This window comes from Prionailurus bengalensis, chromosome A1 (genome assembly GCF_016509475.1).
Source record: "Prionailurus bengalensis isolate Pbe53 chromosome A1, Fcat_Pben_1.1_paternal_pri, whole genome shotgun sequence".
In the NCBI taxonomy this organism is placed as follows: Eukaryota; Metazoa; Chordata; class Mammalia; order Carnivora; family Felidae; genus Prionailurus; species Prionailurus bengalensis.
In genome coordinates this window covers 92763634-92816084 of record NC_057343.1, presented here as the reverse complement: position 1 = coordinate 92816084, position 52451 = coordinate 92763634, and the positions used below count along the sequence as shown (strand labels likewise).

Genomic DNA, 52451 nt, shown 5'->3' with positions numbered 1-52451 from the left:
TGATTTGTATTTCCCTGATGAGGAGTGACGTTGAGCATCTTTTCATCTGCCTGTTGGCCATCTGGATGTCTTCTTTAGAGAAGTGTCTATTCATGTTTTCTGCCCATTTCTTCACTGGGTTATTTGTTTTTCAGGTGTGGAGTTTGGTGAGCTCTTTATAGATTTTGGATACTAGCCCTTTGTCCGATATGTCATTTGCAAATATCTTTTCCCATGAAGATTTATGATTTTAGATCTTATATTTAGGCCTTTAATTCCTTTGGGGTTTATTTTGTGTATGATGTAAGAAAGTGGTTCACTTTTTTTTTTTTTTTTTTTGCATATAGCTGCCAGTTTTCCCAACACCATTTATTGAAGAGATTTATTTTCTCCATTATATATTCTTGCTTCCTTTGTTGATTAGTTGACCATATAAATGTGGGTTTATTTATGGACTCTATCCTGTTGCATAAATCTATGTAGCTCTTTTTGTACCATTACCTTACCTTGTAATCTTTTTGATTTAAAGTCTATTTTGTCTGATACTAGTATAGTCTCCCTGCTCTATTCTGGTAACTGTTTATGTGGAATAGCTTTTTCTATTCTTGCACTTTCAAACCTATTTTTGTCTCTGGGTCTAAAGTGAGTGTCTTATAGACAGCATATAGTTGGGTCATGATTTTATCCATTTTCCCAACCTTTGTCTTTTGATTAAAGAATTTAATGCACCTACATTTAACTTTTTTTTTTAACATTTATTTATTTTTGAGAGACAGAGAGAGGCAGATCATGAGCAGGGGAGGGGGAGAGAGACACACACACAGAATCCAAAGCATGCTCCAGGCTCTGAGCTGTTTGTTAGCACAGAGCCCTATGCAGGGCTCAAACTCATGAACTGCGAGACCATGACCTGAGCTGAAGTCGGAAGCTCAACTGACTGAGCCATCCAGATGCCCCTAATGCATCTACATTTAAAATAATTACTGAGGGGTGCCTGGGTAGCCAGTCGGTTAAGCATCCGACTTTGGCTCAGGTCACAATGTCACATTTTGTGGGTTCGAGCCCATCCAGCTATGTGCTGACAGCTTGGAGCCTGGAGCCTGCTTCAGATTCTGTGTCTCCCTCTCCCTCTGCCCCTCCCCCGCTGGCACTCTATTTCTGTCTCTCAAAAATAAATAAACGTTAAAGACATTTTTGAGTAATTACTGATACGGGGATGCCTGCGTAGCTCAGTCAGCTAAGTGTCCAACTCTTGATTTTAGCTCAAGTCATGATCTCATGGCTGTGAGATCGAGCCCTGCATTGGGCTCTGCACTGAGCGTGGAGCCTGCTTGAGATTCTCTCACTCCCTCTCCCTCTGCCCTCCCCCGGCCTCTCAAAAAAATTAAAAGTAAATGCTAATAAGGAGGGACTTCTTTCTGCTGTTTGCTATTTTGTTTTCTATTTGCCTTACAGCTTTTTCTGTCCCCCACTTCCTACATTTACTGTCTTCTTTGCATTTAGTTAATTTTTTAGTAGTGAATCATTTAAATTCCTTTCTCAGTTCCTTTTGTGTATTTCCTATGGCTATTTTCTTTGTGATTACCACCGAGATGACATTTAACATCCTAAAGTTATCTCACTCAGATTTGAATTTATACCAGTTTACCTTCAGTAGCACACAAAAACTCTGCTCTTGTAACAGCTCTGTTCTTACCTATCCGTTGTGGATATCACAGAATTATAACTTTATTCATTGTGTGTAATGGTTACTTTTCCTATAAAAAGAAGCTGTTGAAACATGCAATAAACTGAATAAATCTCAAGAGAGTTATGCTTAGTGGAAAAGACCAATCTCAAAAGGTTGCATACTGTATGATTCCATTTATAGAACATTCTTGAAATGACAAAATCATAGAAATGTAGAACATAGACTCGTTGTTATCTGGGGTTAAAGATGGAGTAAAGGAGTAGGAAGGTAGGCTACAACAGGTCAATATTATATTCCTGTGGTGATGGAAATGTTCTGTGTTTTGACTGTATCAACGTCAATGTCTTGTTTGTGATATTGCATTATACTTGGGCAAGATTTACAATGGGGGAAACTGGGTAATTGGTACACTGGATCTCTCTGTGTTGTTTCTTGCAACTGTGTTGTTTCTTGTGAATCTATAATTATCTAAACAAAAAAGTTTAATTTTACAAATACTATAAGCTCTTATAAAATATTATCATTTATTAACTCTGCAATCATTTGTTAATTCTGAATGATGGTTACATCAACACTAATAGCATGTAGTTGTAATGACACCAAGAAAAACACAATCAGCAATTCACAGAAGAAATCAAATGACCAATAAGACATACTCAGTATCTGAGGAAACAAAAATTAAAAGGACGGGAGGGAGCCGAGGTGGCTCAGTTGGCTAAGCAGCCAACTTTGGCTCAGGTCATGATATCATGGTTCATGGGTTGGTGCACCGCGTCAGGCTCTGTGCTGACAGCTTAGAGCCTGGAGTCTGCTTCAGATTCTATGTCTCCCTCTCTCTCTCTCTCTGCCTGTCTGTGTGTGCTCTCTCTCAAAAATAAATAAATAAACAAAAAAGAAAAAAATTAAAAGGGTGGGAAGGAAAGGAAATAATTGGTAAATAAAGGGAAATACAACTTTTCATCCACTGATTTTGCAAAGATTAAAAAGCTTGAAAATGTTTGACCAGAGGGTGGAGAATAAGCACCAGGAAACACTGTTGCTGAGACTGTAAATTGGCACAAAGTTTGAAAGGACAATTTTGTGATCTCTTATCAAAAAACTATGTCCTACAGTAATGCTTTTTTAGAAAATGAACATGAATTTTTATTTCAGCAATACAAAAGAGCAAATAATTAGGGGGGAAGAAAATTTAACCACTTCATCAGAGGAATGGTTAAAAAAATAAGGTACTGTATGAACCACGATTATGTTATATTGTTACTGTTAAGAAAAATGGTGGGGCCTCTGGGTAGCTCAGTCACTTAAGCATCTAACTCTTGATTTCAGCTCAAGTCATGAACTCACAGTTCCTGAGATGCAGCCCCATATCGGGCTCTGCAGTGACAATGGGGATCCTGCCTGTGATTCTCTCTCTCTCTCTGTCCCTCCCTCCCTCCAAAATAAATAAATAAGCAGAAAGAAAGAAAGAAAGAAAGAAAGAAAGAAAGAAAGAAAGAAAGAAAGAAAAAAGAAAAATGAGGTAAAGACTTCCAATGAGGGGGAAATGTCAACACATTCTCATCAAATTTTCTTCTTAGGGCCAAACAAAACACCAAAGAGGATGTAAATTAGAGAGAACACCTATGATTTCTGTAAAACCTTGACATGGCACAATCATAAACTGCTAACTCCAAGACCTGCCAAAATACGGTAGAATTTGTATAAAATCCAGGAAGGACAGTAAAACCAGGGTATTCAGACCTCTGCTGATCTCACACTGAGCACAGAGCTCTCCAAAACGGGGTGACTCTGCCCCAAGACCCCCATTAATACTCCTTTACCTGGTTGGGAAGGGGGGGGGGGGCTGGTTCCTGGAGCCATACAGACCAGAGTAGATGAGATTTAGGAGTGGATGGGTTTGGGAGGCAAGGAAATGGTAAAGAGAGTCTCCCAGGCTTTGTTTGTTTTGTTTTGTTTTAGGTTTATTTATTTTGAGAGAGAGACAGAGAGAGAACAAGCAGGCGAGGGAGAGAGGGAATCCCAAGCAGGCTCTACGCTGTCAGCGTAAAGCCTGACATGGGGCTCAAATCCACAAACCGTGAGATCATGACCTGAGCCGAGATCAAGAGTCGGATCCTTAAAGGACTGAACCACCCAGGTGCCCCCCTCTTTTTAATTTTTTTTTTTCAAAGATAAATTCGTGCACTCTTGCAATGCGAGGAAAGTCAGGGATCCTCGGTTTCAATCCTGTATGAGCTCATGATTCACTGCGACCACAAACATACTGCAGATACTTGCAGCATCTGTAAAAAGCTGAGAATCGCTACCACTTGCCGGATCACCAAGAAGATCCACGCAAAGGTTTCAATTCAGGAACGCCAATTCGACTCCAGGCAGTAGCAGCTCCCTATTCTGGTAATGCCCGGCAGAGGCCGCGGGGCATCTCGGGTCTTATAGTCCAGCTGGTCGAACTCGCTATCCCGGCATGTCCCGCGGCGGCGTCAAGGTTACCACGCGCCGCCTGCTGCGGCTGCTGAGACTAGAGTAGGGTGGATGCCAAGTGCGAGTGGGAAGGGTGTTTTGCGCCCAGTGAAGGCGGGCTTGACTTCCATATCGGGGAGACCACAGAGAGCTTTATTGAAGAGATTCCGGACGAGACCATAATTATAGGTGCGGGCGGAGGGGGAGAGTTTGGAACAAGACCTTGGGGTGGGGAGAGTCAGCTCTTCCAGAGCCGGGAGCAGCCGGTCTCGCCGCGTCCTGGCGTGGGCCGAGTCCATGCCACCTCGCGCTCATCTGACCTCCAGGAAACTACCGGACGCAGCTGTATGACAAGCAGCGGGAGGAGTACCAGCCGACCACCCCCGGGCTCGGCATGTTCGTGGAGGTGAAGGACCCAGAGGACAAGGTGAGCCGACCCCAAAGCCCGCGGAGCCCTCCGCCCTGCGCTTCGGCGCCAGACCAGGCAGGTGCTGGTACTTCCCCTCCTAGTTGCCGCATCTGCTGCTGCTGAAGACAGTTGGGTGTTGTGAGAAGATCGCGCCCGGCTTTGCGCTCTAGGCCAAGCTTGGGCTGCTGCAGTGCTAGCGGCTCCTCTCAACCTCTTACCGACTGCTGCGTGACTCTGCCAAGTCACTGAGCTTCCCTGAGCCGGTTTCCTGGTCTGTGAAATGGAAACTCACCTATCTTACAGGTGTGGTTGGTGCCTTAATTGTGGTGCTGGCAGTCAAAGAATTTTGTCAACTCTAACGCTGTGGCATCCAGACTTTAAGGTTTCACAGGACAGAGTGTTTTCCAAAACGAAGAAGCAACTGTTAGTTTCGCCAGACAAGGATATTAAAACAAAGGAAAACAAATCTTTAGTTGTCCCCTTTCATTTAACAATGGAGTCACCCCAAAAGAGTTGAAAGAGCAGGAGCTCTGAATGAAGGAAAGCCCTTCCCAGAAGCAGTCACATCTCAGCCTCTTCTCAGACTCTTCTCCCTTGCTAGATAAGCTTTTTTTTTTTTTTTTTTTAAAGAGAGAGAGTGTGTCCCTGCAAGAGAGGGGGAGAGGAGCACAGAGAGAGAATCTTAAGCAGGCTCCATGCTCAACGTGGAGCCTGTGGCAGGGCTCGATCCCATGACCCTGGGATTATGACCTGAGCAGAAATCAAGAATCCTCTGCTCAATCACCTGAGCCACCGAGGCTCCCTGTCAGATAAGTTTTCGGCAACTGCTGCTGAGCATCTCTGGACCTTCCTTTTAGTGTTGTGGAGTGCCTAAGGCTCTGTTTGCTAACTTTGGAGGCAGTGAGAGCCTTAAGCCCTGTTTCCTTCCAGCCCCATCCTCCTTGTAACACTCGCTGAAGCCCCTTCTCTCTAGGTCATGTTGGTGGGGCAGTATGGCTGAAGGCAGGTTCACTTTCACTTCCCATACCCCCAGCGAACACCATATCTGTCCTGTGGTCTCTCTTAGAGTCAGGATTATGATATAGTGGCCTCCTTTCAGTTTCCCCAAATTGCCATATTCTTTTTTGCCTTAGGGCTTCTGTAGGTGCTATTCCCTCTGGCCAGAACACACTTCTTCCAGCTAACTCCTAATCATAAATGCAATTCTAAAAAGCAGCATTTCCTGACCATCTAGACTAGGCTAGAGTTCCAATCATGTCAATCTTAGTGCACAGCCTTCTCCTCAGAAGCATGCATCACCCTTAGCTGTTGTTCAAGCCCTGCCTCATTTGGTGTCAGACCAGAGGCTCCGTGTGCAAGAGTGTGCCTTTCTGGATCACTCTGCTTCTCCTGTGGCAGACAGCAGAGCACCCCCCCTCCCCCCACACACACACATATGCACCAGCTTCAAGTAAGGGTAATGGACCCTATGATCACATACTCTGGTTACTCTCTAGTGGTTTCCCTCAGCCTTCAGTTCAGTCCATTCATACTTTCCAGAGGCCAGTCATGACCACACCCACAAATGAGCAACATCTCCAAGGCTTGCAGCGTCCCTCAAGAGTATCTTAGGGGAGGTTGTGTCTGTCCCAGGGGCCAAGAGCAGGGTTTGTCACAACTTCCCCCTCCTAATAGGGAGTCTCCCTTGGCCTTGATGATTTGGACTTGATTTTCTTGATGAGTGAGCTTCCTTATGACAGAAAACATCAGATTCATATGAGCGCTGACTATATTCCAACAGAGCAACCAGCAGAGGGCTTGGTAAAACGTGGGCTAGATCAGGAAGATGCAGTGGGTACATAGATGCCTGGTTATCTATACTTGTGTGTGCATGTGAAGGCTGAGTCACAGGAATGCTGAACATAATGGAAACAATTACTTCCAATCTTGTTTAAGAAAAAGAAAGGAAGGAAGAGAGAGGGAGGGAAAGAGGAAGTAAGGAGGGAAGAAAGAGGAAGAAAGAAAAAGGAACAAAGAGAGAAAGGAAGGAGGGAAGGAGGGGGAAGAAGGAAAGAAAAGAGAAAAAGAATCTCCTGAAAAAAATCAACCAGTGACATCACAAAGAGAGACACAGATTGGCAGAAAATAGTAGGAAGACAGAGGTTCCCACCTGACCTCCTGGAAGAACCCAGCAGTCCAAGTGGCTAGAATAGCACATGAACTTGACCCAACCCCAGAAAGAGACAGAGGATCCACACAAGCACTCAGGTTACCCATAAGATGGACCCAAATTGGACTTTTCTGGAAAGGACTCCACAAGTTGCTAAGGCTTTTGGAGTACAAGCTTCCTTCACCCCATCCATTTTGGGATCAGCCCCCACCAGTACATGTGGGGCCTCATACACCTGTCAATATCTGGTTAGAAACAAAACACAGGAATGAATTGCAGAGTAGGAGGCAATAAATGCTTAGGTCAGAGAGTCTGCAGTTTATAATTCACTCTTAATTCTCCATCTTGGGATAGTTCATCCATCTGGTTTAGCCTGGGGATGGGGGCACCGTCACCCTCCTCAGCAGCACAGAGCCACACAGAATCCTTCAGCTCCCCGACCAAGCGTTTAGTGGGAAATCCATCCTTTCCCAAGTGCTGGCTGAGAAACCAGTTCAAAGAAGTCCTCTGTCCCCCTGCCAGTAAGCAAGGAAGCCCTGCAGGGTTGGAGGGTTGGGAACCAGGAAATAGACCAAGCCAGGCCACTTCCCATCAGTGAACATAAGGGGAATGAGTTGGGGCTGGGTTTCTGGGGCCCACCTACACCAGCTTCTTGGCTTTAAAGAAACTCTTGAGGTGCTGCATCTGCCAGACACCTGTGGCCACGAGGATGAAGGTCTGCAGAATGGACCACCACAGCACCCGCTGGTTGGTGCTCTCGCTGGTCTGCCGGAAGCGCTCCTCTCGCCACTGTGGGAGGGGAGAAGGGAGTAGATACGCGTCCGGAACTGAATTGCACTCCCACCCACTCTGGGGGAAGAGCGGGAAGCTTCCCTTCCCAGGAGGTGACACATCCCCCATCCCAACTGTGCCAGCCCAACCCAGCCCCTCACCCTCTGGTATTCCTGCTCCTTCTGGATCAACTCCACCTGCTCCACAAGCTGCTGGACACGCAGATGCAGTTGGGTCAGCTTGTCCTTGGCTGCAAACTCCGCGTAATCGTTGCTGCGTTCACCCAACTGCATATCCAAGTGAATGGCCTGGAACGGGGGAACCAAGGGTGGGAGTCAGGGAGCTTAGCTCCATGGACCTGCTGGAAATCTAGCTTCTGCATCCCAGCCTGGGCCTGACACTGTTCCTCACACACCAACTTGTTGACTGGCCTTGCTCTGGGCGTCCAAACACCAGATCGGGACTCGGCTTGTGTAGAGTTGTATATTCAGAACACCAAGGATAGGGACAACATGTGCAAAGGAAACAGAGGTAAGACTCTGAGGCAGTTTACTAAAAGTCCTGTATTGGGAGATGACAATGGAGAGGCCTGAAGCAATCAGCAGAACAGCTCTGAATTTCACATGGTGAAACTCAGTCTGTATCCTAGGGATGGGGCAGGGAGCCAAGGGAGGATTTTAAGTCACGGTAACTCCCTCCCAAGGTCTCCTTTTATCCTCAAGATCTGTTCCCCATGTGCTTACTTCATGTAAAGTCCCAGCCCTACTCAACAGGCACCACCCACTGCACCCTTCTCACTCTAGAGGCAGAGAAATTGAGCCCCTGGGGACAGTGGACCTCCCACCTGCCACACTCACCAGCTTGCCATCATAGAAGAGGGCGAACCGGATAGACTCAAGGTGGAGGCAGATCTGGTGCTCTCCTGGAGACTGGGAGGTGAAGGTGAAGCTGCCCTGAGGGCCATACTGACGGGCCAGAAGGTTCTAGAGGAAGCAGCCTCCAGTGAGCACAGAGATGTTAGCCATACATCTGCTTCCAGGAGAACTGTAGGGGTATCCCAGGTCTACACCCCCACAGGCCAGAGGGGACAGTGTGAAAGAAAGGACATCAGTTTGGCCAGAAATTCTCAGATCCCAGCATTGCCAATACAGAGTACAGTTTGCAAAGAGCATGGCCCTCCTTAAGCTATCCTGCCTGTGAGAAGACAGATCCTTCTGTGAGAAATGAAGGACTAGAGAAGGCTACACATTGACTCTGGGGGCCTGGGGGTGGGGGCCCGGTGGAAGGCTGCAAGGAGTAAAGGCCTGCCTCACCTTGTTCTCCGGGTCCTTCACAAACACGAATAAATTGATCCACTGGGGGGAGGGCTGGTACTTTTCCATAGCAGGGTCGTATAGCTCCGTCTTGTAGTTACCTAATGGAGAGGCAACGGAGGTGCAATCCCATCCATACCCATGATGGAGTCCCAGTGGTCAGGGGAGGAACAGGAAGATCTTGAGTCTGAGGAGACCGACCACGGCCCTCGGCCTCTCCTCCCTTCTCCAGCCCCACTTCTCTGCCATCATTCCAGTCTGGTTCAGACTAGCCTCCTAGGGCCCCCATCCCCAGCACAGGCAAGAGAAAGGATGCCTTGGCCAGACTGCTGTCCACCCATCCCTCTGAGCCCTACCCCCGGCAGGGGAGGGAAGATATGGGCCTGAGCTGGTGCCACCCATTTCCCTCCCCTCTCAGGACTCTAGGTGCAGGGAGGGCAAGGCCAGGACTGGCCGAGACGCGCACCTATGACCACGGTACCATCGGGGATCTCCTGGATGAAGCACTTCTCCTCCAGCTCGCGGACCTCGAGGTAGAACGCGTCCCCGGGGCCCATCAGCGCCAGCAGCTGCCCCAGCAGCAGCGGCAGGGCCATACCGGTTGCCCGCGCTGTGCCCCATCCCCGCCCGGGGCCAGCCCGGGGCCCAGCTCCTCGCGCCCCGCAGGCCCCCGCCACCTTCCCAGGCGAGTCCTCTGGTCTCCGCGCGGAGCCTGCGGAGACTGCAAACTTGCGCACGGACTACAACTCCCGGGAGCCCTCGCGTGGCCCCGCCCCCGGCGCGTTCCCGCCGACCCACGCTGCTGAGGGGACAAGCGAGACCCCCCCCCGCCCCCCCCGCCCCCAACAACCTGGAGGAACGCTCTGGAGCGCTTTCCGCCACCGGGCATCTCTTAATCCACGCAGAAACCCGGGGAGGCGTAGCTGCTGTTAGCCCATCTTGCCGATTGGGGTAACTAACAGCTTCAGGGGCGGGGGGTTGCCCTCTGCAACATGCGGCGCAGCCACCCCAGATGTGTGCTGAAAGGATGGGGATGACGGGACCTTTATGACCTGGGCTTCTACCTAGAAGAGTTTAGGATTGATTAGGGGAGAGGGGGTGACATGCTGACATGGAATGAGAAGAGAAGCCCTGTGGGGTTTAGAGGCTGAAGCAGCAATTCAGGAAGGGGAGAGGGCAATGTCGCGGCTTTCGTGGAAGCGGTAGATTTGACTCAAGCCTTGAAGGATGATTAAGATCTCCCTGAGCAGCGAGAGACAAGAACAATTTAGGCAGGGGGGCCTAGGATTGCCTAGCAGCCAGTAGGCCAGTTAAGGAACTAGGGGAAGAAAAGTTACAGGAACTTTGAGGGTGAAGGTAATTGGGCCGAATCTAAGGGCACAGGAGGTGCCAGGCCCATATAATAGGGGAGCCCTTCATCCAGTGTACTTCCGTCTGCACTAGGAACCAGGAAGAGGTTGTGGGTGAGCCTGGAGGGGAGAGAAGATAGCAGGAAAGCCACTGGAAAAGGATAGCAGTACACAACCGAAAGGGGTGGGAGAGTGGAGCCAACATGACAAAATGGGAGCGGAGAAAAAACAAATCTAGAGAATTCCAAAGCCCACAATGCCCTGTGAGAATAGTGTAGACCCAAACATGTCAGTAGAAAGATGTAGTTCAACCCAGGTAGTGGGATGAAGTCTTCCACCACCTAGTGCCTGTGGTGCTAAGAGATGCTCATTACTTTATTCTGCAACGTGTGGTGGTGGTGGTGGTGATGATGATGATGATTTTTTTTAATAAGTTTTTTTTTTGAGAGGGGCACCTGGGTGTCTAAATAGGTTAAGTGTTTGACTTCGGCTCAGGTCATGGTCTCATGGTTCGTGAGTTCAAGCGCCGCATCATGCTTTGTGCTGTCAGCTCAGAGTCTGGAGCCTGCTTCGGATTCTTTGTCTCCCTCTCTTTCTGCCTCTCTTCAGCTTGCTCGCTCTCTCTCTGTCTCAAAAGTAAATAGACATTAAAAGAAAATTTTAAAAATTTTTTAATCTTTATTTATTTTTGAGAGAGAGACAGAGTGTGAGCAGGGGAGGAGCAGAGAGAGAAAGGGAGGCACAGAATTCAAAGCAGGCTCCAGGCCCTGAGCTGTCAGTACAGAGCCCGACACGGGGCTGAAACCCATGAACCATGAGATCATGACCTGAGCCAAAGTCTGACACTCAACCGACTGAGCTACCCAGGCACCCCAAAATAAATTTCTTTAAAAAATAAGTTGTTTTGGGGCGCCTAGGTGGCGCAGTCGGTTAAGTGTCCGACTTCAGCCAGGTCACGATCTCGCGGTCCGTGAGTTCGAGCCCCGCGTCAGGCTCTGGGCTGATGGCTCGGAGCCTGGAGCCTGTTTCCGATTCTGTGTCTCCCTCTCTCTCTGCCCCTCCCCCGTTCATGCTCTGTCTCTCTCTGTCCCAAAAGTAAATAAATGTTGAAAAAAAATTTAAAAAAAATAGGTTGTTTTGAGAGAGAGAGAGAGAGCACGTTTGAGCAGGGGAGGGAGAAAGAGAGACAGAGAATCTTAAGCAGGCTCCACACCCAGCATAGAGCCCAACATGGGGCTTGATCTCATGACTGTGAGATCGTGACCTGAGCAGAAATTAAGTCAGACATTTAACCAACTGAGCCATCTAGGTGCCCCTTTAAATAAGATTTTATTTATTTAAGTAATGTCTACACCCAACATGGGGCTAGAACTCACAACCCTGAGATCAAAAGTCACATGCTCTCCCAACTGGAGCTAGCCAGGCACCCTGATGATCATCTTTTTTGTTCTTTAATGCCCGGCACTATTGTAATCACTTTTTTTTTAATTGATTCCTTTTATGTTTTATTTATTTTTGAAAGAGCACAAGGGGGGAAGGGGCAGCGAAAGGGGGACAGAGGATCAGAAACAGGCTCTGCACTGACAGGCTTACAACAGTGAGCCCGATGTGCGGTTCAAACTTCACGATCCGTGAGATCATGACCTGAGCCGAAGTCGGACGCTCAACTGACTAAGCCACCCCGGTGTCCCTGTAATCACTTTTTAAGTTCACTAAGTGAACTAATCTTTTAAAAATTGTTAGACAGACTCTAATGCTGTTCCAGTTTAACAGCTAGAGAGGGAAACAGCTGCAAAGTTGAGTAAAAACTTGCGCAAGATCACCCAGTTGATAAGTGGCAGGCATTTGCTGACACGAACTCTGGTCCAGGTGTTATGAATTAGACCTGTCATCTGCCATCTAAGAGCCCACTGAAAGAAAAGGAGCAATTACAATACAGTGTTTTAAGACTGATAATATATTTTAGTTACCAGAATTGTCCCCTCATTTTAATGGTGTGGCTCGTTGACAATCCTAGGAGAGTGTTTCTTACTTCCTCATTTGGAATGACTATTAAACAAAAATGACAGATTCAGATATTAATAACAGTCACGCTTTATAAAGGCCAAATAAACAAGAGCTGAAAAGCATCTGTTGATTTGGGAACTAGTTGTCTACCAGGGAATGTAGCTACAGCTGGGAGCAAAGGCAGAAAAGCGAGGACTCCGGTTTGGGAGACCGGGGTGCTGTCCTTGGTCCTGATTGTTCTCTGAACCAGCACTACCACCACCTGGAGTAAAGTTTTGGCTTTGTTTTGTTTCCAGTAAAATTTGCAATCCCTCATAAGCCAATACTCTTATAAAATACAATTAAAAATGAAACTAATCATGTGCTTGGTTATCACATCAATGTTAAACTTCTATAAAAGGTTCTAAAAACTCAATTTCTATACTTAAATCATTGCAGACCTGTAACAAACATGGATGGACCAGTGGCAGCCCCCACACCCCACTATATGAGTAACCAGTCTTGCGTGGAAGTGGTCCATTGATCAGACTACTCACAGAAATCCCCCAAAGAGTAAAAAGTGGAAAATGCTTGCATCAAAATACATGTAAGGAGATAGTGCACCAGTGAGATTTCAAAGCCCAGAATCCAGACATTAAGAAGGGGGAATATGACTGCCCAAGGAGTAAAAGTGTTTTGTTAAAAATAGAACAGCCTATTTCTGATCGATGACGAGGCTAGGAACATAAGAGCAGTGAACCCACCAGTCTGCGATCCTCCCACTTGACAAAAAGCTCGTTCCACAATTGCTGCCAAGACCACTGAACCTGGGTGCCATTTGCAAGATTAAAAGAAGACACTGCGGTGCTACATCTACTTGCCCCATCTGTGGTTCACCCAAGACCTCAGAATTTGATGGTTTTTTTAATAGGAGAGATTTATTTGAAGACATATTACAGCATATAAAACTACGTAAAGACTTAATTTCCACTCAAACACTGGTAGATTTGATATAATTCATAATAAAAAAAACTTTTTAAAATTTTATTTTATGTATTTTGAGAAAGGGGAGAGGGACAGAGAGAATCCCAAGTAGGCTCCATATTGTCAGCTCAGAGCCTGATGTGGGGCTCGATCCCACGAACTGTGAGATCATGACCTGAGCCGAAATCAAGAGTCAGATTCTTAACCGACTGAGCCACCCAGGTATCCCTCTCACCACTCTTATTTAACATTGTATCAGAAGACCTAGTAACTGTAAGAAGGCTAAGAAAAAAAAAGGCATGCGGATGGGAAAGGAAGAAATAAAACTGTCCCTATTTGTAGATGACATGATTATATATTTAGAAAAGTCTAAGAAATCCATAGATTTCCTAGAACTAATAAATGAATTCAGCAAGTTTGTATAACATAAGAGCAACATGTACAAATAAATCACATGTCTACATACTAACAATAAATATAAGGAAACCAAAATTAAAAACAATATGATTTACAGTCAGTTCATAGAAAATGAATTACTCACGTGAAATCTTAACAAAATACGCATAAAATCTGTTTGCTGAAAATTACAAAATTCTGATGAAGAAAAAGTCAAAGAAGACCAAATAAATGCAGAGACATACTGTGTTCATAGATCAGAACACTCAACATAGTAAATATGGCAATTCTTTCCAAACTATTACCCAAGTTTAACACAATTCATGTCAAAGTCCCACCAGGAGTTTTGTTTTATTTTAATTTTTTCAATTTATTTTTGACAGAGAGAAAGACAGAGCATGAGCAGGGGAGGGACAGAGAGAGAGAGGGAGACAGAATCTGAAGCATGCTCCAGGCTCTGTGCTGTCAGCACAGAGCCCGATGTGGGGCTCGAACCCACAGACCACAAGATCATGACCTGAGCTGAAGTCGGACACTCAACTGACTGAGCCATCCAGGCGCCCCAGGAGTTTTTTTTTTTGTTAACATAGACAAGATTATTCTAAAATTTACATGGAGAGGCAAAGGAACTAGCATAACTAAAACATTCGTGAAGAAGAATAAAGTGGCAGAAATCAGTCTACCTGATTTCAAGACATTGTATGCCTTAGTCAAAAAATCAAAACTATAGGGGCACTGGTGTGGCTCAGTTGGTTAATCATCCAACTATTGATTTTGACTCAGGTCACGATCCCACAATTTGTGGGATGAAGCCCTGCATTGGGCTCTGTGCTGACAGTGTGGATCCTTCTCGGGATTCTCTCTCCCTCTCTCTCTCTGACCCTCCCCTGCTTGCGCTCTCTCTCTCTCTCTCTCTCTCTCTCTCTCTCCCTCCCCCCTCTCAAAATAAATAAATAAAAACTTTTAGAATATATCCTGCACCAAAGTAGTACATTTGTTACAATCAATGAACCTACATTGACACATTATTTTCACCCAAAGTCCTTAGTTTACATTGGGAGTCCATCTTGGTGTTTTACATTCTGTGGTTTTGGACATGTATCTACCATTATAATGTCATATCGAATAGTTTCATTGCCCTAAGAATACTCTGCATTCTGCCTATTCATCCCTCCTCCTCCCTTCCTGGCAACCACTGATCTTTTGCCTTTTCTAGAATGTTGCATGGTTGGAATCATACAGTAACAACGTTTTTTGGATTGGCTTCTTTCACTTAGCAATATGCATGTAAGGTTTCTCCATGTCTTTTCATGGCTTGATAGCCCATTTCTTTTTGGCACTAAATAATATTCCATTATCTGTATGTACCACAGTTTATTTGTACACTCACTTACTGAAGGACATCTTGGTTGCTTTCAAGTTTGGGCAAGTATAAATAAAGCTGCTACAAATATCTTTATGCAAGATTTTGTGTGGACATAACTTTTCAATTTATTTGGGTAAATACCAAGGAGCCCTATTGCTGGATTACATGCTAAGAGTATGTTTAGTCTTATAAGAAACTATCAAACTATCATCCAAAGTGGCTGTAACATTTTGCATTCTCACCAGCAATGAATAAGAGTCCCTGTTGCACCATAACCTTGCCAGCATTTGGTGTTGGTTGTCAGTGTTTGGATTTTTATCATTCTAATAGGTCCCTGGTGGTATCTCATTGTTTCAATTTGCATTTCCCTAATGACATATGATCATAACCAGGTTTTCATATGCTTTTTTTTGCCATGTATGATCTTCTTTGCTGAACAGTCTGTTCAGATCTCTTGCTCATTTCTTCATTGGGTTATTCATTTCTTACTGTGGAGTTTTAAGGGTTCTTTGTATATTTTGTTGTTTTTTGTCTGTTCTTTGTATATTTTGGGTAGCAATTATTTCTGATATACATCCTTTACAGAGATTTTCTCCCAATTTATGGCTTGGCTTCTCATTCTCTTGAAAATAGCCTTTTCTATTATTTTTTTTAATGGTCATTTATTTTTGAGAGCAGAGACAGAGCGTGAGTTGGGTAGGGGCAGAGAGAGAGGGAGACACAGAATCTGAAGCAGGCTCCAGGCTCTGAGCTGTCAGCGCAGAGCCTGATGAGGGGCTAGAATTCACAAACCATGAGATCATGAGCGGAGCCGAAGTTGGACTTAGCCACCCAGGCACCCCTTGAAGATAGCCTTTTCAACAAGTGATGCTATAGTTATTTGCCATCCTTTGACACACACACACAAACACACACACACACACACACACACACACACACACACGACTTGACTTATACCTCACACTTTATTAAAAAAATGAACTCAAAATAGAATATAGATTTAAATATAAAGTATAAAACTATAAAGCTTTTATTTTTTAAATGTTTATTTATTTTTGAGAGCATGAGCAGGGGAGGGGCAGAGAGAGAGGGAGAGAAAGACACACAGAATCTGAAGCAGGCTCCAGGCTCTGAACTGTCAGCACAAAGCCCGATGCGGGGCTCGAACCCACCGACGGCGAGATCATGGCCTGAGCTGAAGTTGGCCGCTTAACCGACTGAGCCACCCAGGGGTCCCTAAATTCCTCTAAATTAGTATTTAAACATGTAAATTCCTTTCCCACATTCTTCTGTGTATATTTTACAGCTATTTTCTTTGTGGTTACCATGGGGGTTACATTTAATACCCTAAAAGTTAAAACATTCCAATTTGAATTTATACCAGTTTACCTTCAGTAACACCCAAAAACTCTCTGCTCCTTTTAACAGCTAGCTCTGTTCTTACCCTTTTCTGTGACTGATATCAAACAAATTATATGTATACACATCATATGTAGTAGTTACTTTTTTTGCTATAATTGTTGATACAAGCAATAAACTGCTTAAATCTCCAGAGAATTAACTAAGTGAAAAAAGCCAATCCTAAAGGTTATATACTGTATGATTCCATTTATACATTCTTGAAATGACAAAATTATAGAAATGAAGAACACAGATCAGTTGTCTGAAGTTAAGGAGACGGTGAAAAAGAGGTGCCTGGATGGTTCAGTTGGTTAAGTGGCTGACTTCAGCTCAGGTCATGATCTCACAGTTCTTGAGTTTGAGCCCCACATCAGGCTCTCTGCTGTCAATGCAAAGCTTGCTCCGGATCCTCTGTCTCCCTCTCTACTCCTCCACGCACTCTCTCTCTCTCTCTCTCTCTCTCCCAAAACTAAAAATTTTAAAAATTAAAAAAATTAAAAAAAAACAAGGAGCACACCTGGGTGGCTCTGTTGGTTGAGCGTCCAACTCCTGATTTTGGCTCAGGTCATGATCTCATGCCTTGTGATTTCAAGCCCCACATAGGGCCCTCTGCTGTTAGTGAGGAACCTACTTCAGATCCTCTGTCTCCCTCTCTCTCTCTGCCCCTACCCCACTCTCACACATCCTCTCTCAAAAACAAATAAACATTAAAAAAAAAAAAAAAAGGAAAGGATGAAAGAATAGGGAAGTGAGTGTGGCTTTAACACACAACATGAGGGATCCCTATGGTGATGGAAATGTTCTGTGTCTTGACTATCAATGTCAATGTCTTGTTGGTGATATTGCATTATACTTGGGCAAGATATTACAATGGGGGAAACAGGGTAATTGGTACACTGGATCTTTCTGCATTGTTTCTTGCAACTGCATGTGAATCTATAGTTATCTCAACATAAAAAGTTTAATTTTACAAATACTAGAAACTGTTATTATAAAATGTTATTGTTTATCAATTCTGTAATCATTTGTTAATTCTGTGTGATGGTTACATCAACACTAATAGCATGTTATAATAGCATTAAGAAAAACACAACCAGGGGCACCTGGCTGGCTCAGTCAGCTTAGCGTTTGATTCTTGATTTGGGCTCGGGTCATGACCTAATAAATTGGTGGGTTGGAGCCCTGCGTTGGAGGCTGACAGTGTGGAGCCTCTTTGGGATTCTCTCTCCCTTTCTCTCTCTGCCCCTCTCCTGTTCATGATCTCTCTCTCTCTCAAAAATAAATAAACATTAAAAAAAAAAAAAAAGGTTGAGAACATTAGACCAGAGTGTGGAAAATAAGCATTAGGACACACTGCTGGTGAGACTGTAATTGGCATGAAGTTTGAAAGGGCAATTTTGTGACTTCATCAAAAAACTATGTCCTATAGTAATGCTCTTTTAGAAAATGAACGTGAGTATTTATTGCAGCAATAAATGTAAGAGCAAATAGTAGGGGAAAAGAAATCTTAACCACTTTCATCAGAGAAATGGTTTAAAAATAAGGTACTGTATGAGCAAAGATTACATTATATTGTTACTGTTAAGAAAAAGGAGATCAAGACTTACAATGAGGGGGAAATGTCAACAGATTGCCATTAAACTTCCCTCCACAGGGCCAAACGAAATAACAAAGAGAAGCCGAAGTAGAGAGAAAACCTCCAACTTCTATGAAACCTTGACGATGCACACAGTCATAAACTGCTGCCACAATACACTGGACTATGGATCAAATCCAGGAAGGACACGAAGGGCAGACTCAGACCTCTGTTCATTTCACACTGCGCGCAGAGACCTCCAAAACGGGGCGACCCTGGCCCAAGACCCCAATACTCCTTTACTAGCGGGCCCCTGGGACACCGAACCACCTTCGGAGAGAAGTCATCAGGGCAGTGCTCCGGCAGCAACACTCGCGTGGATGATGTCCGGTACTGATGAGAGTGCGGGGGGGTGGATACCGGGGACCATACAGACCAGGGTAGACCAGATTTACCAATGGATGGGTTTCAGGTGGCAAAGACGTGGTAAAATGAGACCTCAGCTTTTTGCTGTTGTTTTTGTACTTTAACTTTTTTTTGCAAGATAAGTTGGTGCACTGTTTGTGTCACTTTTTAAAGTTCAGTTTTTAAAAATAGAAGAAAGCCCAGAGTGTCGGATGCAATCCCGAGGAAAGTCAGGAATCCTCGGTTTCAATCCTGTATCTGCTCGTTATTCACTGCGACCGCAACCAAACTGCGTTACTTGGAGCATCTGTAAAAATTTTATAAACACTAGTAGTCGCCCCGCCGCCAGGGCGATTAACAAAAAAAAAGGTTTCAATTCTTGGGCCGTAATTCGGAAGCAGGCAAAAGCTGCTCCCCAATCGGGTACTGCCTCGCCGCGGCCGCGGGGTATCTAGGGATTTGTAGTCCAGCCAGTCGAACTCGCTGTCCCGGCAGGCCCCGCGGCGGCGGCAGGGCTACGTGGCGCCGCGGGCTGCGACTGCGCCGGCAGGTGGAGCAAGATGGCTGCGGAGCAGGGCGTGAGGGTCGTCGGGCCCCGGCCCGGAGGGGGACTGGGAAGGGTGATTCGGGCCCTCGTGCTGCTTCTGTGTTTTGTGGCCCGCGGAGGCGCGCTTTACTTCCACATCGGGGAGACCGAAAAGAAGTGCTTTATTGAGGAGATCCCGGACGAGACCATGGTTATAGGTGCGGGCGGAGGGGGAGAGTTTGGAACAAGACCTTGGTCTTGGGGCGGGGGGTGCGGGAGAGTCACCTCTTCCAGAAAGGGGAGCAGCTGGTCTCGCCGCGTGCTGGCGTGGGCCGACTCCGCGCCACCTCGCGCTCATCTGACCTGGATTCGCCCCACTTCCCTCCAGGAAACTACCGGACGCAGCTGTATGACAAGCAGCGGGAGGAGTACCAGCCGGCCACCCCCGGGCTCGGCATGTTCGTGGAGGTGAAGGACCCAGAGGACAAGGTGAGCCGACCCCAAAGCCCGCGGAGCCCTCCGCCCTGCGCTTAGGCGCCAGACCAGGCAGGTGCTGGTACTTCCCCTCCTAGTTGCCGCATCTGCTGAACTGCTGAAGACAGTTGGGTGTTGTGAGAAGATCGCGCCCGGCTTTGCGCTCTAGGCCAAGCTCGGGCTGCTGCAGTGCTAGCGGCTCCTCTCAACCTCTTACCGACTGCTGCGTGACTCTGCCAAGTCACTGAGCTTCCCTGAGCCGGTTTCCTGGTCTGTGAAATGGAAACTCACCTATCTTACAGGTGTGGTTGGTGCCTTAATTGTGGTGCTGGCAGTCAAAGAATTTTGTCAACTCTGACGCTGTGGCATCCAGACTTTAAGGTTTCACAGGACAGAGTGCTTTCCAAAACGAAGAAGCAACTGTTAATTTCACCAGATAAGGGTATTAAAGGAAAGCAAAAGAAAAAAAAAAATCATTGATTGTCACTTTTCATTAAAAAAAAAAAAAAAAACCACACACAAAACAGAGTTGAAATGGCAGGAGCTCTGAATAAAGAGCCCTTTCCAACCGCAGGCCCACATCAGCTTCATTTTAGATTCTTCACCCCTGCCCCCAGAAGTTCTCAGATAAGCTTTGGCAACTACCGCCGAGCAGCTTTGGAGCTTTTAGTGTGTGGGGTGCCTATGTCTCTGTTGGCTAACTTTTGAGGCTCAGAGAGCCTTAAGACTTCTTTCCTTCCAGCCCCATCCTTTCTATAACACTCACTGAAGGCTTTTGTCTCCAGGTGATCCTGGCCCGGCAGTATGGCTCTGAAGGCAGGTTCACTTTCACCTCTCATACCCCCGGCGAACACCAGATCTGTCTTCACTCCAATTCCACCAAGTTCTCCCTTTTTGCTGGAGGCATGCTGGTGAGTGGACCCACATGGGGCTCGTAGCTTTCAACCTCTAAACCCTGGTGGGGCCTGGAGACTGGCGGTGCTTTGGGTGTGAGATGAGTGTGTCGGATTTTGTGTCTCCTAATAATTTTGGGTTTCCGCTGAACATCTGGGCACAGTCCCTGAACTCCTTGTATGTGCCTTGGTCCAAGTGTCAGCCAAGTTTATTCATGCCTGTTTGCCTAGAGCCCCATAGGGCTGGACACTGTGGAGGCCTCAGCACTGGACGAAATGCACAAATGAAGGAAGGTAGGGGGACTAGCTGTCAGTGCCTAGCAGGAAGATGGAGCAGGGCTGCCCGATTTCTTTTCTCTCCCTTGTCTGTCCCCAGAGAGTTCACCTGGACATCCAGGTGGGTGAACACGCCAACGACTATGCAGAAATTGCCGCCAAAGACAAGTTGAGTGAGCTGCAGCTACGAGTGAGACAGCTGGTGGAGCAAGTGGAGCAGATCCAGAAAGAGCAGAACTACCAACGGGTATGTGGTTGGGCCAGGAGCTCCTGGGTGGGCTTCTTCCCAGAAGCCTTCCCCTGGCTCAGCCAGGAGTGGCATGTGTGTCAGATTCATTATGAAAGCCAGGGGACTTAACTGTGCCGCTTTGCAAGTCTAAAAGGTGGGGTGGGGATCACTAACTCCAGTGTGTAACCAAGGAGACAGGCTCTTGAGAGGCCATCATTGCTCTAAATCCCAGTTACATGTACACAGTGACAGAGCGGGAATTGATATTAATACCTTGGGTGTTATTTCCATGGCTCCAGGTGCTTCCAGGACCAGCTATTTCAAACTCATTTGTGTCCGGGAGCCAAGCGGTACCATGAATGAATCTGTGACCATAAGGACTGTTGTGTGTCTAATCCTCAGTGGCCTTGGTTAATTGTCAACCCAGGGTAGCCTTGCAGATAGATACGCTACCCTGGCTTTTAAGAGGAGCTAGAGATCCAAGTGTTTTGATGTGAATTTTTACCAGGTTTTAACTATTGGCAAAACACATCCAGCCACTGGGCCACCAGTTTGCAACTTGTGCCCACAATCCTCGAGGAGCAGTTGGGGAAGACCTGGGCAGAGAGCTTAGAGCACGTGCACTCCTGAGTGCTATAGGGCAGCTCTGTCTGATAGGGTAATACTACTGGCACTTCACCTCCCCTCCCCCCCGCCCTCCCTCCCCCCACTGGCTCTAGGAGAGGACCAGGGGAGGACTGTACCTGACACATGAGCAGACAGAGGTTGGTTGGTTGGTTTGAAGTAGGCTGCATGCCCAATGTGGAGCTTCAACCCCAAGAGTTGCATGCTCTACCAGCTGAGCCAGCCAGGCACCCCCAAGCAAACAGACTTAAATGAGTGGGTTCCTGGAGGTCATCTGGCTGGGGAGGATGAATGCAGTCCCCAGGTGGGGTCTCTGGCTCTTTGCAGACACTTGATTGGAACCTGGGCATAGCTCCTTGATTCTGGGGCATCCTCTGCAAAGGGAACCCAGCAGTTAGAGTGGCGCCAGGTGGTGCCCAGCAAACTTAAGCTCCTCTTCCGCTCTCCCCTCCCACAGTGGCGAGAGGAGCGTTTCCGGCAGACCAGCGAGAGCACCAACCAGCGGGTGCTGTGGTGGTCCATTCTGCAGACCCTCATCCTCGTAGCCATCGGCGTCTGGCAGATGCGACACCTCAAGAGCTTCTTTGAAGCGAAGAAGCTGGTGTAGCCAGCTCACAGGCCATCCTTCCTCCCGGGCTGGGGGAGAAAGGGCCTCCTGGAACTGATTTCTCTCTAGCAGGAGGACTGGTTCCGAGCCATGGATGTCTGGAGGGGAAAGGGGCTACAGGCACCCCAGGCACAAGTTTAGGGCAGGAGCTTGGCTGGCTAATACTGAGCAGGTGGTGGGGCAATGCCTGTCCCCTCCCCTGGGCTCTAAGCCCTTTGCAGTAATCACCCAGGGTCTGGTGAAGCCACTGGGAGCCCCATTGGCACCTCAGAATCACAGTGTTACTGATCAGGGATGTGAGGCTGTTGTCTGGGGTGGCTGGGGAGGGGGGAGTGGGTAGGCACGCCAGTCTTTTTTCTGTCTTCCTTTGCTAACTTGGGATTTGAGCAGGTTGGGGTGTGGCCGTGATTCCCTGCCGCCCTGGGAACCTCACTGTACCCTCCTTGGGCCTAGACCCAGACTGCAGATCCAGGGTATGTGTGTCAATGGAGGGTGGGGTTGAGGGGGTTGCAGTGTGGGAAACTAGCCCTGAGGTTGACCTCAGCTTCTCAACATGGTTGTCCTTTTGGGGGCTTGAGGAACTGGGGTCAGGCCAGGCAGAGGCCTTGGTGCTGGCTGGGGATGGGGCCTGCAAAGTCTTAGTTACTGATTTCATTTTCAACAAGTCTAGGTTTGTTACATTGGTTTCCCAATAAAAAATAAAAAAATTCGCTTGTCCCACATAAAGTGACTGTGCCACCGAGGTGCTCAGGGAATGTCAGTTCTTCTATGCAAAGCACTTAACATTCCAAGATGAATACCCACCTGTGAAGTTCATTCTTTCCCTCCCCTCAATACCTTTCTGTAGCAGGGGATAGTGGGTTTGCCCAAGAGCATAAAACAAGTGAATGGTGGGGGGTTGGTGCCTTGTTCAGGAAGGTAGTGTGCATTGAACAGAAGAGCACTGCGGGTTTGGGAAGGACAGAAATCCTTGGGCTGGCGGGGATGAGGATGTAGATGGTCTTAACCAACAGAATGGGATTTCAGGAGGACCTTGAAGGAGAAGGATTCGGATGTAAGAAGGCAGAGCAGCCGTGGTTGGAAGCCCTGGCAGATGGCTGGCATGGAGGTGGATGGACATGGTTTCCACTGGAGTTTAGGGAGGGGGCTGAGGAAGCCGTTAAGGGAAGTTGGTTAGGGTTAGAAGAGACTTGCATATTACCCAGTGTTTGACACAGTTTTGGGTACAAGAACCGAAGAAAAATTTGAGGAAGGTGAATCCAGCAGGGTGTGAGAAAGAGACAGGCTGGGGAGGCCAGGCTGTGGACTACTTGAACTGACAAGGGGATATGGTCTGACCTCATACTACCTCCTAGACCTCTTCCACAATAAAAACAAAAAACTTGTTTAGAATACCCTTAGTGTTACAGAAAATTCATGATGTTAGTTCTCCCTATTATTGTCATGCACCAGTATGGTACAAGTGTTCAAGTTAATGAAACAGTATTGATACATTATCTTAGTTTTATTTAAGTAATTCCTACACCCCACATGGGGCTCAAACTCAGGACTCCAAGATCAAGAGTTGCACGCTATTGAGCCAGCCAGGCTCCCAATACGTTATTTTTAACTAAAGCCCATAGAGTATGCAGAGTTTCTTAGCTGTTGCCTAATGCCCTTTTTTCTGTCCCAGGATCCCATCCAGGACAAGTTACATTTCACCCCTCCTTGGCTATGACGGTTTCTCAGACTTGCCTTGTTTTTTATTACCTTGACAGTTTTTAGGAGTACTGTTCAGGTATCTTGTAGAATTCCCTCAATTGGGATTTGTCTGCTGTTTTTCTCATGATTGAACTGGAATTCTGGGTTTTTGAAAGACCATAAAGGTGCCATTCTCATCCCATCATACCAAGGGTGCTTATTATTAACATGATTGTGGGTGTCACTTTAAAACTAATTAGGATTTTTATGTGAAATCTGATTTCTTGAAGCAAATCAGATCTGACGCTAGTGGGGCTTCATTCTGATGTAACAACAATTAGCAAGACTGAAGGGCAGCTGTTCCCCTTTAGAAGGGCTTGTGCTTTCAAAGGTCACAGTCCCACCTCCTTGTTTCCATTATTGGCCTCACCCACTGACTGGTCTCTTCAGGGGATCAGCCTTGCCTTTGTCACCAGCCAAACCTGGGCTGGATTTGCCAAAGTTCTGTTACAGAGTGCAGTGCAATGGCAGAGTTCAGCAGTAAGGTCCTTCTTTGGTCGGTTGTATGCTGGGTTTAAGGGAGAATGGGCGTCGCTGGGGATGATTAATTTCTCACAGTAAAGTCCTTTTGAAAGCACAGTGGTTGAGGCCGTAGATTGTACAAAGTATCTTGGTTTACACCCTGAATTGCCTGTGTCTTCATTTCCTCATTTTTAAAGTGGGCATAGTAAGTACACTGCCCATAAGGACTGAATGAGAGAACAGCAGTAAGCAACTTCGAACAATGACGGGCACATAGTAAGAGCTCAATAGATGTTAGCTATTTATGAGGGAACTTAACATTTTCCGAAGAGCGGAGATCAAGCCTAAGGACTCTGCTGCCGTCTTTTCCCAGGTGGGAGGCTGGCCCAGCCAACTAGGTTCACACTGTGCCAGGACGGATCTAAGAACCCAATCTTCCTCCCCTTCAAACAACCCCACCCAAGTACCCCTCTTCTGTGTAAGGGCCATCGTTTACATAGCGTTGCCTATGTGCCCAGCACTGTGCCAAGTATCCTTGCATGTTACGTTCTCCATTAACCCTCACAGCAACATGTAGCTCAGGAACTATTTATACATGCCAGTGAGGAAAGATGCCAAGAGATTGTGCTTGCCCCCTAAACACAGCCGAACTGGCAGAATCAGGTTTCGAATCCAGTCAGTCTGTCTGCAGTGCTTGGCTCCTAACCACTACGTGGGGTCTGGGCTGAACCCAAGTCGGAGTCCAGAGCTTGGCCTTGCCACCCTCCGATCTTGCTACGGGAGGAAGCATGGACCACCTGGGCCCGAGAAGGGAGGAGGAGGGGGCGGCAGGACGGAGATACAGATCATGCCAGAGCGCTGGAAATCTGGAGTCTAAGTACAGTACCGGCCCAGTGACGTGAGCCCCCTCTGAGGTCTCGGTTTCCCGGGAGAACAAGCAGTTCCCCAGTGGGCAGTTAGCGGTCCGGCGACAGGAGCACTCAAGCGGTCCTCGAACGCGGAACCTTTGAAGCTGCGGCTCCCGGGAGCACACGGCGCGGCTGGAGCGGCGGACCCGGCGGACCGAGGCGGGGCGGACTGGCCGGGGCGGGGCGGGAGGCGGAGGCGCCGCGTAGGCCCGGGAGGCCGGGCCGGCCCGGCTGGGAGCTCGAGTCCCATGCGCCGCCACCTCCCCCCACGATGTTCCCCTCCCGGAGGAAAGCGGCGCAGCTGCCCTGGGAGGACGGCAGGTGAGCGGCGGCGGCCGGCCCGGGCCCCGTCCTCCCGGGTGCCGATCCTTTCCGGGCCGCCCCGCGGAATCTAGGAGCCCGAGGCCGTCGCGTCCCCGGCTGCGGGGCTTTCTGAGGGTCTGTGGTTCTCCCAGTGGGCCACTGGCTCGCTCTGTATACCGGGTCTCTGTCTCTCCGTGTAGGTCTCTGTCTCTACCAGTCTCCGCCACTTCGCGGGTCTGTATTTCTCCGATGACTTCCCTTTGTGAGTTTCTGTCCCTCTGTTTGCGAGTCTGTCCCTCGGTGCGGGTCTCTTTGTGTCTGTGTTTCTCCGCTGGCATCTGTCTTCGTGCGGGTCTCTGACTGCGTTGACCTCTCTCAGTGGATTTCTGTCTTTCTGCCTGCCCCCGGCCTCTGAGGGTCTTTATTCCTTTTCTCTGGTGTCTACTTCCCCCCATCACATCCGTGTAACCTCAGACCCCATCCTCCTTCAGGCTTCCCCATCCTTTGCTGACCGCCCAGAAGAACACACCAGAAAGAATCTCTATGCTAGCCTGGTAGGCCACTGACTGGCACGAACTAGGCACTCCTCACACGTAATGCTGGTTCATTTCCGGTGCAGCTGTACTTGAGTGGGACCTCCTGCATGTGTTAGGTGTGAACTTGATCCAGACCTTAGCTGATGATGTTTTCCTAAACAGTATTGGGGTAGGGGAGTTATTCGGCTTTCTAGATTTGGGAGAACACCCACACTTCATTCGTGAGATGTGCCCCCAAAACTCTTCTCACCCGGGACACACACCCAGATAGTGGGTCTCCGCCCAGTGAATATCACCTCTTCCCCCGTATGTCTCTTAAGTTTGCCAGGTGCCAAAACATTCGGGAACATAGTGGGCAAAAGGCTTGTGTTTGGGGGATTTTGCAGACTTGGTGTTGAAGCAGGAAGACAGGAATGTAATAGGAAGAAAGCCTGGACAGTGTGGAGTCAGCCCTGGGCAGGAATCCTCTTTAACAGCCATGTGACCAGGAACAGATCATTTAATCTTTCTGACCTCAGCTTTTCCATCTCTGAAACAGGGATCATAATATCTACAGGGCTGTATGAGGATTAAAAGAAGCCACGTATGTAACACTCTTGACACTGTGCCTGGCAGGCAGGAGGTATCTACCTTTGCAGTTGGGAGGTGCTGTAACCAGAGCAGCTGATATTCAAACCTGTATCACTAAGATTTATGTAAGGGCAGAAACAAAAGGTAATAGAGGAGAATTTCCATTTCCACATCCCTTTCCATAAACCTTTGGAACATACCTGTGTTCCCAGAAAAAGTTACTGCTGTCAGTTCCTGCTTTTGACACAGGGGTACAAAGGTCCAGGCAACAGATTCAGGCTAGCGTAGCAGTTAAGAGTGCTGGCTCTGGAGCCAGCCCAGCTGGATTTGACTCTGCCTTTTCTAGCCCTGGGCACAAGTTGATGGAGATAAACCTCACTTAGTCGGCCCCTCGGAGCAGGGTGCCCTGGGCCTGGGAGCAGCTGGGACTGCAGTTCTGGAGTTTGCCACCAGGCGGCACCAGGAGTTCTCGGTGTCCGCTGTCCTGAGGAATTGACATTTGGCTCTGAATTCAGTTGCTCAGCCATTTGGGCCCTTAAAGCCCAGAATAAGATTGCCTATGAGAATGTGATCCTGCAAAGGGAAGCTGGGCTGAAGCAATAGCGTGTGACAATGCACGGAATGCCCAATCCATGCCATACCCCTGGATGATGGTCACTGCTTCTTTTCCCAAAGGTGGGAGATTTCCTCATGTCCGTATCCCCGGTCTCCACCCCAGCCCCAGAAAGAACCCAGGGGGCGAGGGAGAATCTGTAGAGGTTCCAGCCTTCCCAGGCCACTGGCAGAATTGGGCTCTGCTCTTGCCCAGCGGAAACCCCCACCACAGGACAATGGGGGGTAAGTCTTAGCTGGCCACCCCTCTGCTGTGTGTGAGACCTGGCTTCAGGGTTGCTGGCTTCCAGGTTGGCAGTTGTGTGTTAGAGAAAGTCAGGAGTTGGTCTGGCTCTGGCGTGTGACTTAAAGCATGCCCTGACTGCTTGAACCCTTCCTGTAACTCACCAAGCAAGCCCTTTGCTGTCTAAACTGTTCTGGGGCCGCAGACAGGAATGGCTTATCTAGGGGGACAACCAGCAGGGACACAAGGGATTACAGAACTCTGAATGCTTCGAAGAAGGAAGGACCAGATACCATGGAGAGAGCATGCGTGTCCGTTTGTGTGCACGTTAAGGGTGGGCAGTGCTGGCCCTGACGTTGGAGTTGAGGTAGAGGGACGTTGCTGGTTATGACATGGGAGTCTGGCTCTGAAGGATCATCAGAGGGCATCTCAGACTGAAGTGGCAGGCTGTGTCAGGGCTGGAGCAGGAAGGAACATGGTGAGTGGCGAAGGTCTGGGTTACCCAGTGTGTGGCACTGGGTGAGTGGTGGGGGCGAGTGCAGCAGAATGTATACTACCTTGTAGCTAACTGGTGACTCCCAAAGGCTATAAAGCAAAGTGCTTTGCAGGTTGTTTCGGGGGGGTAGACTAGAGAGAGCTTCCCTTGTCTTAGGTTCCTCAGCTCCTTCTCTGTCCTCAGCAGAGAAATCTGGTAAATTCCACCTCTCTAAGCCAGACAGCGATCTCTCCCAGCACGACCTCGGTGTCCAAGCGATTCAGATGCACTTCCAGCTTCTAAACGGAGCCTGATTTCCATACCTAGCCCTGATCTTTCTCTCCCTGCCCCATCTCTCCTCCCTTGTCACATGAGCTGCCTCTTGGACTGAAGATTGGAGTCTCATTCAGTGAACAGCGACTGTCAGTTTGGGTCTTGCATTGTTTTGGGGGTAGGTTGGATCTCCCCAGGGTAAACACTGGTCTTTTCCCTGGAACTGATGCCAGGCCCCTGCCTTGAGGACCTTTCTGGTGTGAGAAGCAGGACTGAAGTGAGGGTTTATACTGGGGGTAAACTTACAGAGGAGGAGGACTGGAAGGTGGTGGGTGGGATCTCTAAGGCAGGGCTCCTGCCCTCGGCTCAGGCTCAGACCCTTCAGCCACCGTACTGGAGAACGGCAGGTACCAGAGACCAGGAGTCTCGCCCCTGCCCTCCAGCAGCTCTTGGTCTGACCCGGACTCACTTACAGAAAGTAAGAGGGCGTGAAGGAACTGGGGCAGCTCTGACCCAGGGTTGGAGGGCTTCCTGGAGGTGCAGTGACACCTCCTGAGCCTAGAGCAGTAAGCAGGATTCCGATGTGTGGTAGCAGCATGAACAAAAGTGTTGACGTTGCTTCTGCACTAACTGCCAGGCGCGTGGGGCAGACCAGTCATGTGCACCTTACCAGTGGGGAAGCCAGAGAATGGGTCTGCCAAAGGGCTCCAGCTCCACTCTCCCTTCTGACCCCACCCCTGCTCTTGTCCCAGGTCCAGGTTGCTCCCCAGCAGCCTTCCCCGGAAATGCTCCGTCTTCCACCTCTTCGTTGCCTGTCTCTTACTGGGCTTCCTCTCCCTGCTCTGGCTGCAGCTCAGCTGCTCTGGTGATGTGGCCCGGGCAGCCCGGGGACAAGGGCAGGAGACACCAGGCCCACCCCACTCCTGCCCCCCGGAGCCACCTCCCGAGCACTGGGAAGAAGACGCGTCCTGGGGCCCCCACCGCCTGGCAGTGCTGGTGCCCTTCCGTGAACGCTTCGAGGAGCTGCTGGTCTTTGTGCCCCACATGCACCGCTTCCTAAGCAGGAAGAAGGTCCCGCACCACATCTATGTGCTCAACCAGGTGGATCATTTCAGGTAGGGACGGCCTCGCAACTCGGCCCCCCCTCTCCAAGGCCTCCCCTTGCCCAGGCCCCTCGGCTGCTCCCTCTCCCACTGGGGTCCAGTGCCAGGGGCTCCTCTGGCCTGGGAAAGACCACCCAGCGCAGTGGCGGGAGGGTGGGAACAGTAAACCCCTCTCGCTGGTGTGACGGGAATTTGAGGGGAGGACTGGGGCTAAGGAGAGTCCTGGTGTGATACCCATTTTGAAAGGATCGCCATGGCTGTCGTAGGAGGAATACCTTTTACCAGAACAGGAGAATGGGGCAGGGCTGGGAGGCCTGCTGGGCTGTTGGACGGGAGGGCCTCTTGGCTGTAGGGGAGCAGGGGTGGAGAGATGTGACGAGGAGGAAGCACAGACCGAGCTTTCCAATGGATTAACTGTGGTGATTCGGGAAAGGCAGGGTCAAGGCCACAGCTTTGAAGCTGTTCACAGTCTACTGTTACCCTGGGGTCCTTGCCCTTTACCACGCGCTGCTCCCCTCCGTGAGCCAGTGCGCACATCTCACGCTCCACCTCCACCTCCTTTCCCTCCACCTCGCTCCTCTGGGAGGCAGACCCGAAGGCTCTTGGACCCCGCCAGGCCCTTTAGGCCACAGTACCGCCCAGTCTTCACAGCCGACCCTCCTCGTCCTCACTTTCTCCTCACCCACCTTGGAGTCCACGGTCCATCATTAACATCCGTCATCTCGCACTTCTCACCTCCCTGACCCACCTGCTGCTGGCTGCTCCATGCCTATTCTGGGTCAGCTGGCTGTCCCCCCACCGGCAATGAGCCCTGGCCCAAGAGGGCCCTCTGGCCTGCTGCCTCTCCTCCTCTGAGGCAGCCCGGCACCCTTTCTCCTGTCCCTCTCCTCGTCAGCCGTGGCTGATGACTTTGCTCCCTGTTTGAGAAGTCGAGCCAACAGGAAGAGAGTGAGCCCTCCAGCCTCCGTGCTCACAGACTAGGCTCCCACCATGCTGAGGATGCACTGCCCCAGCCCCTCCAGGGCCAGTTCTTCCGGTCTGGCGCTGGGTCCCCTTCTCGTTCTCCTACTCAAGGACATCGCTTCAGCCATCCACTCCTTTCTCTCCCTCCTGGATTGGTTTCTCCTCCCTTCTGGGGCATTTGCATCAGCAAACATACTGAAATAGCTCCTGTCTAAAAAGAGAAGGAAAAGCCCCCGTGACCCCTTGCCCACCCCTGTCACCTCATTGCTCTGAGCCCCTTCAGAGCAGAACTTTCCTGTCTCCCCTCTCACTCTCTCTGGAACCTGTTCCCCTCAGATGTTTACCCCCCTCCTGACGCTGAAGCAACTCTCACTGATGTCACCAGTGAGCCCACCTCCTTAATCCAAGCACTGTTCTCAGTCTTCCACCGCCAGGTAGCATTGGCCAAGTGGGTTACTTATTCCTCTTGGAAACATCTCCGTTTGACTTCTGAAACAGCACTCCGGTTCTCCTCCTTCCTCACCTCTGCTAAGTCCTTTGCCTGTTCTACCTCACCTCCCTGACCTCTCGACTGGCGCTCTTAGGGCTCAGTCCTTGGGCATCTTCTTTTCCGGCTGCAGTCACTCCCTGGAATGTCATCTGGCCTCGTGGCACTAAACCCCTTTTGTGCCCTGGTGGCCCCCAAGTCTGTGTATTCCCGGCCTAGACCACTCTCCTGACCTCCAGCCCCCTGCGTCTGGGCACCACCCCTCCGTCTGGTGGTCCCGAGCATCCCAAGCTTCACATGATCAGGGCTGAATGTCTGCTTTCCCACCCGCCCTCTTCCCTATTTCAGGAGATGGCAGCTCCTCGCTTCCGGTTGCTCAGGCCAAAAAGCCTTCGAGTCATTGTCACCTCCTCGCTTTCCCTCAGCACACCCCGTCCCTCGGAATGTGTCTCAAATCTGCCCACTTCTCACCACCTCCCTGAGCTAAATCACCATCGTCTCCCACCCAGATGATCGTAGCCTTCCAACCCTGAGCCTCCCTTCTCTTCTCAACACCCCAGCTAGAGTGATCCTGTTAAACTGGAAGTCACAGCACATCCTGGCTCTGCTCTCAGCCCTGCAGGGGCTCCTGCGTGGTACCCGGGGTCACAGCCCAAGCCTGTCAGGGGCCAGTCCCCCACTGGCCTCATCCCTGAAGCCCTCCTGGTCACCCTGCTTGGTCACACAGGTGTCCACTCCTGCCTCGGGCCTTGGCAATTGCCTTCCCCTCTCCTTGGAGACCCACTCCCTCTACCTGCTTCTGGCTCATTCCCTCAGGCCTTCACACGTCACACCATTACCCTGGCCTTCCTGCTGGCCCTGTCTGCAAGAACACCTGCCCCGCCCCCCAGCATGCTCTCCCCTCCTCACCCCGCGCGCGCTTCTCTCCTCCGCGCGCGCTTCTCTCCTCCGTAGCTCTTGCCGTTGGCTGGCTGGTTACATATTCCCTTATTGATTTCTGTTTCCTCTTATCAGAACCTCAGCTCCTCGAGGGCAGGGCTTTGATTTCTCTCCGCCGTAGCCCCAGTGGGCCGGACGGTGTCTGGCACATAGCTGGTAGTCGGTAGACGTCTGTGTGATGAGCAGACGGCAGGCGGGGGGGCAGCCCCACGGGGAAGTCGGCGTCGGGTGGGAAGGCGGCACAGGCGCTGGGGGGGCGGGCGCCACAGAGGACAGGCTGTCACTCAGTTTGGGGAGCGCGACCTCACCGCCCCCCACCCGTGCAGGTTCAACCGGGCGGCCCTCGTCAACGTGGGCTTCCTGGAGAGCAGCAACAGCACGGACTACATCGCCATGCACGACGTGGACCTGCTCCCCCTCAACGAGGAACTGGACTATGGCTTCCCCGAGGCCGGGCCCTTCCACGTGGCCTCCCCGGAGCTGCACCCGCTCTACCACTACAAGACCTACGTGGGCGGCATCCTGCTGCTCTCCAAGCAGCACTACCAGCTGGTGAGGCCGGGGGGCGCCCGCCTGGGGCAGGCATGGGCAGGAGGAGGGACGGTCCCAGGCCCGGCTGATGAGAGGGTCCTGCCCTGACCGGTCAAGGGAGTCCAGGAGCGGGACCGAGCCAGTCAGGGAGGATTCAGCCACAGTAGCGGGAACCCCCTGTGAGCTGGCTTCGGGAGACTCGGGGTTCGTTGGTTCTCAATGGAACAGTCTGAGCTGGCTTCAGGGGTGGCTTGCCAGGCCTCTTAGCGTCACCAAGGACGTCTCTCAGCTCGGCTTTCTCTGGAGTGGATTTGTTCTCAGGCCTATGAGGTGCATGGTGGCTGTCCTGGATGCACGCTGCGTGCACCCAGGCCCGGGTTCAGTGGACGGTGAGGTCTCTTCCCCAGCAGCCGGGACAAGAGTCCCAGAACTGCGCCACCCTGGCTCCTGATTGGCCTGACTTGAGTAGGGGTGGGGGAGAGGGGGCTACCCCTGAGTCCATTGTTGTGGCTGGAGGTGGGGGGGGGGGCGGTGAGGGAGTGAAGGTGGAGGGAGGTTGGGGAGTAGGTGAGGGTGAGGGGAGAGAGTGGGAAGGACTGAGTGGCTTAGACACTGGTCTTTTGCCCTTTTCTTCAGGCTGCGGCTGAAGCCAGCTTTACAGAAATGAAGCCCTGAGTTGGGTGGCTAATAGGTGTCTGTCGCAGGGCCCAGCTGCCCCTCTTCCCACAGGAAGAGACCAGGGCAGAGCCTCCCAGGAGAAAGGGCGGTATCCGGCAGGCAGAAATCAAGCAGGAGTTGGCACTTCTGCCCATTGCCAGTTGCCCTGAAGAGGTGCCTTCCACCAGTCAGCCTTTTTTTTTTTTTTTTAATCTATTTATTCTGAGAGAGAGAGAGAGAGAGAGAGCAGAGGAGGGACAGAGAGAGAGGGAAAGAGAAAGAATCCCAAGCAGACTCTGTGCCATCAGCACGGAGCCCGACACGGGGCTCAAACTCAAAAACTGTGAGATCATGACCTGCGCTGAAACCAGAAGTGACACTCAACCGACTGAGCCCCCCAGGGGCCCCCAGTCAGACATTTTTGAGAAACCAATCGTGTCACACAGACTCAAGGGCCCATGAGAACAGGCAAGGGGCCTGGCATGTGATGGCTGTCCTCCAGTAGCTCAGAGGTTGCGGGAACTATAAGCCTCTGGGTGCACATTAGAACCTCCAGGGGAGGAGGAGGAGAAAGGGGGCTTTGGCCTACTCCTGGGTGGTCAGAGACCAGGGAGCGCCCTGGGAGGATGGGGCAAGTGACTCTCCCTGTCTCTGTGTCAGTGCAACGGGATGTCCAACCGCTTCTGGGGCTGGGGCCGCGAAGATGACGAGTTCTACCGTCGCATCAAAGGGGCCGGGCTGCAGGTAATACTCCCCTCAGGGCTCCCCACCTCTTCAGCATTGGGGCTGCCCCAGGGTTCCCTTCCCTGCCCTCAGATGACATTCCTGGGGCTTAGGGATGACACCCCCAGTTCTGATCTCAGCCTGGCCCCCGATAGGCATACCTCTTCTGCGGAATGGCAGTACAGGCCCCGGCCCGTGGCCCATGGCAGGTGCTGGGACCCCAGAGGACTAGCGGTAAGGACCGGGGCTCCAGGAGGGCGGCCTGACCCAACTTCTTTGGCCTCCTTAGCTTTTCCGCCCCTCGGGAATCACAACTGGGTACAAGACATTTCGCCACCTGCATGACCCAGCCTGGCGGAAGAGGGACCAGAAGCGCATCGCAGCTCAAAAACAGGTGCTGGCTGGTCCCCTGACTGGGGATGGTTAGGTGGTGATGTGGGGAAACAACAGGGCCAAGCGTTTCACCAAGCTCTCCTCCGGCCCAGATGGCCCTGCCCTCCCCTGCGTGGCCCAGGCCAGTCTCTGGGCATTCTGCTTGGGCACTGTGCCCTGTGCTGGTGGCCGCTATGGGCACCTGGCCACGTGGGTAAGCTGAGACCTCAGCGTCCATGCAGGCAGGGAGCAGGGGAGGGACTCAGCTATCGGTGCCAGCGTCCCAGGCGGACCTGTGACACGGGAACCACCGTCCCCCAAACAGCCTCTTCTTTAGGAGCCATATTAGCCCACCTGAACGATCTCAGCCCTCTTGCTTACTGGTGGGGCACAGCTGCGGGCAGCCGGCGGCCTCAAAGCCCTGAGTGCAGGCTCTCTCTCCATGTCCTCCCCAGGAGCAGTTCAAGGTGGACCGGGAGGGAGGCCTGAACACCGTGAAGTACCGTGTGGATTCCCGCACAGCCTTGTCTGTGGGCGGGGCCCCCTGCACTGTTCTCAACATCATGTTGGACTGCGACAAGGCTGCCACCCCCTGGTGCACATTTGGCTGAGCCAGCTGGACAGTAAGGAAGCCTGTGCCCACAGGCCACACTGCTTACTCAGGCTCTGGATAAAGCCTCAGGCCCCAGGGCCCACCTCCCCTAGGATGTGGGGTGGCCTGAAGCAGCGGATCGCAAGCCGCACATTTGCAGCGGCCCAGCCCCCAGAGGTGGGCTTGAGCCAGGACAGGACACACACAGGGTGCCTGGGACGCTGCTAGCAATAAAGAGTGATGGAGAGAGACTGGGACGTGGCTCTCACCTGGGACTGTCCGCCCCGCCTTCCTGCTCGCCCTGCTCTCCCCGTCTTCGCGAGCCCACACCTAAGGGCTTTTCCTTCCCCTGGATGGACGGCCTCATGCCAAGATGCAGTTCTGAAGCCAGGCCGCTGACATGGGTGGCCAGGACAATGCAGAGGGTTAAAACTGCAGGTTTCTGTGCAAGCCCCACAGAAAGGGAACAGCCGAGACCAGCTCCCTCTGGCTATCACCATGTAGGAATGCGGGCCTGGGGTGGGCCAGATCTTCTGAGTTCTCAAAAAGAAACTTGAATTCTGGATTCCTGAGTGAAATCAGTTAGTTTTTAAATGATAGCAGCTAATTGAAACTTCAGAAAAGTGTAGCGGGCCGAACAAATGTGTCATGGACCACCAGTTTGTCACCTGGGGCTGAGCGGAAGGGGACGGGGGAAAAAGATGGCACCTCTCTTAGTTATAAGCTGGTAGGGGGGTAGGGCAGGGCTGGGGACGCCAAGGTCAGGGGAGCCTCAGGTGGGAGAGACGCCGAAGGCCAAGGTTCCTGCCACCTCCCACAGCCCTCCAGGCTTCGCTGCCCTTCTGGGCAGTCTGCCCCCCTCAGGCCGTGGTGGGCTCTGACTCTAGGGTGGGGGTGGCTTCATTCTGCCACACTGAGACAGAACTAGACCCACGGGACCAGACTCGGGGTAGGCAAAATGTGGTGGCAAGGACTTGGTCATAGCTTGAGGGTGGGAGGACCACGTTTCTGAGGCGAGAGGGAGAAGATGAAAGGCAGGAGCATCCTGCAGTGTTCCCCGCATGCGGGCAGATTACCACTGATCACACGATGTCCAGGAGAGGTGAAGGAGGGGAGCCGAGGGAGACCATGGAACTGGGGAGTGACCTTGGAGGAATTATCTGGAGGGAAGCCGGGGGCCAACAAGAGTGGGAGGTGAGGGGCTCTGCAAGGCAGATCATTCCTTCAAGGCATTTGACTGCCAAAGATTTGGGCCAGTGGTCAAAGGAATCTGGGGACTGGTTAAGGGTGGTTTGGTTAACAATAAATAGGACACCCTAAATGCTAGAGGAAGGGATTGAAGTCCCAAAGTTCAGGAGGATGGATTCAACAGCTGTGCTCCAAAATGACTACCCCTCAGAGGGTGATCTCAGTGCTGCTGGGTGCAGTTGTGTGCGTTGCGCACTGCACCACCTGAGCACAGCATAATGGAGTAGTGTATCTGTTCAGATGTACAACAGAGGTTCCATATCCTCAACTGACCTCGCCCAGCAATTCAGCTTCCCTCAGTACAGTGAGGGGCAGATGGACTAATTACAGTGCAGGGGTGCTGGGAGGGGCTTTCTCAACCTTGAGGCCCAAGAGAGGGGAACGAAGCGCTCCCTGTGTGCCAGTCTCTGGACAACCCCAGCTGCATCATCTTGGACTTAACATAGCGTGGAGGCAGAACAGCAGCCTCTTTGGTGTTGGTGTGAATGGATGTGACGTCAAAGCCCCCAGCTCTGCACACTTCTCTCCCTGGCTTGTAGCAAGACCTAAAAGGATGAGGAGACCCTCCTCGCCATCTGCATGGAGGGCATAGAATGAACAGAAGAAAAGCAGAATCCACTGCCTGAGCCTGGACTGGGGCGCAACTCCAACCGTGTGGTCCCCCACCCCCCGTGGTCACTGCCACCACCTCCTTCAAGGAGCCTGTAAGCACCCAGCCCGGGCCTGTTGCAGCCTGAATCCACAGCCTCCCTCCCTCCCCAGCCCAGGCCTCCCCCCGGGGGGTCTCTCCAGGAGAGTAGGAGAGGGCTGAGCGGTGCCTGGCAGGGGGAAGAAGCAGACAGCTCTGCAAATGCCAGAGCACCTTGGTGCTTCCCTGGCTCCATGGAGGGGGACTAACATCCCCGTGTTGCTGGCCAGGGCGTGGATGAGATCAGCCCTGGACGTAGCAATACCTGCCACGGCACTTGTCCAACATGGTGGCTGTAATAGCAACTATAACAAGCAGGCACTAGTCGAGCATTCACCACGTACAGGACTCTTTATGTTGCATTATCTTATGGGGCCTCCCTCTAGCTAAGCTAGGTCCTATTTATTAACCTGTTTTATGGAGGACAATGATGAAGCATAGAGAGATAAGTAGCTTGCCAGGGTCAGAGAGGTGATACATGATGGAGCTTGGGATCTGAACCCCACGACCGTGGCTTCGGAGCCAGATTCCTTCATCCCTGGCCTGTACAGTAGGTGCCAATGCACAGAGGCTCCTTCCCTTCCAGACCTTCCCTCCTCCTCTTCCCAGCTGGGGAGGGCTGATGGGGAGGGCTGACCAACGAGATCTGGTACCTCTCCCCACCCTGGGACAAAAGCAGAGCCTTGGGGGAGAGACAGAGTGTCTGCCCCATGCATCCTCTGCCTGGAGTAAGATGGAGATTTGGCTGCTGGAGTGGTCCCTTGGGGCATCAGCAGGATCCACAGCATGGCACTGTGTCTGAGGAATATACTTGGGGCTTTGGGAAGGCATCCCCAAGGAGGCGGGGTCTTGCTGGCGGAGTCATTGCAGTCATGATGGGAAGGGTTCCAGAGGGATCAGCAAGTGCGAGGCAGAGACACCGGGGCAGTGTGTCACGCTGAGGGGCTTGGAAGCAATTTGGGGTGTCCCTGGTACCCCAATACAGTATAGGAGTCAGAGGAGGTGGGCGGCAGAGGAAAGCTTAAGGTGATCCATGAGGATCTGTGAAGGCCACGCTGAGCACCGCGTACATTATTCCGCAGGTGCAGGAGTTTCCAAGCAGGGGAGGGTCTGAGCAAGGAGACAGTTATGGTTAGGTCTCTGTTACAGAAAGATCCTTGGGTGCTGGTGCAGGGGGTTGGAGGATGGAGTCTGGAGGGAGCACTTAGGCTGAATAAGAGAGGATGAATCCTGGGGCGCCTGGGGGGCTCAGTTGGTTGAGCATCGGACTCTTGATTTCAGCTCAGGTCATGATCCCCCATTTCATAAGTTTGAGCACGGCTGTGCTGACAGTGCAAAGCCCGCTTGGGATTCTCTCTCTCTATCCCTTCTCCCTCTCTCTCTCAAAATAAGTTTTTAAAAAAATTAATCTAAAAAAGGGATGATGAAGCCAGACTAAGCCCTTCCTTCATGGAGGGTCTGCCTCCCCGCACACTCTTTCCCAAAAGGCCAAATGGAGATCTCTAGCCCTGTTGCCCTCTCAGCCCTCATGCCTTGAGGGCTTTTTTGTTGTTGTTGTTTTTGTTTTTGTTTTTGTTTTTGTTTTAAAGGACAAACCAAAGGAAAGCAACTTCATTTTCAGCTTCCTCCCAGAAAGGGTTTGAGGAGGTCCGTCACTCCCACCTTCACAACAGGAACAAACCAGAAAGCAACCACTTTTCTTGAACCCAGCAGAGAAGTGACGCAAACTGCCACCCTCCAAATCTGGACAGACTGGCAAATACAGCCGAGATCGGCTAACCTAGAGCAAAGCTGCTGGGGCCACAGTTTGGTAGGGGTACTTTTGTTGTAATTTTGACCAATCGGTGAAGGCTGAGGAGCGTGGCCAAGAGCCAAGGAAAGTCCCCTCCTGTCTTTAGCAGAAGAGAGGGGAAAGTAACCATTTAAAAATACACCCTGGGGCACCTGGGTGGGTCCGTAGGTTGGGTGGCAGACTTTATCTCAGGTAGTAATCTCACAGTTTATGAGTTCAAGCCCCGCATCAGGCTCTGTGCTGACAGCTCAGAGCCTGGAGGCTGCTTCAGATTCTGTGTCTCCCTCTCTCTCTCTGCCCCTCCCCTGCTCTCTCTCTCTCTCTTTCTCTCGCAAAAAAAAAAAAAAAAAAAAAAAAAAAAAAAATTAAAAAATGTTTAAAAACATAGCCAGAGCAGTCTCCCTGACAAAAGCCTGCTCTCCAGAGCCTTATTTTTCTCACGGGAGGGTGGGGCTAAGGACAGTTACCCAACTGCAGTTCCTACTAGCTTTTCTGCCTCATCCAAGGAAGAGGGGACAAAGCTGAGACACCTGTGAATGTCACAGCCCAGAGACACAGACCCACCAGAATACTGAGATTTCATCATAAAATTATAAAATGCTTTCCCTTTCCTTAACCCCTTGCCACCAAGTCAATAAGCCTCCAGTATGACAATAGCAAGTTACAGCTGAAAGAGCTTCAGGGCGCAGACTGCTTTTAGAAAGTTCTTGGAGAGGAGCTCCTGGGTGGTTCAGTTGGTTGAGTGTCTGACTCTCAATTTTGGCCCAGGTCATGATCCCAGGGTCATGGGATCAAGCCCCAAATCACACTCAGCTTGCAGCCTGCTTGAGATCCTCTCTCCCTCACTCTCTCTCTCAAAAATAAAAAATAGGGCACCTGGGTGGCTCAGTCGGTTAAGTGTTCAACTTCGGCTCAAGTCATGATCTCATGGTTTATGAGTTCAAGCCCAGCATGGGGCTCACTGTTGGCAGCTCAGAGCCTGGAGCCTGCTGCGCACCCTCTGTCTCCCAAGCTCTCTCTGCCCCTCCCCCACCTGCACTCTTTCTCTGTCTCTCAAAAATAAACATTTTTAAAAATCTTTAAAAAGTAATACAATAAAATAAAAAATTTAAAAGACAACATAAATTTTTTTTAAAAAGATAAAAAGCTCTTGGAGAAAGTCAAAGACTGCAGAGGGAAAGAAACAAACAAGGACACTAGAAGAACTTAAAGCCACTGGCACCTAAAGCTACAGTTAAACATCAAACCAGTCCGAATCCTAGCCTCACATTAAATGTCTATATCAGTCCCTTTACCCAACAAATCCTGCATTTCAAGCCATGCTAAAAGTCAAGAAAGAAAGAAAGAAAGAAAGAAAGAAAGAAAGAAAGAAAGAAAGAAAGAAAAGAAAAGAAAAGAAAAGAAAAGAAAAGAAAAGAAAAGAAAAAAAAAAGAAAAAAAAAGAAAAGAAAAGAAAAGAAAAGAAAGAAAAAACAGACTGAAGACGAGAGCAAGAATCAGCACCAAACTCAGATATGACACAGATTTTGGAATCCTCAGGACATTTAAAATAACTATGACTCCTATGTGAAGGGCTTGGGATATTGCGATTTATCAGAAGTATATATACATTTGGGGAGCACCTGGGTGGCTCAGTGAATTAAGCGTCCTACTTCGGCTCAGGTCATGATCTCGCAGTTCGTGAGTTCAAGCCCCATGTTGGGCTCAGCACTGTCAGTGCTTGGGATTCTCTCTCTCTCTCTCTCTCTCTCTCTCTCTCTGCCCCTCTCCCGCTTGTTCACACGCACATGCGCATGCATGCAAACTCTCAAAATAAATAAACTTAAAAAAAAAAAGAAATATACATATTCAGATGACCAAAAGATATTTCTTCTCAAATATCTGGCCTTCGTTCCATGGTTCCTGGCTCACACAGCTCATAAAAACCTTTGGCATTTCCTGAGTAATAAGAGGATTGGGACCATCTTTTGTTGTAATATTTGGTCTCTTGTCCTCAAGAGCTCCTGAAATCTCTCGAGGAGCCATAAATGTAAAATAAACCCCTTTCCACTACAACTAGGTTTATGTGGCACCTTGGTTTTCTTTTAAGAGTTTTATCATTTTTGCCCTTAAATTAAGGTCTGCGGTCCATTTTAATTTTTGCATAATGGTCTGAGGTAGGGGTCCAACGTCATTCTTTTGCATACGGACATCCAGTTTTCCCAGCGTCGGTGTGTTGAAAAGACTATTCTTTCCGCCATTTAATTGTCTTGGCTGACAACTGTTGAAAATCAATTGACCCTAGAGGTAAGACTCTATTTCTGGACTCCCAATTCTATATGTCTGTCCTCATGCCAGTGCTGTTCTGTTCTGATTATTGTAGCTTTATAGTACGTTTTAAAATTGGGAAGTGTGAGTCCTCCAGCTGCGTTCTTTGCAAGATTGTTTTAGCTATTTTGGGTCCCTGGCATCCATGCGGATTCTAGGATCAGTTTATCAATTTCAGAGGCCTGGGGGAAGAAGTGGAATTTTGATAGGAGTAACACTGATTCTGTAGGTCAATTTGGAGAACTGCCATCTTAACAATATTGAGCATTCAATCCACAAATACAGGGTATGTTTCCATTTGTCCATATCGTCTTTAATTTCTTTTTTTTTTAAGTTTTTATTTATTTATTTTGAGAGAAAGAGTGAGCACACGCGAGCAGGGAAGGGGCAGAGAGAGAGAGAGAGAGGATCCCAAGCAGGCTCTGAGCTGTCAGCACAGAGCTGGATGCAGGGCTCGAACTCACCAACCGCAAGATCATGACTGAGCCGAAATCAAGGGTCAGATGCATAACCCACTGAGCCACCCAGGTGCCCCTCTCCTTCTTTCTCTCTTAATGCCCCCTCAACCCCTTCCCCCAATCAGTCTAAAGGTTTGATAATTTTGGTAGTCCTTTCAAAGAACCAAGGTTTGGCTCCATTGATGTTCTCAATTTTTCTATTCTTTATATCCTTAATTTTGACTCTAATCCTAATTATCGCCTTCCTCCTGCTCACTTTGGATATCTCACTCTTCTTTTTCCAGTGTCTTCATGTACAAAGTTAGGTTATTGATTTGAAATATTTTCCTTTATTAATATTTATTGTTTACAGCTATAGGTTTCCCTGGAGCTGTGTGTTGGCTACAACCATAAATGTTGGCATGTTACATTTTCTCTTCCATTCATCTCAAACTGTGTTCTAGTTTCTCTTGTGATTTCTTCTCTGGCTAATTGGTTATATAAGCATGTGTTATTTAATTTGTGAAATCTCCAAATCCCCTTCTGTTATTAATTTCTAATTTCCCTCTATAGTGGTCAGAGAAGGTGCTTTCCAGTATACTGGCCTCGCACACGGTCTCCTCCAGAGAAGTTTCCACATGTACTTGAGAAGAATGTATACTCTGCTATTGTTGGGTGATTCTGTACTGTTTTCATTTTTTTTTTTGACACTTAAAAAAAATAATGTCTATCCAAATTAAGTTCACCCCTTTCCAGATATTTATAAATTATCAGACTCACTTGTCATACAAGGATTAACCCAAGGTGGCTGGTAAAACCAGATGGGTCCTGTTCAAAAAGTTCTCTACGAATTGCAGGAATATCATTGAGGATGGCCATCTCTCACATGTAGGGGACTTTAATGCACACTGCAGGCTTTCTGACCTTGGGTGAATTGCTTAATCTCCATCTGCAAAATGGAGATTTTCCTCATCTCAAAAATGCATTACCTGCTTTGCAACAAGGCTTTGAGTATTACGAACGCTGCATGGAGACCCATGTCAATGTCTGGCATGTGGTAATGCTCAATAAACAGTAGCTATAGTCACTATTAAGCCTGTTTATGTGCATCCCATCTAGTTTAATAAGTAGAACACCATAAGCTAGATATTGTAAGATAATGGCATTATTAAATCTGTATTTCCTTCCTTCCTAAATTAGACATTATAGGAAAAACTGAGACTATAGTTAAGTGACTTGCTTCAGTTATCTACCCTGAGAGTGAGGGCCTGAACTGAATTCAACTTTAGTTTATTTGATTGGAAAGCCAATTTTCCTGCCTCTGTGGGGAAAATGTTTTCCTCTATTTGTTGTTGTTGTTGTTGGGGTCGTGGTGGTTTTTGTTGTTGTTGTTTGCATTTGGAGGTTGAGAGCATAACGAAAGAAACTTGAATCAGGCTAAGCTGAATTATTAGGGAATAAATAATAAGGAAGCAGAGCCCACAATGTTTTTTCAAAGGTTTATTTTATTCACCCAGTGCTCATCACGACAAGTGCCCTCCTTGGTCCCCATCACCTATTCCCCCCATCCCCTCCATTTCTGGTAACCTCCACTTCACTCCCTTCTGGTAACCATCAGTTTGTTCTCTCTAGGTAAGACTCTGTTATCGTGTTTCATTTCTCTGTGTGTTTCTCCCCCTTTGCTCATCTGTTTTGTTCCTTAAATTCCACATATGAGTGAAATCATACGGTATTTTTTCCCTTAGCATTATACTCTCTAGGTCCATCCATGTTGTTGCAAATGGCAAGGTTTTATTCCTTTTTTATGGCGAAAAACATTCCATTGTATGTATCTACCGCATCTTCTTTATCCATTCATCAATGGACGTGATGGACATTTGGGTTCTCTCCACACTTTGGCTATTGTTGATAATGCTGCTATAAACATTCGGTGGACATATCCCTTCACAGGTGTATTTTTGTAGCCTCTGCCTAAATACCTAGTAGTGCAATTGCTGGATTGTAGGGTAGGTCTATTTTTAACTTTTTGAGGAAATTCCATCCTGTTTTCCAGAGTGGCTGCTACCATACTGTTTTGATGACTACAGCTTTTAATATAGCTTGAAGTCCAGAATTATGATGCCTCCAGTTTTGCTTTTCTTTTTCAAGATTGCTTTGGCCCTTCAGGGTCTTTTGTGGTTCCGTACAAATTTTAGGGCTGTTTGTTCTTTCTAGTTCTGTGAAAACTGCTATTGGTGTTTTGATAGGGATTGCTTTAAATGTGTAGATTGCTTCGGGCAGTATGGACATTGTAACAATATTTGTTCTTCCAATCCATCAGCATGGAGTATCTTTCCATTTCTTTGCATCATCTTCAATTTCTTTAATCAGTTTTTGATAGTTTTCAGAGTATGGGTCTTTCATATCTTTGGTTAGATTTATTCCTAGGTACCTTATTACTTTTGGTGTACTTGTAAATGGGATTGTTTTCTTAATTTTTGTGTCTGCTGCTTCATTTTTGGTGTATAGAAATACAACAGATTTCTTGGGGCGCCTGGGTGGCTCAGTTGGTTGAGCATCCAACTTCGGCTCAGGTCATAATCTCATGGTCTGTGGGTTTGAGCCCCGCGTCGGGCTCTGTGCTGACAGCTCAGAGCCTGGAGCCTGCTTTGGATTCTGTATCTCCTTCTCTCTCTGCCCCTCCCCTGCTCATGCTCTGTCTCTCTCTCTCTCTCTCTCTCTCTCTCTCTCTCTGTCAAAAATAAACATTTAAAAAATTAAAAAAAATACAACAGATTTCTGTACAGTGATTTTGTATCCTGCAACTTTACTGAGTTTGTTTATTAGTTTTTTGGTGGAGTGTTTCGAGTTTTCTATATATGGTATCATGTCATCTATGTATAGTAACAAGTTTCACTTTTACCAACTGGGATGCCTTTTATTTCTTTTTGTTGTCTGATTTGCTGTGGCTAGGACTTCCAGTACTGTGTTAAATAAAAGTGGTGAGAGTGGACATCCTTGTCTTGTTCCTGACCTTAGGGGAAACGCTCTCAGTTTTTCCCCCATTGAGAATGACATTAGCTGGGAGTTTTTCATATAAGGCTTTTATTATGTTGATGTACGTTTCCTCTAAACCTACTTTGTTAGGTATTTTTATCATGAATGGATGTGCTTTGTCAAATGTTTTTTCTGTGTCTATTGAAATGATCACATGATTCTTATCCTTTCTTTTATTAATGTGGTGTAACATATTGATTGCTTGGTGAATATTAAACTACCCTTGCAGCCCAGGAATAAATCCCACTTAATTTTGGTGAGTGATTCTTTTTTGTTTTTTAATGTTTATTTATTTTTGAGAGATAGAGACAGAGCATGAGAGGGGGAAGGTCAGAGAGAGAGGGAGACACAGAAGCCGAAGCAGGCTCCAGGCTCTGAGCTGTCAGCACAGAGCCCGATGTAGGGCTCGAACTCACAAACCGTAAGATCATAACCTGAGCTGAAGTCGGATGCTTAATCAGCTAAGCCACTCAGGCACCCCAGTGAATGTATTATTGGATTCAGTTTGCTAGCATTTTATTGAGAACTTTTGCATCCATGTTCATCAGGGATAATAGCGTATAGTTAGTTCTCTTTTTTGTGTGGTGTCTTTATCTGGTTTTGGTATCAGGGTAATGCTGGCCTTATAGAATGAATTTGGAAGTTTTCCTTCCGCTTCTGTTTTTTGGAAGAGTTTGGAAGAATAGGTATGAACTCTTCTTTAAATGTTTGGTAGAATTCACTTGGTCCTGGGCTTTTGTTTGTTGGGAGTTTTTTGATTACTGATTCAATTTCTTTGCTGATAATCTGTTCAAATTTTCTACATCTTCCTGAGAGCCCACAATTTTTATGAATTCTCATTCCAGAGACTTCCAGAGGCCATTATAACTCCAACTAACCTTCTAATGCAGATTTAAAAAAGGGCATGTGGTAATTACTTATCCTCAGTAATTAGTAAAGGCACTTCAGTAGGTAGAGTAAAGAAGATGAATTACTGAAAGAAATTATTTCCATGAGGGTCTCGGACTTCAAGCAATTCTTCACCTACTACAGATCTACCAGCATTGACCTTGGCCCAAAGGCCTCCTTTGAATCAGCCCCAGTGAAAGTGCTTGTGTAACTCACGGATGAGCATTTCTCAACCTGGGGTGACTTTGTTTCTGGAGGAACATTTGACAAAATCTGAAGACATGTTTGTTGTCATAACCATGGGGATGCGACTGGCATCTAGTGGGAATATGCCAGGGATGCTGTTCAATGCCCTGTCACGCACAGCACAGTCCCCACAACGAAGAGTCATCTGGCCCAAAATGTTAGTAGTGCTGAGTAGTGTAGAACCCCAGCCTCACCATTCACTAGCTGTGTGGCTTCCTTCCCTTTCCAAGCTTCCGTCTCCAAATCCAGAAAGTTAAATAGCATGATGTAACTATGAAGTACCTAGCACAGATAATAGGTGCTCAGTTTAATTACCTTTGACAGGGGCACCTGGGTGGCTCAGTAAGTTAAGCAGCCGACTTTGGCTCAGATCAGGTCATGATCTTGCAGTTCAGGACTTTGAGCCCCATGTTGGGCTCTATGCTGACAGCTCAGAGCCTGGAGCCTGCTTCGGATTCTGTGTCTCCCTCTCTCTCTGCCCCTCCCCTGCTTGCAATGTGTCTCTCTCCCTCTCAAAAATAAATACACATTAAAAATTTTTGTTAATTACTTTTGACATATCCTAGGACACAGGGTGATTTACTGTTCCTGAAAAATGAGAAAGCATTTTTTTAATTAATTAATTTATTTTTTTAATGTATATCCAAGTTAGTTAGCCTATAGTGCAACAATGATTTCAGGAGTAGATTCCTTAGTGCCCCTTTACCATTTAGCCCATTCCCCCTCCCACACCCCCTCCAGTAACCCTCTGTTTGTTCTCCATATTTAAGAGTCTCTTATGTTTTGTCCCCCTCCTTGTTTTTATATGATTTTTGCTTCTCTTCCCTTATGTTCATCTGTTTTGTGTCTTAAAGTCCTTATATGAGTGAGGTCATATGATATTTGTCTTTCTCTGACTGACTAATTTCACTTAGCATAATACCCTCCAGTTCCATCCACATAGTTGCAAATGGCAAGATTTCATTCTTTTTGATTGCTGAGTAATACTCCATTGTATATACCTACCACATCTTCTTTATCCAGTCATCCATCGATGGACATTTGGGCTCTTTCCATACTTTGGCTAGTGTTGATAGTATGCTATAAACATGGGGTGCATGTGCCCCTTCGAAACAGCACACCTGTATCCCTTGGATAAATGCCTTGTGGTGCAGTTGCTGGGTCGTAGGGTAGTTCTATTTTTTGTTTTTTGAGGAACCTCCATCCTGTTTTCCAGAGTGGCTGCACCAGCTTGCATTCCCACCAGCAATGCAAAAGAGATCCTCTTTCTCTGCATCCTCGCCAACATCTGTTGTTGTCTGAGTTGTTAATGTGAGCCATTCTGACAGGTGTGAGGTGGTATGTCATTGTGGTTTTGATTTGTGTTTCCCAGATGATAAGTGATGTTGAGCATTTTTTCATGTGTTGGTTGGCCATCTGGATGTCTTCTTTGGAGAAGTGTCTATTCATGTCTTTTGCCCATTTCTTCACTGGATTATTTGTTTTTTGGGTGTTGAGTTTGATAAGTTCTTTATAGATTTTGGATACTAACCCTTTATCTGATATGTCGTTTACAACTATCTTCTCCCATTCCGTCACTTGCCTTTTCATTTTGCTGATTGTTTCCTTCGCTGTGCAGAAGCTTTTTATTTTGATGAGGTCCCAATAGTTCATTTTTGCTTTGGTTTCCCTTGCCTCCAGAGACATGTTGAGTAAGAAGTTGTGCGGCCAAGGTTAAAGAGGTTTTGCCTGCTTTCTCCTTGATGATTTTGATGGCTTCCTGTCTTACATTGAGGTCTTTCATCCATTTTGAGTTTATTTTTGTGTATGGTGTAAGAAAGTGGTCCAGGTTCATTTTTCTACATGTTGGTGTCCAATTTCCCCAGCACCATTTGCTGAAGAGACTGTCTTTATTCCATTGAATATTCTCTCCTGCTTTGTGAAAGATTAGTTAATCTTAGGTTTGTGGGTCCATTTCTGGGTTCTATATTCTGTTCCATTGATCTGAGTGTCTGTTCTTGTGCCAGTACCATATTGTCTTGATGATTAAAGCTTTGTAGTATAGCTTGAAGTCCGGGATTGTGATGCTTTCTGGTTCGGTTTCTTTTTCAAGATTGCTTTGGCTATTCGGGGTCTTTTCTGGTTCCATACAAATTTTAGGATTGCTTGTTCTAGCTCTGTGAAGAATACTGGTGTTATTTTGATAGGTATTGCATCGAATATGTAGATTGCTTTGGGTAGTATTGACATTTTAACAATATTTGTTCTTCCTATCAAAGAATATGGAATCTTTTTCCATTTTTTTGTGTCTTCTTCAATTTATTTCATAAGCTTTCTATAGTTTTCAGTGTATAGATTTTTCAACTCTTTGGTTAAATTTATTCCTAGGTATTTTATGGGTTTTGGTGCAATTGCAAATGTGATCGATTCCTTGATTTCTCTTTCTGTCGCTTCATTGTTGGTGTATAAGAATGCAACCGATTTCTGTACATTGATTTTATATCCTGCCACTTTGCTGAATTAATGGATCAGTTCTAGCAGTTTTTTGGTGGTATCTTTTGAGTTTTCCATATAGAGTATCATGTCATCTGCGAAGAGTGAAAGTTTGACCGCCTCCTGGCTGATTTGGATGCCTTTTATTTCTTTGTGTTGTCTGATTGCAGAGGCTAAGACTTCCAATACTATGTTGAATAACAGTGGCGAGAGTGGACATCCCTGTCTTGTTCCTGACCTTAGAGGGAAAAGTTGCCCCTTTAAGGATGTTTCCCCATTGAGGATGATATTGGCGTTGGGTCGTTTATATATGGCTTTTATGATCTTGAGGTATGATCCTTATATCCCTACTTTCTTAAGGGTTTTTATCAAGAAAGGATGCTGTATTTTGTCAAATGCTTTCTCTGCATCTATTGAGAGGATCATATGGTTCTTGTCCTTTCTTTTATTGATGTGATGAATCACATTGATTGTTTTGCAGATATTAAACCAGCCCTGCATCCTAGGTAAATCCACTTGGTCATGGTAAATAATTTTTTAATGTATTATTGGATCCGATTGGCTAATATCTTGTTGAGGATTTTTGCATCCATGTTCATCAGGGAAATTGGTCTATAGTTCTCCTTTTCAGTGGGGTCTCTGTCTGGTTTTGGAATCAAGGTAATGCTGGCTTCATTGAAAGAGTTTGGAAGTTTTCCTTCCATTTCTATTTTTTGGAACAGCTTCAAGAGAATAGGTTACATGTCAAGAGACTTGTTAACGCTTCCTTAAATGTTTGGTAGAACTCCCCTGGAAAGCCATCTGCCTCTGGACTCTTTTTGGGGGGAGATTTTTTTATTACTAATTCAATTTCTTTACTAGTTATGTGTCTGTTCAAATTTTCTATTTCTTCCTGTTTCAGTTTTGGTAGTTTATATGTTTCTAGGAATTTGTCCATTTCTTCCAGATTGCCCATTTTATTGGTGTATAATTGCTCATAATACTCTCTTATTATTGTTTTTATTTCTGCTGTGTTGGTTGTGATCTCTCCTCTTTCATTCTTGATTTTATTTATTTGGGTCTTTCCTTTTTCTTTTTGATCAAACTGGCTAGTGGCTTTTCAATTTTGTTAATTCTTTCAAAGAACCAGCTTCCGGTTTCATTGATTTGTTCTACTGCTTTTTTGGTTTTGATAGCATTTATTTCTGCTCTAATCTTTTTTATTTCCTGTCTTCTGCTCGTTTTGGTTTTATTTGCTGTTATTTTTCCATCTTTTTAAGGTGTAGGGTTAGGTTGTGTATCTGAGACCTTTCTTCCTTCTTTAGGAAGGCCTGGATTGCTATATAACTCCCTCTTATAACTGCCTTTGCTGTGTCCCAGAGGTTTTGGCCTTGGTGTTATTATTTTCATTGGCTTCTATGTACTTTTTAATTTCTTCTTTAACTTCTTGGTTAGCCCATTAATTCTTTAGTAGGATGTTCTTTAGTCTCCAAGTATTTCTTATCTTTCCAAATTTTTTCTTGTGGTTGATTTTGAGTTTCATAGTGTTGTGGTCTGAAAATATGCACGGTATGATCTTGATCTTTTTGTACTTGTTGAGGGCTGATTTGTGTCCTAGTATGTGATCTATTCTGGAGAACATTCCATGTGCACTGGAGAAGAATGTATATTGTTTAGGAGCTTTAGGATGAAATGTTCTGAATGTATCTGTTAAGTCCATCTGGTCCAGTGTGTCATTCAAAGCCTTTGTTTCCTTGTTGTTTTCTGTTTAGAGTATCTGTCCATTGTTGTAAGTGGGGTGTTGAAGCCCCCTACTATGATGGTATTATTATCAATGGGTTTGTGATTAATTAATTTATATGTTTGGGTGCTACCACGTTTGGAGCAGAAATGTTTACAACTGTTAGGTCTTCTTGGTGGATAGACCCCTTAATTATGATATAATGCCCTTCTTCATCTCTTGTTACAGTCTTTATTTTGAACTGTAGATTGTCTGATATAAGTATGGCTACTCTGGCTTTCTTTTGTTGACCATTAGCATGATAGATGGTTCTCCATCCCCTTACTTTCAGTCTGAAGGTGTCTTTAGGTCTAAAGTGGGTCTCTTGTAAACAGCAGACAGATGGATCTTGTTTTCTTATCCATTCTGTTACCCTATCTCTTTTGATTGGAGCATTTAGTCCATTGACATTTAGAGTGAGTACTGAAAGATATGAGTTTATTGCCATTATGTTTCTTGTAGAGTTGGAGTTTCTGGTGGTGTTCTCTGGTCCTTTCTAGTTTTTGTTGCTTTTGGTCTTTTTTTTCCCATCTTTTCTCCCCTCAGAGAGTCCCCCTTAAAATTTCTTGCAGGGCTGGTTTAGTGGTCATGAACTCCTTTAATTTTTGTTTGTCTGGGAAACTTTTAATCTCTCCTTCTATTTTGAATGGCAGCCTTGCTGTATAAAGAACTCTTGGCTGCATATTTTTCTGATTCAGCACATCGAATATCTCCTGCCACTCCCTTCTGGCCTGCCAAGTTTCTGTGAATAGGTCTGCCACAAATTTGATCTGTCTTCCCTTTTAGGTTAAGAACTTTTTTCCCTTAGTGTTTTCATGATTCTTTCCTTGACTGAGTATTTTGTGAATTTGACTATGATATGCCTTGTTGATGGTTGGATTTTGTTGAATCTTATGGGAGTCCTCTGTGCTTCCTGGATTTTGATGTCTGTGTCTTTCCCCAGGTTAGGAAAGTTTTCCACTATGATTTGCTCACATAATCCTTCTACCCCTTTTTCTCTCTCTTCATCTTCTGGGGTCCCTATGATTCTGATGTTGTTCCTTTTTAATGAGTCACTGATTTCTCTAATTCTTAAATTGTGCTCTTTTGCCTTAATCTCCCTCTTTTTTTCTGCTTCATTATTCTCCATAAGTTTGTCCTCCATATCACTGATTTACTGCTCTGCCTCATCCATCTTTGCCACCATGGCATCCATTCGAAATTGTAGCTCAGGTATAGTATTTTTTATTTCATCCTGACTAGCTTTTACTTCTTTTATCTATGCAGAGAGGGATTCTAATCTATTTTCAACCCCAGCTAGTATTCTTATTATCGTGATTCTAAATTCTAGTTCAGACATCTTGCTTGTATCTGGGTTGATAAGGTCCCTGACTGAAATTTCTTCCTGATCTTTCTTATGGGGTTAATTCCTTCATTTCATCACTTTGAAGGAAGAAAAGGAATTAATAAGGTAAAAAAATTTTTAATTAAAAACAACACACACACACACACACACACACACACACAAATCAAATAGATGATGCTAGATCCTAGGTGTGTTTTGGTCTGGTTATTGAAAGGAGCTTGATAGATTAGAGAAAAAAGGGGGGAGGGGAAAAAAGAAAAAAAGGAAAACGTTTGAAAATTTGAGAAAATGAATACAATGAAATAGAATAAAATGAAATGATGGAAGTAAAATAGAATTTGAAAATGTACAAAAAAGTAAAAAATATAGTAGAAAAAATTTTTAATAAAAATTGAAAATAAAAATAAATTTTTTGTCTTTCTGTATTCAAGAAAAAAAAAAGAAATGACAAAGAAAAAAGATAGAAAGAAAATTGAATAGATGGACCAGCAAACAGACTGAAGTACAATTGAAATTACATCGTTTTCCCCTAGAAGTCAAACTATTAAGTACTTTATAGTCCGTAAACTAAGCAGGCAGAGAGACCTGTGGTGTTCCTCAAGAGCGAGGTTGGCCCAGTTAGGCAGGGCTTAGTGTAACAACTCCGTTATCCACTAGATGGCGCTGCTAGCCTACTGGGGTGGAGTGTTGTGGCGCTCTTAGGTGCATATGCGCATGCGCGGGAATGGTGAAAATGGCGTCACCCAGCTACCTGGTCTCTAGTATCGAATTCTGTTCTCCCAGATCAGCAATCGAGCACCTGTCCTTTGTCTCTGGCTTCTGTCCACTCCCTGCTTTTACACTGTCTGTGACCAAGCTGTCAGGTTGCCAGGCGGCACCTACCTCCTGAGTTTTATCTCAGATGCAGCTATTTTCCCTGACCCCTCACTTCTGAGGGACCGCGGCTCTGACCTGTTCGCCCCTCTGCAGGAGGGTCTCACCGAGCAATGGCCAGGTGCTGGCCACACCAAGGAACGTTCACAGGACTGTAGTGCTGCCGATGCCCAGAGACTGTGGCTGGGTGCCAGACCGTCCCAGAAAAAGTTCACGTGATCTTGTAGCATCAGCGTTTCAGGGACTATGGAAAATCATAACACACATCTGGCACCAGGCTTCACCCCCAGCAACCTTGTTCCAGCACCAGAGAATGTGGCCATTCTCTGGGGTCTGCGGGGACCAGGTGGCTTCAACAGTCTCTACCAAATGTCCTTCCAGCAGTGGAACTCCTTTTCCCTGTGTGGCCAGAGAACCTCCCAGACCTCACTCTGCTCCTGGGGATTTGCCCTTCCCACCAGAGCACCACCAGGTATTGAGCTGTGGAGTTGCAGACTCTGTGCTCCCCCAGTTTACAGTCTTAATGGAATTTAAACCCTCTCCTTTCTCCTTTCTCCCTCTTTAGTTCAGTTCTGTGGCTGTTTCCACTTTTCAACATTCTCTCTAGCTGCTTTCCGGTGGTGGGGGGGTGTTTTTCCCATATTCTCCCCATCTCTGTCCTCTCTCTGCATGCAAAAACAGCCCCCTGCCCTCCGTGGCTTCTCTCTTCCCCAATTCACCTCTCTGCACCGTGTACCTGCTGAGTTCTGTGGTCAGGTTGTGCAGATTGTTGTGTTAAGCCTCAAATCAGTTTTTTAGGTGTGCAGACTGGTTTAGTGTTGGTCTGGCTGTATTTCATGGATGCGAAACCAAGAAAGCATTTTTTAAGATGTATTTTCTTGCGTCCAAGCACAGCTTCTGCTAGTCAAGGTACTATCACAGCTGTGGGGAATTTTTTTAAGCGTATGTATGTATGTATGTATGTATTTAAGCAACCTCTACCCCCAACATGGGGCTTGAACTCACAACCTCAAGATCAAGAGTCACAT

At 47.7% G+C, this 52451-nt stretch overlaps 3 protein-coding genes and 1 long non-coding RNA gene across 9 annotated transcripts; 3 read left to right on the top strand and 1 right to left on the bottom strand.

Annotated features, from left to right (window-relative positions):
• Nucleotides 1-4156: 4156 nt before the first annotated feature.
• LOC122486480 lies at nt 4157-18235 on the top strand. 2 transcript variants are annotated; one of them, XR_006298172.1, is made up of 3 exons: nt 4157-4556; nt 9190-9304; nt 17908-18235. It is a non-coding gene; the product is annotated as an uncharacterized LOC122486480 (long non-coding RNA). The 2 variants fall into 2 exon arrangements; XR_006298174.1 differs by lacking the exons at nt 9190-9304; nt 17908-18235 and adding an exon at nt 4842-5004.
• LOC122486461 (transmembrane emp24 domain-containing protein 9-like) lies at nt 6983-9473 on the bottom strand. Of its 2 annotated transcripts, none has more exons than XM_043585858.1 (5): nt 9238-9473; nt 8772-8872; nt 8316-8441; nt 7656-7766; nt 6983-7476 (listed from the first exon to the last, which is right to left on the bottom strand). In XM_043585858.1, exons 1-5 carry the CDS (start codon nt 9365-9367, stop codon nt 7327-7329), a joined length of 618 nt encoding a protein of 205 aa, XP_043441793.1. In that variant the 5' UTR covers nt 9368-9473; the 3' UTR covers nt 6983-7326. The 2 variants fall into 2 exon arrangements, with proteins under 2 accessions (XP_043441793.1, XP_043441790.1); XM_043585855.1 differs by having other exon boundaries at nt 7620-7766; nt 9238-9470.
• A 476-nt stretch (nt 18236-18711) lies between the features above and the next one.
• TMED9 (transmembrane p24 trafficking protein 9) lies at nt 18712-22573 on the top strand. The gene is made up of 5 exons (XM_043585854.1): nt 18712-18978; nt 19149-19249; nt 20020-20145; nt 20504-20650; nt 21714-22573. Exons 1-5 carry the CDS (start codon nt 18795-18797, stop codon nt 21861-21863), a joined length of 708 nt encoding a protein of 235 aa, XP_043441789.1. The 5' UTR covers nt 18712-18794; the 3' UTR covers nt 21864-22573.
• A 2563-nt stretch (nt 22574-25136) lies between these two features.
• B4GALT7 (beta-1,4-galactosyltransferase 7) lies at nt 25137-34897 on the top strand. Of its 4 annotated transcripts, XM_043585840.1 has the most exons (7): nt 25148-25294; nt 27058-27219; nt 28718-29080; nt 31784-32009; nt 33306-33389; nt 33658-33762; nt 34196-34897. In XM_043585840.1, exons 1-7 carry the CDS (start codon nt 25245-25247, stop codon nt 34349-34351), a joined length of 1146 nt encoding a protein of 381 aa, XP_043441775.1. In that variant the 5' UTR covers nt 25148-25244; the 3' UTR covers nt 34352-34897. The 4 variants fall into 4 exon arrangements, with proteins under 4 accessions (XP_043441781.1, XP_043441785.1, XP_043441778.1 ...); XM_043585846.1 differs by lacking the exon at nt 27058-27219 and having other exon boundaries at nt 25137-25294; XM_043585843.1 differs by lacking the exon at nt 33658-33762 and having other exon boundaries at nt 25146-25294.
• Nucleotides 34898-52451: the final 17554 nt, after the last annotated feature.

What these genes read in the sequence shown, in the direction of transcription:
- LOC122486461 (XM_043585855.1), bottom strand. Translation starts at nt 9,367, where the DNA reads ATGGCCCTGCCGCTGCTGCTGGGGCAGCTGCTGGCGCTGATGGGCCCC. An exon ending in TGAAGGACCCGGAGAACAAG is followed by an intron (nt 8,442 to 8,771) that starts GTGAGGCAGGCC and finishes TGCTTCCTCTAG; the next exon opens with AACCTTCTGGCCCGTCAGTA. An exon ending in TCTTCTATGATGGCAAGCTG is followed by an intron (nt 7,767 to 8,315) that starts GTGAGTGTGGCA and finishes CCCCCGTTCCAG; the next exon opens with GCCATTCACTTGGATATGCA.
- TMED9 (XM_043585854.1), top strand. Translation starts at nt 18,795, where the DNA reads ATGGCTGCGGAGCAGGGCGTGAGGGTCGTCGGGCCCCGGCCCGGAGGG. An exon ending in GGACGAGACCATGGTTATAG is followed by an intron (nt 18,979 to 19,148) that starts GTGCGGGCGGAG and finishes ACTTCCCTCCAG; the next exon opens with GAAACTACCGGACGCAGCTG. An exon ending in TTTTTGCTGGAGGCATGCTG is followed by an intron (nt 20,146 to 20,503) that starts GTGAGTGGACCC and finishes GTCTGTCCCCAG; the next exon opens with AGAGTTCACCTGGACATCCA.
- B4GALT7 (XM_043585840.1), top strand. Translation starts at nt 25,245, where the DNA reads ATGTTCCCCTCCCGGAGGAAAGCGGCGCAGCTGCCCTGGGAGGACGGC. An exon ending in AACCAGGTGGATCATTTCAG is followed by an intron (nt 29,081 to 31,783) that starts GTAGGGACGGCC and finishes CCACCCGTGCAG; the next exon opens with GTTCAACCGGGCGGCCCTCG. An exon ending in CCAAGCAGCACTACCAGCTG is followed by an intron (nt 32,010 to 33,305) that starts GTGAGGCCGGGG and finishes TCTCTGTGTCAG; the next exon opens with TGCAACGGGATGTCCAACCG.